Source organism: Salvia splendens, chromosome 8, assembly GCF_004379255.2.
Source record: "Salvia splendens isolate huo1 chromosome 8, SspV2, whole genome shotgun sequence".
NCBI classification, from domain to species: Eukaryota; Viridiplantae; Streptophyta; class Magnoliopsida; order Lamiales; family Lamiaceae; genus Salvia; species Salvia splendens.
This window is the reverse complement of record NC_056039.1, coordinates 15,717,650-15,788,321: the sequence shown is the minus strand read 5'-3', so window position 1 is coordinate 15,788,321 and position 70,672 is coordinate 15,717,650. Positions and strand designations below refer to the sequence as shown.

At 36.5% G+C, this 70,672-nt stretch overlaps 9 protein-coding genes across 15 annotated transcripts in view; 4 read left to right on the top strand and 5 right to left on the bottom strand.

Moving 5' to 3' along the window:
* The first annotated feature begins 12,176 nt into the window (after positions 1-12,176).
* LOC121744394 lies at positions 12,177-16,284 on the top strand. Its single transcript, XM_042137915.1, has 8 exons — positions 12,177-12,710; positions 13,818-13,965; positions 14,048-14,198; positions 14,287-14,412; positions 14,489-14,569; positions 14,887-15,079; positions 15,147-15,417; positions 15,743-16,284. The coding sequence occupies exons 1-8, from the start codon at positions 12,513-12,515 to the stop codon at positions 16,003-16,005; spliced, it is 1,431 nt and encodes a 476-aa protein (XP_041993849.1). The 5' UTR covers positions 12,177-12,512; the 3' UTR covers positions 16,006-16,284.
* A 4,145-nt stretch (positions 16,285-20,429) lies between these two features.
* LOC121745835 lies at positions 20,430-20,882 on the bottom strand. The gene has a single exon (XM_042139781.1). It carries the CDS (start codon positions 20,880-20,882, stop codon positions 20,430-20,432), a length of 453 nt encoding a protein of 150 aa, XP_041995715.1.
* Positions 20,883-20,896: 14 nt separating this feature from the next.
* Positions 20,897-21,259, bottom strand: LOC121745834. Its single transcript, XM_042139779.1, has one exon. The coding sequence runs from the start codon at positions 21,257-21,259 to the stop codon at positions 20,897-20,899; it is 363 nt and encodes a 120-aa protein (XP_041995713.1).
* A 3,579-nt stretch (positions 21,260-24,838) lies between these two features.
* Positions 24,839-25,616, top strand: LOC121745833. The gene is made up of 2 exons (XM_042139778.1): positions 24,839-24,997; positions 25,194-25,616. The coding sequence occupies exons 1-2, from the start codon at positions 24,839-24,841 to the stop codon at positions 25,614-25,616; spliced, it is 582 nt and encodes a 193-aa protein (XP_041995712.1).
* Positions 25,617-31,574: 5,958 nt separating this feature from the next.
* LOC121744048 lies at positions 31,575-37,470 on the top strand. Of its 5 annotated transcripts, none has more exons than XM_042137488.1 (12): positions 31,620-31,685; positions 31,885-31,937; positions 32,120-32,509; positions 32,931-33,116; positions 33,216-33,327; positions 33,404-33,437; positions 33,692-33,729; positions 33,837-33,859; positions 33,936-34,088; positions 34,203-36,679; positions 36,852-36,941; positions 37,029-37,470. In XM_042137488.1, exons 3-12 carry the CDS (start codon positions 32,439-32,441, stop codon positions 37,073-37,075), a joined length of 3,231 nt encoding a protein of 1,076 aa, XP_041993422.1. In that variant the 5' UTR covers positions 31,620-31,685; positions 31,885-31,937; positions 32,120-32,438; the 3' UTR covers positions 37,076-37,470. The 5 variants fall into 5 exon arrangements, with proteins under 5 accessions (XP_041993423.1, XP_041993419.1, XP_041993420.1 ...); XM_042137487.1 differs by having other exon boundaries at positions 31,621-31,685; positions 31,876-31,937; XM_042137489.1 differs by lacking the exon at positions 31,885-31,937 and having other exon boundaries at positions 31,575-31,685.
* A 1,465-nt stretch (positions 37,471-38,935) lies between these two features.
* On the bottom strand, positions 38,936-52,464 carry LOC121745556 (SET and MYND domain-containing protein 4-like). Of its 3 annotated transcripts, none has more exons than XM_042139515.1 (16): positions 52,300-52,464; positions 52,087-52,221; positions 51,789-51,875; positions 51,520-51,591; positions 51,316-51,378; positions 51,022-51,214; positions 48,300-48,418; positions 47,632-48,024; positions 47,421-47,555; positions 47,192-47,302; positions 42,669-42,824; positions 42,050-42,268; positions 41,499-41,662; positions 41,212-41,326; positions 40,956-41,036; positions 38,936-39,735 (listed from the first exon to the last, which is right to left on the bottom strand). In XM_042139515.1, the coding sequence occupies exons 1-16, from the start codon at positions 52,426-52,428 to the stop codon at positions 39,526-39,528; spliced, it is 2,382 nt and encodes a 793-aa protein (XP_041995449.1). In that variant the 5' UTR covers positions 52,429-52,464; the 3' UTR covers positions 38,936-39,525. The 3 variants fall into 3 exon arrangements, with proteins under 3 accessions (XP_041995449.1, XP_041995450.1, XP_041995451.1); XM_042139516.1 differs by having other exon boundaries at positions 47,421-47,543; XM_042139517.1 differs by lacking the exon at positions 51,316-51,378.
* Positions 52,465-64,350: 11,886 nt separating this feature from the next.
* On the bottom strand, positions 64,351-64,722 carry LOC121745832 (ATP synthase subunit delta', mitochondrial-like). The gene has a single exon (XM_042139777.1). It carries the CDS (start codon positions 64,720-64,722, stop codon positions 64,351-64,353), a length of 372 nt encoding a protein of 123 aa, XP_041995711.1.
* Positions 64,723-68,153: 3,431 nt separating this feature from the next.
* On the top strand, positions 68,154-70,326 carry LOC121743919 (cell division cycle 20.2, cofactor of APC complex-like). Its single transcript, XM_042137320.1, has 8 exons — positions 68,154-68,299; positions 68,383-68,484; positions 68,696-68,872; positions 68,936-69,202; positions 69,289-69,391; positions 69,466-69,782; positions 69,858-70,016; positions 70,091-70,326. The coding sequence occupies exons 1-8, from the start codon at positions 68,213-68,215 to the stop codon at positions 70,232-70,234; spliced, it is 1,356 nt and encodes a 451-aa protein (XP_041993254.1). The 5' UTR covers positions 68,154-68,212; the 3' UTR covers positions 70,235-70,326.
* Positions 70,327-70,463: 137 nt separating this feature from the next.
* The window catches only part of LOC121743920 (ATP synthase subunit delta', mitochondrial-like), a 2,180-nt gene continuing 1,971 nt past the window's right edge, over positions 70,464-70,672 (bottom strand). Inside the window, exon 2 of the mRNA XM_042137321.1 lies at positions 70,464-70,672. This exon is cut by the window's right edge and continues 301 nt beyond it. Within this exon, the coding sequence (XP_041993255.1) occupies positions 70,629-70,672 (44 nt within the window). The 3' untranslated portion in view covers positions 70,464-70,628.

The window sequence follows — 70,672 nt, the reverse complement described above, 5'->3', positions numbered from 1 at the left end:
TTTTTACTAAAACATTTTTAAAATTTCTACGAATATAGTCTTTTCACTATTTTTTTAAAGCTTAATTCCTTTTAATATATTACTCCGCTATTCCATGTTAACATAGTAGTATTTTTTTGGGCATTCCAATATACTTAATAGAGTAATTTCTATATTTGGCAAAAAAATATACACTTTCTCTCATTTCTTATCATCTCTCTTATTTTATTTTTTCTTCATCTTGTTAGAGTTTGTATACTAGAAATCACATTTCGAGTGATTGAATACTGTAAAAAAAATTTATTTTTATCGTAATGTTGTTATGTTTTTACATTTAATGGGTGTTTATTGTATATTTAAATGTATAAGAAACTTAATAAAGTCTAAGTCTTTGTTTTAGTAGACCGGTTGTGGGCGTCGTCCACTTTAGGGTAACACGGTCAGTTCTGAACAAAGAAAAATAAGAATTTCACCAAATTATAAGCCTTACTGAAATAAGATGACATTGGTGTGGTACACCAATGAACGGATCTAACAGCGAGACGAGTCTTTATACTATCTACTGAAAGACGAGGTCTTGATAAATATTTATTTCTTAATCGATATAGGTTAGCATTGAGCATACGGTATTGATTATCCACTACTTTGACTTATCAAATGGTGCGGGTTTTTCGCAACCCAATAATCCTGATATATTGGGTAGTGGTGATTAATATCTAGCGGTGCTAGGATTGCTATTATATTGAATCGTGCGCGAGGTGAGTCTCGTTTGATAATATCCTTAAGATGAGCTCGAAGCAAGGTTTTATTATTCGGAACCTAGCTAGTTGGAGTTTGATTACTCTATAAATAATAAATAAGCGTTTCATGCTAAGTTCACTGTTGGAATTAATAAGATGTTAATTAATTAAGTCCATAGCAGACATTAATTATTTAATGGACATTTATATCTTAAGCGCATGAAATGAAAGTCAAAACGGAAACACGGATTACTTGTAATTTCGGCTTTGGATGGGCAGGTCAATATTACTTCTGTAGTGGTTGCTCGTAATATTCCAATTTAAGTTTGTATTAAATTGTGGGTTCAATTTAATTAGTAAAAAACTAATTGGGGGAGGTCATATCTAAAACCTTCCATAGATTCCTGACTGAGCCCAATATGTAACTTAATATAAATATGAGAATAAAGGAAACAAAATCATTATTAATTTCTCTACAGAAATTTTGTCCATCTCTCTGCAGAAGAGGACGATTTTTTCAGCTCTCCTCCGTGAGAAATTTATGTCTTCTTTATTCGAGTCCTAGTATTTTGATAAGATCAGCCCACCTTGATATCGAGATACAGTTCGGGAACCAGTCAGAAGATCCGTGGTCTAGTATTGAAGATCATCGTAGTATTGAAGATCATCGTGGAGAAGGCGCAAGCAATCGTCGATTCTTTGGAGAGTCATATCGGTAACTCTAAATCGGTAATCGTCGATTACTTTCTTTAAGCATGAATTATTTGCGTTCTAGCATGCAATTATCTGTTTAACATGTGAATTGATTAATCGCATAATCGGTCAAATAGATCCGTATCTGATTTCTTTGTTATGTACAAGTCTTCCGCTATGCAAAAGGCACAAAACCTTAACAATTGATATCAGAGTCAATTTTTTGTTCTGATTATATAGATTAATTTCATGTTACGTGAGTGGCTTGAAAATGTGGTTTTGTTTCGTGCGACCTTTTTTTCACATATTAGTATGACGGAATTTGAACGCGAGGTTTTGTTTCGTGCGACTTTTTTCTTCACATATTAGTATGACGGAATTTAATGTGTATTCATTCTATGGACACAATGATTTGATGTAATCATTGCATAAAATGTTTAGAGCACCCGCAACGCGGGCCGCTCGCGTTCCACTTTTTGTGCCGGCGGAACGGAACCGGCGCCGACGCATTGCGGAGGTGCGTTCCGTCTCCGTGTCGTTCCCAAGCAGTGCCGGGTGCCGACGGCACGACCCGCGGCACGGTCCGTGCCGCCACGCGCTTCAGCGACGTGGCTCGCCCTGCGTCGTGCGTGACGCCCACTCGCCGGCCGGCGAGTGGGCGTCGTCACGCTGACGCAATAAATTCATCTTTTTTTAAAAATGAATTTTTAAAAAAATATTTTTTATTTATAAAAAATGTTTTTTATATTTAAAAACAATTTTTACAAATAAATGAATACTAGAAATTCGTATAAGCCCATATATATTTGATGGGCTTGCGAATTTATGATACTCATTCTTGGTTGTCTCTCTTTTATAGAGACATCCTTGAATGTATCATGTTCCACTTTCGATGTGGGACAAACTCATTCTTGGTTATCTCTATTTTATAGAGACATCCTTGAATGTTTTATGTTCTACTTTCGATGTGTGACAAACTCATTCTTGGTTATCTCTATTTTATAGAGACATCCTTGAATGTTTTATGTTCCACTTTCGATGTGGGACAAACTCATTCTTGGTTATCTCTATTTTATAGAGACATCCTTGAATGTTTTATGTTCCACTTTCAATGTGGGATAAACTCATTCTTGGTTGTCTCTATTTTATAGAGACATCCTTGAATGTTTTATGTTCCACTTTCGATGTGGGACAAACTCATTCTTGGTTGTCTCTATAAAATTGTATTTTAAATTATGTCATTTTTTATTTTTTTAGGATTTTAATTATGTCTTTTTCTATTTTTTTGAATTTTAAGTTGTAATGTTATTTTAATTTTAATGAAGTGTGTTTGGTTTAATTGAATTGGGTTGGAAATAAAAATAAAAAATGAAATTGAATGAATAGTAATTTAAGGAACGGTTAAATAACGGATAAGAAACGGAGGGTTTCAGGTTTCATTCCTTAGTTAAGGAATGGAGTGAAAAAGTACAGTGGGGCCCGCAAATAGTAGTTTAAGGAACGATTTAGAAACGGTGGGGGAACAGCATTGTGGATGGCCTTAGCAAGTTGTTTCGGAAGTGTTTCGGAAGTGCAACAATTATTTTTGTGTATTTCGAATTTGATTGCCGTAATTTTTGACTTCTCACGTGCAACAATTTTTTTGTGTATTTCGAAGTTGATTGCCGTAATGTTTGACTTCTCATGTGCAACCGTAAGAAGAAGGAAGGATTATCATTATTTAAATTATATTAGGATATTATTAAATAGAAACAATTCTATCATAATTTATGAGATAAAAGTAAAATTCTACCAACCAAAATTTATACAAATTTTAATTCTATTTAAAATAGAAATCTAGAATATACTCCTTCCGTCCTAAAGAAATAGGCCACTTAGGATTGACACGGGTTTTAATGTGTAATTGGTAAAGTAAGAGCATCTCCAATGCTGACGGACGTCAAATAGCCGTCAAATAGCCTTCACACTGCCACATCATCAGCACTACAATTCTCCTGCCACATCAGCTTGCCACATCAACTGGACATCAAATAGCCATCAAATAGCCTTCACACTACCTATCCACATCACTAATAACAATTATATAATTTAATTTACACTTGTATCAACATACGGAATTTAAATTACGAGACAAATACGGAAAATTCGAATAATAATATTAAAATTTTTTTATTACATTAATATAAAAAAAAGTACAATAATTAAAAATATTACATTTAAAAAATTACATAAATTTGCATAAAAACTACCGCCTTGCAGTCCTCAGCGCCCACAACTCTTCAACTAAATCATTTTGCAGTCGAATATGAGCCTCCGTCTGACGCATGTCGGCATGTGCTTGGAGGAGGGCTTCTTCATCGTGCGGTACCCCACCTCGTACGTTGGCGGTGATGACGCCGTGGCTTGGACCTGCTTCATTATCGTCGGTGGCCCAATCAGTCAGTTGTACACCTTCATCTTCGACGATCATGTTGTGCATGATAATACAGGCATACATTATATCAGCAATGCAGTCGACGCCGGTTCAACGCGCGTATATATAGTGTTTTGCGAAAAAAAAAAAAAAAATATTTAAATCCGACGCCGGTTTGGCGCCGATCCGGGAGCCACAATGGCGCCCGTGAGGATCGGCGTGGGAACCGGCGTCAGCGCGGGAATCGGCATGGCGACGCCGATTTTGACGCCGATTTCGCCCACGCCGGTTCCAATGGTTCGGCGTCAAACCGGCGTGGGCGAAAAATCGGCGCTCCGGTGGTGACGCCGACCATTGGAGATGCTCTAAGAGAGAAGGAGAAAAAGTAGTTGAAATTGTGTAGTGGGTGGTGGGACCATAAATGATAAGTAAAAGAGAAGAAGAAAAAAATGTTACCATAAATGGATATGGACTATTTCTATGGGACGGACGAAAAAGGAAATATGGTCTATTTCTATGGGACAGAGGGAGTATCAAACATTACTTAGGATTTCTTAGATAAATAAATTTATCTAAATCCAATTAAATAACGATTTTCTTATATATTATCAATATCCTAATCTATCTAGGATATAAATCCAAAAAATAAGGATAACTTGGATTAATACTTATTTTAATCCATCTAGAATTTGTCTTAATAGAATTAAATCTATTCAAATCCATAGGATAAAAATAAAATAATATAAATATTATTCAAATCTATCTAGGATCTATCTAGAATTAAATCCATATAAATCTATAAAATAAGAATAAAATATTATATTATTATTATCCAAATCTATCTACAACTCATATATGAATAAATCCATATAAATTCATAGGATAAGAATAAAATAATATTATCATTATCTAAATCCAACTAGGATTCATCTAGGAATAAATCCATATAAATCCATAGGATATAGATAGTAATTAAATTGTCATTTTCTAAATATAATTAGGATTCATCAAGGAATAAAATCTTATAAATCCATAAAATAAGGAAAGAATCTTATTAAACCATGATTTAATTCATAATTAAATCTCATACAATATATAAATTCCCAAAAGATATATTCAAATCTTATTTCCAAATTAATCTTGAATTATTTCCAAAATTGAATCCAATGATTCGAAAACCCTAATCAATTTGAGAAATTTCGGAATAAGGGTTAAATTCGCTGACCTTTCGTAATTAGGGATTCAATTCACTGACCTTTCGTAATTTGGGATGGAGGCATGCGTATTCTTCGTAATAAGAGATTTATGATATTTTAGCTTATTTTTGTGCTTTTTTAATATTATTTCCCTTTAACCATTTATCAATCGTCTAAATTACCCCCTTCAAATTTTTACCAAAATTCTATAAAAATAGAATCAACTCCACGATAACTCAACGGTCTTAATCTATTATAGTCCTCCTGTCCTGTTCAAGAAAATAAAATGTATGCCAACAACTGAATATATATTTACACATGCAAATACTAATGCTAGCACATATGCCTGCAATGTTAAAAGTATAGGCGTGTCGTCGATTAATGGTTTCAATTAGTTTTTACCAGCAGTATCCCAGAGGCCTAGGTTAACGGTAGCACCATTTACGACAACATTTGCACTGAAATTATCAAATACACAGGGCACTACATCGTCGATTACAGTAATCTCTCCTCTCCCCTTCGACTCATTACCTATTTCTCTCGATCCCCAATTTTCTCTTTTCTTCCCACGCAGACATTTGCATTTCTCCCCCAAATTTTAATGTTTTATGCTTTGATTTGATTTGATTTCATTTCATTTTTCTAGGGTTCTCAAACATGTTTGATCATTCCCATTCACATTCACATTCACATTCACCATCACTGATCAATTTCTCCGTTTGCTCGAAGAATAATGAGCGCCGCTTCTAAATTCATAAAGTGTGTCACCGTCGGTGACGGTGCCGTCGGGAAGACATGCCTGTTGATTTCCTACACCAGCAACACCTTCCCCACGGTCTGCATTTCTTTCAATCCATTGCTATATTCACTTGCAGATTCTATTTTTGTAGAATTTTGGTAAGAATTTGAAGGCGGTAATTTAGACGATTGATAAATGGTTAGAGAGAAATAATATTAAAAATGTACATAAATAAGCTAAAATATCAGAGATCCCTTATTACGAAGAATACGCATGCCTCGATCCCAAATTACGAAAGGTCAGTGAATTGAATCCTTAATTACGAAAGGTCAGCGAATTTAAACTCTTATTCCGAAATTTCTCAATTTGCGAAGTCACGGAACGAGGCAATGCAACGTCGGACTCCATTGAAAACCGAAGCAGCTGCTGCTCGTCCTCAGTAGGCATCGCGCTGCTGCGCGCTTACAAGTCCCGGAAGCCGCCGTACGCAAGCTCTCTCTGGCACCACAGCCGCTGCTCTCCGTAGCCACCGGCGCTGCTCATGGCAGACCGCCGTCCTTGGCCACCGGACTGCTGCTAAGATTCCTTGCGGATATCTCCGCAAAATCATATAGCGAACGATTTATTAGATTCAAGCATATTCAAGTAATCACAATAAGAAAGCACTCAGTAAAGATTACCGTATGTTAATCACGTCGCATACAATTGCATACAAATTCATCGAACATGAAAATTGTACACAGCAAAATCAATTAATTAGCTCATCATAACATGTAATTATGAAATTTAATCATTACATCGTAATTCAAAACAGGTCAATAACGTAATGATTATATTTGGAGAATTGATTCCTCAAAATTGTTCAAATTGGGCAAAAGCGTGCATCTTCCTATCGACGTCGACACTTGCCCATTCGGCGACGTGCAGCCCCGCCGCAAGCGCCGGCTGCACGTCTGTACCGATCATGCTCTCGTCGTTGATGATTCACGTTCTTCGTATTCTATGTTCTTAGTCACCGAATATTCAACAGAGACAATAACACAAACCAAACGAAAAAATACTTGCATTCAAGCAATTCACATGACATCAAATTAATCCACATAATCAGAGCTAAAAATTTGCTCTGATACCAATTGTTGGGGTTTGGTGCCCCTTACACAGCGGAAGACTTTTACATAACAAATAAATCAGATAAGAATCTATTTGACCGATTATGCGATTAATTGCATGCTAAAACGCAAATAATTCATGCTTAAATAAAGTAAATCCTAAACATGAATACTATGGTTTAGAGTTACCGATTTGATTCTCCAAACAATCCTCGATTGTTTGTGTCTTCTCCACGATGATCTTAAATACTAGACCACAGATCTTCTGACTAGTTCCCGAACTGTATCTCAATATCAGGGTGGACTGATCTTATCAAAATACTAGGACTCGAATCAGCGGCGGATCCAGGTGGGATCGGGTGGGGTCGACCGACCCCACCACCGGCCCGGCGTGCTGCCGGAAAGCTACTTTCTTCGCCCTCTGACCCTACGGTGTTCGCATCTTCGCCCCACCTCACCCAGTGTGAGATGATGAGGAGACTGGGCATAGAGAGAAGAAGGAAATGAGTCCGGAATCCTGCGGCGGCGGCATCACGACAGGGGAGGCAGTTGTCGAGATGGTGAGAATACAGAAGAGTTCTTCAATTTTTCATTTCGAATAGAGATGAATGGAAATGCGCAGAGGGAGATGAGAGAGATTGGAGATGTCATTATTATTTCTACTTCCCTATATTTACCTCGAGAACTACAAATAAATTTTATCTCGTGAACTACAATTAAATTGTTATCAACAATAATTAAATTTAAAAGATTAAATATCTTGAATTATGTGAAGTATTTAATTTTAGAATGGGCTTTGAATTTTTGAATTTATTTGTATTAATTCTCAAAATTCCATTAAAACTATATTTCCATCTAATAATTTCAATTAATGTTAAATGCTGGTATAATTTTTTATATATCAAAATCAAGTTATCTAAAGTAAACACATACTTATATAAACTAAATAGTTTTTAATTTCTTATAATTTTAATTGTATAATTTAAAATTTCAACCTTATTATTCATATTCAAATAATTTTAATTTTTAAAAATTTGGGATGTTACTAAAATGCGTACTCCTCCGATCCACAATAAACGACTCATATTCATTTTTAGGACGTCCAACTAAAGTAAGTCATTTTTTTGTCAAAATATAATAAAATTTATCTTACTTTATTATCTATTCGATTGTTTCCTTAATCTTATCTCCTAGTACTTTATTATTCTATACTTAAATATTTTAAAAAAAAATTTAGTGTCCAAAAGACATAGAAAAAGTATGTTGCTTTCAGAATCGATACTCATATGGATTATTAAAATTAAAATATATGTTTATAAAATAATTATTTTTAATATTTATTATTTGATTCGACCCTATGATATTTAGTCCATGGATCCGCCATTGACTCGAATAAAGAAGACAGAAAATTCCTCACGGATGAGGAGCTGAAAATCTCACGGAAGAGAGCTGAAAATAATAATAATGATTTCTGTAGAGAAATTGAATGAATAATTCTGTCTCCTTTATTCTCCTATTTATATTAAGTTACATATTGGGCTCAGTCAGAGATCTATGGAAGGTTTTGGATATGACCTCCCCCAATTAGCTTTTTACTAAATAAATTGAACCCACAATTTAATACAAGCTTATACCAGAATATTACGAGCAGCCACTACAGAAGTAATATTGCACTGCCCATCCAAATCCGAAATTATAAGTAATCCGGGCTTCCGTTTTGTTTGTCATTTATTTCCCGCGCTTAAGACAGAAATGTTCATTAATTAATTAGTGTCTGCTATAGACTTAATTAATTAACATCTTTTTAATTCCAAGAGTGAACTTAGCAAGAAACACTTTTTTATTATTCATGGAATAATTAAATTCCAACTGGCCATTTTTCGAATAATAAAAACTTGTTCGAGCTCCTCTTGGGGACATTATCAAACCAGACTCACCAGGCGCGCGATTCAACATAATAGAAATCCTAGCACCGCTAGATATTAATTACCACTACCCAATATATCAAGATTATTGGGTTGCGAAAAACCCGCACCATTTGATAAGTCAAAGTAATGCATAATCAATAACATATGCTCAATGCTAACGTATGTTGATTAAGAAATAGTTGTTTATCAAGTCCTAGTCTTTCAGTAGATAGCATAAAGACATGTCTTGTTGTTAGATCCGTTCAGTGCTATACCACACTAATGTCATCTTATTTCAGTAAGGCTTAGAAATAATCGGACTGACATTGCAATTTTTCATGATAGGTAGCCAAAGCCTATCTAGGTTGTGAAATTCTTATTTTTCTTTGTTCAGAACTGACCGTGTTACCTTAAAGTGGATGACGCCCACAACTGGTCTACTAAAACAAAGACTTAGACTTTGTTTGCTTCTTATACATTTAAATGTTTGTAAAACATCTTATAAATGCACAAGCAAACACAATGTAATAATATTAGTGATTCTATTCGTGCGAAACTGCTCGAATAATTCTGAATCGGGTTAAAAGTGGATTGTAGAGTTTTTCGTATACAAGTAAGATTCTATTCATGCTCGAAACATGCTTTTCAGTATACCAAACCTAACAGAAACAGGGTAGAACAGAGCATCAAAGCAGAGTTTAGAACAGAACAAACTTCGGATTAAGACATAAACGTGAAAAACAAGCACAAAACTAACAGATCTAAGCTACTTGACCCAGCGGAACCGAAAGCAAACAGTAATCAACAAAGCCATGCAAATTCAACGCAAAACGTATCAGATCCACAACTCCAAACTCCAATTCAACTCAGATCGACCCGATCCCAACTCCACTACGTTCGGATCCATTCCTCCTCAATCCAAATCCAAAATATCAACACCAATCCCACCGATTTCAGTTCCAAACAAACCGCAATTTCTAAAAGCATCCAAAATAGTAAACACAAAGCATAAACTCCACAAGATCCAGAGAAACAGCAACAAAAACTTCCATAGCAAATAAATATAAGTTCTGAAACACAAGATCCAACTTCAGATTCAACAAGCTACGGAATTAAAACTATTAAATACTTAATACAAAGACAATATTCAAACGGAAATTGAAATGATTGTTTCTTCGCCCTCTTGGGACGGTGGAACACAGCTAAACAAACATAATAACACCACCACGACACCAAAATTTCACCCCATCGCCAAGTGCGCAGAGACTCAATGAGACTTTGAAGTGAACTTTCGGAATGGAACTCAATGTGGAGGCTCTCTCTCTCTTCAATGTTGATCCCCTATATATAGGGAGGCCTGAGGCCCAAATCCCTAGGATATGCCTTCAATGATTTGACATTTGTACCCTGAAAATAAGGGTGCCTTCGAAACTTGCTCTTTTGCTCCCATTCCTGCTCCTGCCGCTACCTTCTTGATTCTCCTAGGTCAGTTGGACAACTTCGGCTATTTCACTTCAAAAATCTGCCACTTTTGCGTCTGTGCCTGGTCTATTTGCATATTTTTCCTGGACCTGGCAGATTCTACGCACCTGAACTCAGAAACATATGTTAGCTCCTCGAAAATGCACAAATTTACCCCATAACAAATGCATGAAACGAGCCTTATGAATCATCAAAGTATAATTCCTACTCCGTAGAAAAGCATGTTTTAGGTTTCAATTATACTTAAAGCATGTTTTAATTCAAGTTATGAGCATGATACATGTGATAATTCCGCGAATAGAATTTGTCTAAATAATCTACTACATAGATCGAATTTATTATGTGATTTATTTATATGCGCTTCCGCTGGCAACCCCTTCAAGAGTCAGTTGGCTGAGTCAAACTCTCTAACTCTTTCTTCAATCCATTTCCCTCAGTCGAGTGGCTTTATGACAAAAAGCCACTTGTTTGAGTCAAAACTCTTTGTCCCTTTCTTCGAACGTCACGCAGCCGAGTCGTCTTCCCAAAAAAATACACTCGGTCGAGTGGCTTGTGTGGCACAAGCTACTTCACCAAGTGAGAGATTCTAGCCCCTCTTGACTTCGAGCAATATCTTCTCGCCTCGTCCTTCATCTACCCTTGATTATTCTACTGCTTAAATCTCGGATGACAACCGTCAAGGCTTCATTTGCTTTATGAGTCATGGATCGAATACTTGGTAATCCTAGGTTCTTTAACGGGTTGCATGATGTGTGTCACCTAGGTTCGCTTCATAAGTATAGGAAAGATGAGTTCATGAAAATGTGTCGGACAGGACAAAGAGTGAAAAAAAGAGATATTTTCATCCAAGAAAGTTTAGAAAATGATTTTGTCTATATTTATGGCTTATTTTAGGGACGTTTGGTGATGTTATTTTTTCAAGGATTGCACAAATGAGAGCATTATATTTTAAAACCAAATTTGGGGTTGAATGTTCAGTGAAGTTTATTTGAAGTTGAAGTATTGAAAGAACGTTTGTTTGAAGCTGAAGTAGCAATTGTCATTTTTATCATAATAATTGTTAATATTTTTCCGTCAAGACTATATATTTATATGTAGGGAAAATTGTGATTTGAAATACAATTTTTATTGACTTTGCCCAATCCCCATAAGTTTTACAATCAAAAAATTAAACCATGCCTCTTATAACATTCATATATCACAATTGTCCTATACGATTTATTGTGAGCCAATATATTAGTACAATTATAGATTCATAAGCTTTGTTTTTAGCAAATTAAAACGATGAGAGACAATACAATGACAGATGAATATGGACACTTTGTTATACCCAAAACACATTAATGTCATGCCATTAAATAGCACCGCATAATTTGCGGTAAACAAATTATATAGAATAGTTGCCGGATGTTACAAAAGTACAATCAAATTCACGAAATTTAAAAATTACTATATAACTGATCAAAAGTCAACCAAAAGACAAATAATGATTCTTACTTGTAATGAATTTTTCAATAAATATCATCAATGAGATTTGAAGTTCAAATCTACTTGAATATGATATTTCTTTTTATATTTTTATATATACACTTGATATAAATTCCCAAACTTATTACTACTATTAATAGAAATAAAAATATGTTACTATTGAATTGGATTTCGTATCATTCGTTTTAGTAAATTTCTAGGACTTCAAAGGACAGATGTCATAAAAATAGACAGTACTATTACTATTACTATTACTATTACTATTACTATTACTATTACTATTACTATTACTATTACTATTACTATTACTATTACTATTACTATTATTATGAATAAAATAATTTATTTAATAAAACAAAATACAAATTACACCGTGGGATGCTGTATATCTGGAAATTGGAATTGCTTCAAAAATCCGACAAATTTCTGTATTTTGAGGCCCCTCTTTTGCTAACCAAAACCTTTACTCTTCTTCCCCATATTGTCTTTCACCTGATTAATGCTATAGAGAGAGAGAGAGAGAGTTCATAGATATCCAAATCTGCGTAAATGCGACAATTAATTCAAATACTCACTTCTGAAGAAAAGGGGAATCTCTTCTTCTCTTGTTTTCGTTTCAATTTCGCTCCGGACCTCGGGTCTAATCTCTTCTGGGTCCGGGCGGAGATTTAGGGTTTCTTTCTTTGCTGTTACAATTCAATCTCGGATGTGCATTAGGGTTTAGATTTCTTTGTAAAAAGGGTGTGTATTAGTGTATTAATCCAAAATGGACGGACGGAGAATAACGGCGAGCCCCAGGCCGTGCTGTGGCCGGCGAGTGGTGGCGAAGAAGCGGCCGCGCGGCGGTTTAGATGGCTTTGTTAACAGCGTGAAGAAGCTGCAGAGAAGGGAGATTTCCTCGAAGCGTGACCGTGCTTTTAGCATGAGTGATGCTCAGGAGCGATTCCGCAACATTCGCTTGCAGGTTTACTTGATTTAATTCATAATGTTTGCTTCAACCTTTTGTGGTTTTGGTTTGGGCAATTTGAATAATTCAAGTGTTTGTAGTTTGCCTGTGATGATTTCAGCTTTTCTGAATTATATATTGACGCACAGAAAAATTAGGGCTTTTTGTGTTTTCTCACTTTAATTATCATGTATATGCGTTTATGTATGTAGATCTGTGTACCAGAGCAGTGGTGTTGTTTACCTTTATGTGTGGAGAGAAGTCTAAACGGAAGATGCCAGTATTTTTTCAGTTGTTATGATAGTTTTACATGGATAGATGTTTCAATCTTTATCTAGATTACTATTGGCCTTTTGTGATGCCAAAATGCAACGGCTTATAAAGGAGGCTGAGAGACATATTAGATGGTGGTAGTGTGTTATGACATTGTTTATGATTCTTTAGTCAACCTCCACATAGAGATGTTATGCAATCAATGGTTCTTGAAAGTGCGATGTCCGTGAAGCTACTTACGTGAATAATTATGCACCTAAGTCTTTTCTTGTACTGTCATCTATTCTTCTTATCGCTTGTAGATCAAATAATTGGGTCTTTCATGAGCAAACTTTTGTACAAGAAAGGTGTTATAGGTTAACTAAACATTAAATTTTTTGGCTTTCTCTAGTTTTACACTATCTTAATTCTTAGACCCTTCTGTTTTTGAATAAATTCTATTGCTACTGTTCTTAATGATCTATGTGATACTGGTACGAGTTTGTCAGAAAATCAAGAGGATACATAATGCCATGTGCATATGGCATGTTGAAGATACAATTTTTTATGGCATAGTGAATGAGCAATTTTCTGTCTTTTGTTTGTTTAAGTTTATAAACTTTATTCTCAGGTGCAAATATATGGGCACATGCCATTTTTGGGTATTTCTTTCTTATGAAAATCCTCTAGTATTGGTGTATAGCATGAGCAAGTTCTTATCATTTTTTCCTGTACATTATCTGCTAAGTTTTTATTCCAAAATCTGATGTATGTATAATAACATTTTTGTCAATAGACCTCTTTATTTTGGTTGTTTCACTTGTCTTCAATCTGTGCACATGGACTAATACCAACCTTGATCTTTTGGTTCAGGAGGAGTATGATACTCATGATCCCAAGGGATATTCTTCTTTGTCGTTACCATTTCTGAAGAAGAGGTCAAAAATTATTGAGATAGTTGCTGCCCGGGATATCGTCTTTGCACTTGCCCAATCTGGTGTCTGTGCAGCATTTAGTCGAGGTGCATTTACAACTGAAATTTATGCTCCTTGTCCATTCTCCTGGCTGTTTATAAGGCTTATATATTTCACCCATTGATGCAGAGACTAACCAGAGGATATGCTTCTTGAATGTTTGTCCTGATGAAGTCATTCGGAGCTTATTCTACAACAAAAATAATGATTCGTTAATCACTGTTTCAGTCTATGCTTCAGATAATTTTAGTTCCTTAAAATGCAGAACAACAAGGATCGAGTAATTCCATCTCACCATTTGCTTGCTGTTTCTTTTTATTTGCATTTTGTTTCATTACTTATCATCACATTATTACCCCATCTTTTAGATACATACGAAGAGGCAAACCTGATGCTGGCTTCCCCCTTTTTGAGTCTGAGTCATTGAAGTGGCCTGGTTTTGTTGAGTTTGATGATGTTAATGGAAAGGTTCTTACCTACTCCGCACAAGACAGGTAACTCTTAGCTGATAAGTGGATCATCATGCATATTTTGACACTTGTTCTGATAGCTACAACTGTCTTCTTTCAGCATATACAAGGTTTTTGACTTGAAAAACTACACGATGTTATACTCAATTTCAGATAAAAATGTTCAGGAGATTAAGATCAGGTAATGTTATAGTTTCTATGTAAGATGTTCTTGTATATATTCATTTCAAAAAACTTATATTGGGGGTGGGGAGATGAGGGAATGCTTCTTTTCCCTTTGGGAGGGGCCCAGACCCTTGAAACTATGGTTTTGGTCTGTAAACTGCACTATTATAATTTTATGCATACTTGAGTAATTCTATTAGCTGAATTACTTTCTGTCACAATTGAAGGTTGTAGAAATTCTTTCTTTTTTGTTGTTTCTACTTTCCGCCCAATGATAGTGTTCTTGTGGCATTTTTATGTATGTTTAATTTTTTTGCATGTGTTGTACAACAGTCCAGGAATCATGCTTTTGATATTTACAAAAACCCAAGGCGCTGTCCCTTTGAAGATTCTCTCAATTGAAGATGGGACTGTTTTAAAATCGTTCAACCATCTTCTTCATAGAAACAAGAAGGTTGATTTCATTGAACAGTTCAATGAAAAGCTTCTAGTCAAGCAGGAGAATGAGAATCTCCAGATTGTTGATGTAAGTGTCTGTATATTACAATTGTGACGTTCTTGTTCTTTCTGAAATCTGACTTCTGTCTGTTTAGGTTCGCAATGTTGAGATAACAGAAGTTAGCCGGACCGAGTTCATGACCCCGTCCGCATTCATATTTCTGTACGAGAACCAATTATTCCTAACGTTCAGAAACAGAACAGTTGCTGTCTGGAACTTCAGAGGGGAACTTGTGACCTCGTTTGAGGATCACCTTTTATGGCATCCTGATTGCAACACTAACAACATATATATTACAAGCGATCAGGATCTCATCATTTCGTACTGCAAAGCAGATTCTGATGAACCATTATCTGAAGGGATTGGTATGCTCATATCCATTTTGATTATAATTGTTTAAGTTCTGTATCTCTATTACATGGTCTATGCTTTATTAGAGAAATAGTTTCTACACATTTAAATAACATGGCTCCATGTACTATCATTTGTATTAACATTAATGTTGCACTTTGTCGATATCAAAATATTATTTATAATAATTTGGTTCTACCCAAATATGAATTTTTTCTTACACTAAGCATTGCAGGTTATTTTAATCTTTGTTGAATGTGATAGGAACTAAGCTAATATGAAAATCTCTAAGGAATGGTCTTACATTGGTATTGTTTCTCATTTATTTCTTGTTGACAGCGGGTTCTATCAACATCAGCAATATCTTAACGGGGAAGTGCTTGGCAAAAATAAAAGCGAGCAATAGTCTTCCGATGAACGAATGCAACTGCAGTGCAGGTTGTGGGGGGAAGAAGTGCAACTCAAGAAAGCGCATTCAAGCTTCTAGAATCAGCACTGTTGCTGAGGCCCTGGAAGATATCACTGCCCTCTTCTACGATGAAGACCGCAATGAGATTTACACCGGAAATAGGCATGGTCTTGTTCATGTGTGGTCCAACTAAAGGTGACGAGCTGGAGCCCATTTTCATACAGATGAACATTTGTTGCTTAATAGAATGCTAAACCATTAGTTTCCCCTATCTGAGTTTGTGAATTTCTGACCCCCATGAAGAGGGGGTCGTCTATAATCATGATGTTATAGATTCGTAGGCGCCATGTTTGTTGATTTACTCGACTGCGCTTTGGACCTAACTAAGATATCAGTAACATTTGGTGTGTAGATGTAAGAGACAGTGTAAGAACAGTGCTTGTTGTGCAAGATAATCTTGTTTATCTGTAAATTGCTCATCTTTGTTTCTGAATGAATAATTCTTAGTATTCTTCTTGGTGTTGTCGATGATGTTGACGTTGAAGTTATTCTGTACAGCTTGGAGGAGCGGCAACATTCTGTTAGCTTTCGTTTAGGAATAAGTGACAATTATCGTGTGATAAACGAGCTAATTGACTCGGATTAAGAGCTTACACAAGCAAACACTTAAATAACAGAAAAAAAACTCATGTATCAATTCGGATAATCTCTCATTTCCTTCTTCACCGAGTTCTTCTTCAAGTAGGACAATCATTTTAGGTAGTGTCTCGTTTGTTGTTCCTAACTCTGTCAATCCTGGTTTTGTACCAAGTGGTATCAGCCTTGACGATTTTGCTCATGTCATGGTGGGCTAAACACGATCCATCAATATGCAGCAACTGGTAGAGGTTGTGCGTCCTTCATTAGGCGAATCAGTGGGGAAGCTCAATGATTCAGATCAATTGAGACCAATTGGATCACCTTTGCGATCAATCTCTGAGGGTCCGTTCAGTATACGAAATTGGAATTAAAATTGTATGGAACTGAATTGGAATTAGAATTGTATTATTATTCAATTCCAAATCCTTTGTTCCGTAAATTAATATAATTGATATGAAGTTGAATTCAAAGAAACTATGCAATGTGTATGTGCGGGTGTGTGGGCAAGTGTGTGTTGTGTGTGTGCAAGTGTGTGTTTTGTGTGTGTGCAGGTATGTGTATGTGTGTGTATATGTGTGTGCAGCTGTGTGAATGTGTGTGTGTGTGTCTGCAGCCGTGTAGCTGTGTGTATGTGTGCAGATGTGTGAATGTGTGTGCGTGTGTTTGTGTGTGTAGGTGTGTACAAATGTGTCCGCAGGTCAGCAGGTGTGTGTGTGTGTGTGTTTAGGTGTGCAAGCATACGTGCGTATATGTATTTAGGTGTGCAGGCGCGCACGTGTGTCCAGGTATATTTATGTGTGTACGCAGGTGTGTGTGTGGTGTGTGATAGTGCGATTTTATTATTGTTTAAAATTTGAAATTCCAATTATCTACTTTTCATATTGAATTCAAACTGTGGAGTTAGGAGAAATTGGAATTCATTTCCAAATTGAAACATTTTGTGGTACCGAACATTAGATTTGGAATTGGAGGCTCCAAATCCAATTCTGCATGTCCGATTCTATGATGCCAAATGGAGCCGGGAGGAACAACTTCATGACGCTATACTTTCAATACATGGAGCTCATGGCTAAGCCATAACATAACCAGGGAGATAACTCTCACTTCTCGCTTGATCCATGGACACGCCACACTTACTTCTCTACTCGCTAATTTCAGGTTGGTTTCCAGTTTTCCCTAGAGATAATTTGAATGGATGATTTTTTTTGCTGTAAACACTTTTCACGGTTGATGAAACACCACTAGAGACACAAGTTTAATTGGGGTTTATCAATTTGGATGGACGAGTGATTCTCTCCTTAATCGTGGGAAAGATAGAAATTTTTGTCTTCTTCTCTAGATCTAGGTTCTTGTCTTCACATCTATCAATCCTATACGTATCATCTAAGATTTGCCCACATAAATGGAAGTACGTGAGTTTAGGAATACGTTAGAAAATTTAAGGTAGAGTACAAACACGACACATGGAGAAGGTGCAAGCCACGTCGATTCTTCAAAAATTTAAGATATCGTTTGTTGTTCCTAACTCTGCCAATCCTAGTTTTCTACAATGTGGTATCAGCCTTGACGATTCTGCTCATGTCATGGCGGGCTAAACACTATCCATCAATATGCAGCGACTGGAAGAGGTTGTGCGTCCTTCATTAGGCGAATTAGTGGGGAAGCTCAATGCTTCACATCAATTGAGACCAATTGAATCACCTTTGCGATCAATCTTTGAGGGTCCGTTCAGTACACGGAATTGGAATGAAAATTGTATGGAATTGAATTGGAATTAGAATTGTATTATAATTCAATTCCAAATCCTTTGTTCGGTAAATTAATATAATTGATATAAAGTTAAATTCAAGGAAACTATGCAATTTGTGTATGTGCGTGTGTGTGAAGGTGTGTGGGCAAGTGTGTGTTGTCTGTATGCAAGGGTGTGTTTTGTGTGTGTGCAGGTATGTGTATGTGTTTGTATCTGCAGCCGTACAGTTGTGTGTATATGTGTGTGCAGTTGTGTGAATGTGTGGGTGTGTGTGCAGCCGTGTAGCTGTGTGTATGTGTGTGTGTGCAGAAGTGTGTAGGTGTGTACACGTGTGTGCGCAGTCAGCATGTGTGTATAGTTTTTTTTTTTAATTTTGGGATCATTTTCGATTTAAAAAAAGAAAAGAAATTTCAATGGAAATGCCGTTGGAAAATCATGACGCGCCATGTCTCCATGCTCTTCGGCACGGCGATGCTCTTGCTATTGAGCAGGGTCGTGCCGTCGGCAAGAGCACATCGGCGAGCATGGTACTCGCCGCGCCGTTGGAACGGCGTCTGCTCTTCCGCAAGAGCACCAAAGCGGATGCTCTTAGGTGTGTAGGCATACGTGCGTATATGTGTTAGGTGTGCAGGCGTGTTTGTGTGTGTCCAAGTATATTTACGTGTGTACGCGGGTGTGTGGGGGGAGGGGGTGTGTGACAGTGCAATTTTATTATTGTTTAAAATTTGAAATTCCAATTATCTACTTTTTATATTGAATTCAAATCATGGAATTGGGAGATATTGGAATTGTAATTCAATTCAAAATCGAAACATTTTGTGGTATCGAATATTAGATTTGGAATTGGAGGCTCCAAATCCAATTCCGCATGTCAATTCCATGATACCAAACAGAGCCTGAAGGAACAACTTCATGACGCTATACTTTCAACACACGGAGCTCATGGCTAAGCTATAGACATATCTGGGGAGATAACTCTCATGCCTCGCTCGAGCCCAGGTTGGTTTCCAATTTTCCCTGGAGATAATTTGAATGGATGATTTTTTTGCTGTAAACACTTTCACGGTTGATGAAACACCGCTAGAGACACAAGTTTAATTGGTGTTTATCAATTTGGATGGACGAGCGATTCTCTCCTTAATCGTGGGAAAGATAGAAATTTTTGTCTTTTTCTCTAGATCTAGGTTCTTGTCTTCACATCTATCAATCCTATACGTATCATCTAAGATTTGCCCACATAAATGGAAGCACGTGAGTTTGGGAATATGTTAGAAAATTTAAGGTAGAGTACAAACACGACACATGGAGAAGGTGCAAGCCACGTCGATTCTTTGACAAATCAAAAGGTATTCACTAAATCATACTCTCTCCGTCCCATATTAATTGGTCACGTTTCTGAACTCGTTTTGTAAAAATGATCATAAATAGTAAAAGTCGAGAAATGGTAAAGTAAGATAGAGAATAAGGTATTAAATAGTTAATTAGGGGTGCTTAGCCGGAAAACCGGTTAAAGCATTAGCAATGGAAGGGCCCTCTCATTCCACATCAGCATTTGGCCAATGGCCTATCTCCCTACAATGGAAGGGCTCTCCCATTCCATTTCATTTCCACATCATCACCATTTTGTTTAAATTTTTTAGCACTTCTATATTTAATATGTTATCAAATTAAATTAATTTAGAACCAAAAACATCAATACGCAAATCTTCGTTGTATTACAAAATTGGAAAATAGAATACAACAAGATGCAAATTTTACATAAAACTAAAAATAAAAATAAAGCATCAGCCCCTATACATCTGTGCCCAAATTTCTTCAATCCTATCATGTTGTAGACGATTGTGGGCCTCTTTTTGACGCATATCAACAAATGCCCGAAGACGCTCGGCGTATTTGTGAGGGACACCCTGCCGGTGGGACTCTCTAGCGACACCGTGGTTGGGCCTGCAATGTCTTCGACGGGGACGTCGGCGACATCTTCACCTTCACTCTCCACTATCATGTTATGCAATACGACAGCGGCGTAGATGATATCAGTGATATCACCTGGGTAGAAGAACCGCGTCAGACCTTTGACTAATGCAAAACGCAATGGAGCACATCGAAAGCCCGTTCCACATCCTTTCGTGCCGCCTCTTGCCGTTGGGCAAAATAACTCATTTCTCCTCAGTTGGACAACTGATCATCTTCACGAAAACGGGCCAAGTTGGGTATATGCCGTCCGCCAATTAATACCCCATCTGATGCTGGTTTCCGTTGGCGGTGAAGTCAACCAAGGGGTCTATTCCCTGGCACTGGTCGTTGAACAGAGGCGAGGACTGCATGACATTTAGGTCATTGTTCGACCCGGCCACACCGAAGTAGGCATGCCAAATCCATAGGCGTTGGTCGGCAACGGCTTCCAGAATGATGGTTGGGTATGTGCCCTTGAACCCGCTCATAAATTGGCCTCTCCAAGCGGTCGTACAGTTCTTCCACTGCCAATGCATGCAATCTATACTTCCCAGCATACCCGGGAAGCCATGCACCCTCCAGTGCAAATCAAGCAGGAACTTGCAATCTTGTGCGGTCGGCTTCTGTAGATAGGTGGGGCCGAAAGTCTGAATCACGCCTTTACAAAACTTCTTCAGACAATCGCGACCAATTGTGTCGGCGACGTGAAGAGATACATGTCGCCACATCCTCCGTATGCCAACTACCTAATTGCAGTCGTGCACTTCTGCGGTGGTGACAGCCCAAGCTTTCCGGCGGCGTCCCAACGCTGTTGGAAGTCCGGGTAACGCGCCGATAACCCGTTAACGATGCTCAAGAATAGCTCTCGCAGCATTCTGAAACGCCGACGGAAAACCGTCGAGCCCCATCGTGGGTCCTCGGCAAAGTAATCCGCGTACAACCGGTTGTGGGCCTCAGTGTGGTCACGTTCGCCCGATTGACGGCGGTGGATTGGCCTTCGAATCGCCTCCTGGTTCGCTTCTTCACGACGTCGTGCTGCCCTTGCAAGCACGCGCTTCACCACTCGGTTTATGACTTCGTCGTCAGAATCGCTACCGGAAGACATTGATTAATGTATTAGAGAGAGAAAGTGTATTGAAATAAAATGAGAGAAGATAAGAACAATGAAATAGAACTCAGAAATTTATTAACTTTTTCTAATATTTTCTTCCATATTTTTTAAACTAGCATTACATATGAAAATGAGATACAGAGTATATTATCTAGCGCACTGACGGAAAGCTCTCATGTCTCTACTCAGACGCGAGTTTGACTCCAAGGAAGGGCATTTCAGATTTTCTATCCTATTTTATTCAAATTTCTTTTATTTTTTACCATTTACTACGCATTTTAAAATATATTAATGACTTTAATTTTTTCTACTAAAACATTTTTAAAATTTCTACGAATAGAGTCTTTTTCACTATTTTTTTAAAGCTTAATTCCTTTTAATATATTACTCCACTATTCCATGTTAATAATGTCGTATTTTTTTTAGCATTCCAATATACGTAACAGTGGCGGACGGAATGTAGAACTAGGGGGTACGGTTGTACCCCCATTTTTTTTTACTGCTATCATACCTATATTATTGTTTATAATTTAATATATCTCTAATTAAAAATTATAAAGCAATCTCACGTCTGATTTGAAGAAGATATTTAACCTAAATTAAGCCGCTAGAAAATAGTGATATGGTAATGATATGGAGTATATGATACATGGCGCCTCATTTTAGATTTATTGTCTAATTATGAATATGATACAACATTTAATTAATATTCACACTTTATTTTTTTAATTCTTGTTATAGTCATAAAAATGTGTGCCCTTATTTGTTGTTATGTTAGATAATTTATAACACATGAGTATATTTTCTATTCTAGTAATAGTTTATATTATTGTTTGTGTTATTTGGAGAGAATAAAGTAAGTGGAGACGGAAAAAAATAGAGAGAGTGGTGTTTTTATTTTTAAAAATGTGTCATTTAGAGTTGGACATCCCAAAAATAAAAATGATTCACTTAGAATGGGGCGGATGGAGTATTAATTTAAAATTAAACAATGTTTTAATGTATAATACATTAGCAATATTTTTTTTACTTTGTTATGTAATTATCTACCTTACTATTCGCACCTCCGGAATAAAAATCCTGAATCCGCCACTGATACTTAATAGAGTAATTTCTATATTTGGTTAAAAACAATATACACGATCTCTCATACCTTACCCTCTCACTTATTTTATTCTTTCTTCATCTCTCTTATTTTATCTCTTCTCTTACTTCAATCTCTCATCTTCACATATTAAATATTTATTTCTCAATCTTCATGCTAAAAATAAATTCATCTATTAACATGAAATGAAGTCATTAACTTTTTATGTTTCCTATTTCTAATGTATTTATTTTTTAAAAATGATTTTTAATACATTTATTTTGTTCATCCCATTTTCTCAATTATTCTATAAAGTATTTTAATTCTCTTTCATTTTTTGAAAATAATAATTTTTTTCCAAATAAACTAAAATTTTATTTATCATTAAAAATAGCACATTTTTTAAAAACTTATGCTATATATTATTTATAATAAATAAATTTAAGAACTTCCATTTTAAATAATGGAGGTCAAGTAATAACACTAAAGATTAATACTCCATCCGTCCCTCTTTAGCTGAGTCGTATTCCTTTTTGGGTTGACCCACTGTAGTTGAGTCATTCATCTTTTGGCAAAAAGTACTTTACTCTCTCTTCATCTTTCTACATTTTTCCTTTCTACTTTATTCTCAGTTTAACTAACTCATTTAAAACATTTTTTCTTAAATCCCGTGCCGAAAAGAAATGCATCTACTACATAGAGACGGAGGAATTACCTTTTTATTTATAATGAAGTTTCTTATTAGAAAAATAATGACATAGTCAAAAGAAGATAAAAGATTGATTCTATGCTCCAAGTCCGTATAACTTTTTATTGTACCTCCGTACTAAATCATGGATCCGCCAAAAGATCTGGCGGATCGATGGAGTATATTGCAATTGCAACGACTAATGGAGTATATTGCAACAACAACTGCAACGACTAATGATAATAATTTCATAAGTGATTTTGCACATATACAACATTGAGTTCAATAAAGTACTCATTCGTCCCAACTAAGTCGAGTCGTATTTAGGATGTCCCAACTAAGTTGAGTCATTTCCTTTTTTACTTAAAAATAAAACATCCAATCACTCTTATTTTTTCTATCACCTACTTTACTCTGTCTGTATCTTTCTTACTCAACACAATTTTTTAATCTCCGTGCCCAAAAGTTTTGTATCAACTTAGTTAGGACAGATGGAATATTACTCTCTTTGTTCCATGGAAATATACTGAATTTCTTTTTTCATCCGTCTCATAGAAATCTATTTCCATTTTTGAAAACCATTTATTCCTACTATTTTACTTATAGTACTGCCATTTAGTATTACACTATTTCAACTACAGAGTACTCCCTCCGTTCCATAAAAGTTGAGTCATAACTTTTGGGCACGAAGGTTAAGAAATGAGAGATTAGTGTTTTAAGTGGGTTGGTAATAAAGTGGATAGTGGATGAAGTGATTTGACAAGTAGTAATATTTTAATACTTATTCTGGAGTAATTTTTATTTCTATATGAAATTCAAATCTGACTTCATTTTTACTTTTAATTAATTTGTGAATTGAATTTCACTTTACAATTTCAATTTTTTTTAATAATTTTATAATTAAATTACTAATTCAATCCAGTTGTAACAGTAGTAAACACACTTTTAAAATAAACAAATATTTCATTGAATAGACTGCCGCCGAATACATTTATCAATCCATTCAAAAATTTGAGACTACCGCCAATGGAGAAAACAAAAATTCAGAAATGGTGCCTACAAGTTTTCCACATACTTCTATATATATCTTCACAACTTCATTTCTGCAATTTCATTTCAACATTCCTCACTTCATTTCAGCAACACAACTTCATTACAGCATTTGCAGAATGGGTCACACGGAGTATTCCACAGAAAAGAAGAACTTGGTCGTCCAATTCATCCTCGGAATGTGAGTGAACGGAAAACCCCCTCATGGCACCATCAAGGAAGCTCATCAATAGTTTGGTATGTCAAGACAAACTATCTCAAGATATTGGAATGCTGCAAAACAACAACAAAACACAGGTAATGCAATACAATTAGTGAATAGGAAGAGGCCAAACATGCAAAAAGAATTCTGCTTGATGTCACCTTATTGAAAAGTCTGCATTTTTCGAAAAGATCCAACATTAGAAGTTTAGCGATTGGATTAGGATGCAGTAAATCGACAGTAGGGAGGTGGGTGAGAGCTGGGCTGATTAGGTCACATTCTTCAGCAATACGCCTGACTTAACAGCCCCCAACAAGCGTTTACGATTGACATTTACACTAGAAGCCATAGAACTTGACATAATGTTAAACAATAGGAACATGCACAATACTGTCCACATAGACGAGAAATGGTTCTACATCACTAAAGGATCCCAACGATACTATTTGGCACCGGAAGAGAATGAACCACATCGCACTTGTAAAAACAAAAATTACATCTCGAAGATCATGTTTATGTGCGCTGTTACTAGACCACTGTTTTCAGACAATGGAGAGGTTCTATTTGATGGGAAAATATGCATTTTTCCTATTCACGGAACAAGTTCCAGCAAAAAGAAACAGCAAAAATAGATGCGCAGGTACTTTAGAGACTAAGCCTATTGCAAGCATCACCAAAGAGGTCACTAAGCAATGCATAATAAATAAGGTAATGTATGCATTCTATATATGCTTTCTATATATGCATTTTATATATGCACAATCTGTTGCATTTCAATGCATCAATTATTTGATGATACACTGAAAATCTTTACATATTTGTGCAATAAAGACAGACATATATGCATTCCATATAATTGTGGAATAAATGTTTTGATGCATGCTTTTGTTGTTTATGGATTCAGATCATCCCAGCTATAATGGAGAAATGGCCTGAAGGCAGAAGTAAGTTTATCACTATTCAACAAGACAATGCAAAACCACATATTGCAAATCATGAATCAGATTTTAGGGCTGCTGCCACTCAAAATGGTTTCAATATACAAATAGTGCAGCAACCCCCAAACTCACCCGATACTAATGTGAATGATTTGGGTTGGTTTAGAGCAATACAATCATTGCAGTTGCAGACTACATGCGACACCCTAGATGATTTAGTTAAGGCAGTGGAGAAGTCTTTCCATGACTTATGCCCTGTGACTCTAGACAATGTATTCCTATCATTGCAAAGTTGTATGCTAGAGATAATGAAGGTGAAGGGCCAGAATTGCTACAAAATTCTACACATTGGGGAAAGCATCATTAAGGAGAAGTGCACAACTTCCTGAGAACTTACAAGTTCCACTAGAGTTGGTCAATGAATGCATTTCTTATCTCCGAGCAGAGGGTAGCGCTGAAGGATTGGATACAATTATCAGGGCTTAGGTATGTGAAGACAAAGGTTGCTAACAGTGAAGATTAGTGCATCTATGTTTTGGTATAAATGGATTTTGTAATGCATAAGATACTGCATTATTAGTTTTTGTCAATGGTTTGGTAGTGCAAAAGCTGATGTAGAATGTGTTTTTGTAAATGGATTGTCTAATGCATAGGATAATGCATAATCAGCTTTTGTCAATGATTTTGTAGGTCAGAAGTTGATGCATGATGTGTTTTTGTAAATGAATTCATTGTTGCACACACACCATATAAACTAATGCACACACAAGCCAAATAACCACAACAAACAACAACGAATTAATCTTTGCAGCCCCAACAACCACAACATAATAATTCATCTAACACACAACAACAACAACAACAAATTAATCTATGCATCTCCAACAGCATATTAATTCTTCAACACACCACAACAACATCAACAAATTAATGAAAAATCCACCTCACCAAGGAAGATTGTCAAGGCTCGTTAGATGGTGGATTTCCTGGATAGTATCTCGTATAGTCACTTCCAAACAGAGCTGCACAGTGTTTCTCAGCCTCTGCTACTGCCCTATCCCAACTTTCACCTTCCATAGGCCATGGGTGAAGAGGGAGTTCAAAGAAGTAAGAATCATACATGCTCTCTGATCCGTGCTCTCCCTCTTTGTTGGCTAAATCATTGTAAATTCCCAAATCCATGTTACATTTGTCGATCCAGCCGCCGAAAAGCTCAGGTTCAAGTGGGGGTGGCATCGCTGTGAGGGGGCAGCGAGGTTGAACCCAACTATCATCATTTCGATTGTTCTCGATCACAGTACAGAGAGGATCGAGAGAAACTGAGGCAACTGGAGACGATGGGCGTTGCACAGTGAGGGGGTGGCGAAGATTCACCCAACCCTCTGCATTTGGGTTACAATTGCCTGTGGTGCAGAGAGGATCGAGAGAAACTGAGGTTGGAGACGATAGGCCAATGTTGCCAGCAAGCTCACCGCGACGAGAGTGTTGCACCGTGAGGGGGCGGCGAAGATTCACCCAACCTTCTGCATTTGGGTTACAATCGTCTGTGGTGCAGAGAGGATCGAGAGAAATTGAGACTGGAGGCGATGGACCAACGTTTCCAGTGAGCTCACCACGACAAGGGTGTTGCACCGTGAGGGGACGGTGAGGATTCACCCAACCCTCTGCATTTGGGTTACAATCGTCCATGGTACAATTGAAATCGAGAGAGATATGGCCGCTAGAGATGATGGGATAACGCCGCCAACGTTCCCACAACGACGACGGAGCAATTAAGTGGATGAAGAGAAAGCTTTAGGGGAAGAGAAGGAAGAGCCGGCGAAGAGATGAAGTTATTTGTGAATCTAGGGTTTTCCATAATAGAGAGAGTTTTCGAGATGGGAGAGAGAGGGACGGATGAAATGAATGTGGTGGTTGGGGTGGGTGATTTTTTTTTCTTAAAATTGTTAATCACTGATTAGATTTTAATTGTAATAAGGGCATCATTAATTAAGGTGTTTGAAATCCCTATTTTTTACCCAAAATGGAAATGTATCAACTTTGTTGGGACAATCCAAAGTGGAAAGTGACTCAACTTTTATGGGACGGATGGAGTACTATTCTTTATCATTTGCTCTTACGTTACAAATTACACATTAAACCCTTGTCATCTGCAAATGACCTATTTCTATTGGACGGGGGAGTGTATTTATACTTCATCTATCCCGAGCTAGTCGAGTTATATTCCTTTTTGGGTTGACACAAAATAGTTGAGTCATTTATTTTGACAAAAACACTTTTCTCACTCATAATTTACTCTGTCTTTCTCTCTCATACTTTATTCAATCTTCTATTTTATTCTTTATACTTTAACCTTTAGAGTGAACTACGCAAATGGTTCATGAACTATGCGTTTTGCACGCAAATGGTACCTAAATTTTAAAAATATCTTGGGTAGTCCCTGAACTAAGGGGTAATCACATTTATGGTACATTTTCACTGTTCATCACAATTTTATACCCAAAATGCCCCCAAGGCATGAAAGACATTTTTTTACTTTCATATCTAGGTACTGGATTTAATATTTTCTTTATCTATTCTTTCTCTCTCTTTCTCTAAAACTTTTAGAAAGAAAAAAATAAAATAAAAAATACTAGTACTACTGTGAAATTCTTAAATATCGAATAACTTTTTAAATGATAAATTTAATTACCAAAATAACTTATAGCTCAATTTAAGTTTGATTCTGATTCGATTATTTTTTGATACAAATTATTTAATAATTAAATTTTATAATTATTTAAGAATTCCGTAGTAGTATTTTTTATTTTAATTTTTTACTTTCTAAAAGTTTTAGAGAAAGCGAGAGAAAGAAGATCCTACATAAAGTGATTGAAAAAGTGAACTGAATAATGGAGTATCATTTTAGGTATTCAAACTATAAGAAAATATTATATTCAGGACTAGAGAGAGATAAAGAAAATATCAAATCTAGTACCTAAATATGAAACTCCAAAAATATACGTCATGCCTTGAATGCATTTTGGGTGTAAAATTTTGATATATAGTGAAAAGGTACCATAAATGTGATTACAACTTAGTTCAGGGACTACCCACGATATTTTTAAAGTTTAGGTACCATTTGCATGCAAAACGCATAGTTCTTGGCCCATTTGCATAGTTCACTCTAACCTTTAACACATCAACTTCTTAAATTATGTGCACAAAAGAAATAGCTTAACTATCTTGGTACGTAGCTAATATAAAATATCAAAATAATACTCTATTCGTCCACAAAATAATGTTCCAATTTTTTTTTTATTTTGGAACATTCATAATTTAAAGTCCCATTTAAAATTTTCCATTTTAGGTAATGAACTATGAACTCCAGTAAACTAATACTCCATATATAAAAGTGGGACCTACATTTTATGTATATTTTATTATATTTTTTAAAATCTATGCCAAATTAATGTGGAACTATATATAGTGAATGGATGGACTTAGAGGTAAGCAAAAAAACCAAAAACCGAATATCTGAACCGAACTAAACCGAAATTTTGAAATTCGGTTCGGTTTTTTCAGTTTTTCGGTTCGGTTCGGTTTTGAAAATACAAAAATTTCATTTTTCGGTTCGGTTCAGTTCGAGCAAAGAAAAAACCAAATTATATATATATTCTATTAATTTAATATATTATATATAATATTAGTATATATAAAATAATATATATATATATATATATATTAATAGAATTGATCTCAATAAAATAAATATATTAATAGGGTAGTGTTAGGTTGAGATATTTTAAGCTTAATTGAGAATTGAGATGCATTTTCAGCCACTAATCCACAACATTTTCGAAATGTCAACTGCAAGTAGAATATGTCAACTCGGGGGTATTATCGTCAATAGTCTGCACATCAAATGTCAACAACTTATAGCTGACATCACATGTGTATAGTTGACATGAATTGTATATGTAGTTGACATGAATTGTACACATAGTTGACATTAATTGTACACATAGTGACATTATATGTGTGTAGTTGACATGAATTGTATATGTAGATTACAAAAAAAAAAAATAAATAAAAAATTAAAATTTTTTTTTTAAAAAAATAAAAAAAGTATTTATTGAATAAAATGTACCATGAAATTATCATTCTGCCCTTTCATAATTATTTAATCTAAAAATATTTTCCATGTGGCAAATTCTGGACCTACTCATTTAATAAAAATGAGTGGCTGATAATGCATCTCAATTAGGCTAAAAAATCTCAATTGATCACAACCTTATATTAATATTATATGTTTTTTTTTCGGTTTTTCAGGTTTTTTCGGTTTTGTTCAGGTTTTTCGGGTTTTTAAGTTCGGTTTTCGGTTTTTTCGATTTCGATTTTTCAGATTCGGTTCAGTTTGGATTTTAAACTAAATTCAGTTTTTCGACTATGGTTCGGTTTTGGCAAAAAACCGAACCGAAACCGAAACCGAATGCTCACCCCTAAATGGACTATATATTTTGGGAAGACAGCAAAAAATCCTGCTTTTAGTGGCTTTATTGTCATTTAATGGTGTGGCCTTATTGTCATTTAATGGTGTGGCCCAAACAACTGGTATTCTTATTTCTTCCCATATTTAATACTCCAATCATGCTGTCAAGAAAACTATGAATCACAGTTGAAATTCACAAACTTATAATTATCTAAAATTTAAAATACAAATCATGTAAATGTGGCCAGGTAAAAAATAAAAAGATAATGTACAGTTAAATCATTTAAAATGGAGATGCTTTTTTTTTTTTTTTTATTAAAATAGAGATGCTTCTTTTCCAGATCTTGAGTGATGAATATATTTATGGAAATCCATTCTTTATTCATTCCTAAAAAACAAAACCTGCAATATTTTTCTTTTTAAGAAAATAATTTATTATAAAATAAAAGTAGAGTAAAGACCAAAACTGGTCCTGAACATATGTTCATTTTACGATTTTGGTCAGAAACTTTATCTTTTGAATTTTTTGGTCCTTTACATTTCAAATCGGATCACAATTGGTCAGTTAATTTTATAACGGTCAACGGATTTAACTCAATTTTGACCGATTAAAGCTCTTAATTATGATTTTAACTCACTAATTATATCATTAATTATTATTCTAATTTATTACTCCAATAAGACAAAACAAATATATTAACAATAATTATACTAAAAACAAATGAATTTAAAATAACAAAATGAAATAAACCAAATTCCCTAACACTTAGCCAAAAACGAATCGTCTTCTCACTCTCTCCTCACTCTCCCGCGACGAATCACACTCCATCTCCCTCCCCCTCACTTCGATCGCCGGCGAATCCCATTCCTGGATGAGGGATTAGAGTAGTTCTCGACGAAGCCTTGTACTTGACTAACCCTTTCTTGTCGCCCAAACAAAAAAAATCAATTTTAATAAAAAAATAAAATAAAAAATAAAAAATAAAAAACGGTAATATTACCGTTGAAATTTTATTTTTTTTACCTTTTTATTCTATAAATACTCCTCTTTCATTCTCATTTATATACACAAACACACATCTATTCTTCTCAAATCATCTCTCTTTCCTCTATAATTTTCATCTCAAAACATTATTCTTCTCTCAAATTTAATCCATTCATGGATCCGTTTGAGCAAATGCGTCGAATAATGAAAGAATCGTTAGAAGAAGATCGACGTAGGGAGGAAGAGGAAGCCGCGGCGCCTCAACGTCGATCCCGGACTTACATCCATCGTAATTTTTTTTAGATTTTATTAATGAGGTTTTTTATTTTTTTAGAATTTTAAGTTGTAATTTTATTTTATTTAATGAAGTGTGTTTTTATTAATTGAATTTGTTGGAAATAAAAATAAAAAATGAAATTGAATGAAAGTAAATAGATGAGATGGTTATAAGATGGTTAAGAGATGGAGGGTTGCAGGTGTTGTCCCTTAGTTAAGAGATGAGATGAAAAGTACAGTGGGCCCCATGAATAGTGAAGAGATGGGACGGTTAAGAGACGAATAAGAGACAGCGTTGCGGATGGCCTTAGATTCATTTCATTTATTTATCATAAATAATTTATGATTTTATTTAAAAAAATAATTTTGATTATTAAATAATTAAAAATTGCTTAAGTTAGTCAAAATTGTAATTAAAATCGCTGACTGTTAAATATTAACGAAATTATTAACGGAGGACCAATTGTAATCCGATTTAAAATTTACAAGATCAAAAAATTCAAAAGATAAAATTTAAAATCAAAATTATAAAATGACTATATCGGATCAGTTTTGACCTTTAGTCCTAAAAGCATTAGGCATACGTGTTTTTGAATCTAGCGGTGTGGGGTTTCTCTTTTTTCAAACAACAGTCTCCTTTGCTTTTCTCTCTCTACCTCAAATAAGAAGACAGAAAGGGACGAACACAAATCTCTCTCTCTCTCTAGCTTCTCTTGCTTCACTTCAGTAAGTAACTACTCTCTCACTCTCTCGTGGTTTGCATTTTCGCATTAAAGGTTTCAAGCTTGCAAATGTGTGCGCGATGCTCTCTACTGTTCTGATTAATGTCAGGATTTAAAACTTCATTGCTGGCTTAAGATGCTGCTGCGTTAGAGTTCTAATTATGTGTATTCCTTTATTTCTGCTTTTTGTTGAGTTTTGGTAGCTTTTTCAGCATTTTGCTCTGTTTTTGGAGGCTAGATCTGATCTTGAAGGAAGGTATGAATGAATGATGCTTTTACGTTTTCTTCATATTTGCATCTTTATTTACTCACAGACAAGAAATTCTGCCTGACTTGGATTGAATAAACATTATTTTGTTACTTCTGATTAGCTTATAAATTGACATTCGGTCATGCCTTTTCAACCATTCAATTTTTATTTGAATTTATGTGTTACAGATAGGTGGCTTCTGATTATAGTGTTCCTGGATTTACGGTATCACAATTGTGCGATTTCCGACCTTGCAATGGTGGTGTAATAGATGGATTGTTGCGAGCAATTGTTTCGTAACCGTCTGTTAGCTCAATGATGAAATTGGGTTCGTGGTGATTGAAACTTAAAAACAAATTCTGGTTACATTTCCTTTCGTTGTTCCATTTTTAGTGTTTGTAACATTAGGCACAGAGTTTAAAGTTTTTACATCTGCAAAATGTGGCTGTTGCAGTGCTTGCAGCTTTCTACTGTATGTATTGTGCTTTCAGCAAAGTATAGGTAAAGATGGAAGCAGTGATAGATGCCAACACTCCAGTGGATTACATTGAGTTCCATATTTTTCCGAGCCAAAAGAGGTTATACTTCAAAGAAACTTGATTGTTTGCAATTATTTGGATGCTGTGGCCTGTGTTGTATTGTCTGTTGTGGTGTATGGTTCCGTAGACTGCTATGTTGATTCTAATATCTCATAATCATTTATTTATATTCAAACACACCCTGATTAATGAAGAGTTTTTCCTTGAACTACCTTACAGTTTGCTTCTTCAGACTCACTGAAATAGTTATGTTTCCAAATCATTGGTCGTAATATTATGTTAGGTACTTTTATATAGTTTTGGAAAATTTTAGTATCATTTTTAAGTAGTTATGAATGTGTGAGTCAAATAGGGTGGCGAAATTAGGACTCCTACTTCTACTGTTGGGTGATGTTTGAAGTCTGTTGCCAAGGTATCTTAGTTATTGGTGATTTAGTTGGTTGTTTGTTGCTTTTTAAAGATATGAGGCATGTGTAAGCTATGCTAACAAGAAAGAGAAAGTCAAATCTGGACTCTTGGAGCATCTATTGCTGCATTCAGTTGACATCAGAGCTTTGCATTCAAAAGGATCTGATGACAAGTATAAACTTTCCACACCAGAAAATTTGCACGGCAATGAGTGGTTTACTAAATCCACTTTGATAAGGTTTATCAGATATTCTTCTTTTGCTTATTTTCTTTCACTTACAGATAAGCAACAGTTCTTGTATCCTCTTTACATGCTAACTTTATTTTCATGAAATAGGTTCCTACATATAATTGGGTCAGAAGACATATTAGAAGTCACTAATTCCATGAAAAATGAGATATCTCAGCTAGAGGAGGCTCGCAGTTTCCATCTTTCTTTATATGCAAAGGTAAAACTAGTTAATTCCACCGAAGTTGATCTCTGTTCTCCAATGCTAAATCTGATATTTTAAGTTCTTTCCTCAGGGTAAAGAATATCAGTTCCAAAGTGGGCTATCTGGTAAGTGTCCTCATACCTTGATTTGAGGGAAATCTGGTTTAAGGATGTCAATTTGTAATTCACAACTGTCTTTAATAAGCAACATTTTTCTGATTTTATTTGAATAAGTCAACACAAAAAGGTCTTATGTATAGATATTCTAGGAATAACCTCTTGCCTAACAAAAAGAAGCAGTCTCTATTGTTAGGGAATAGAAGCTTGCTGTCATTTATATCCAGATACAAAGTTAAGTTTCCCTTATTTTCCTCTGTCAGATGACAGCTGCGCGGATGATGCAGGATCTACAGCAGAAGTGAGTTGATCTTACGCCTTTTCAAGTTTATTGCTTTGTTCAATCTAGATTGAAGATCTTTGTCTGTGCTATATTAACTGCCTATTCTGGTAATGGCTTGTGTGCAGGCTGACGACTCAAGTGCTTCCAAGTATGTCTGTTACTTGTCTGCTGCTACTTAAAGTTCCAATTACCATATCTGTACTCTGACCATTGGTGGCCTGCAGGAATGAATTGTTGCGGGCCATGGACTTGAGGCTTAATTCCCTGCGAGATGAGTTGATAACTGCTTTTGACCAAGCTGCTGGTTCTCGATACTCTGTGGAGGAGATGACTGATGTAGAAAAGTTTTCTCGACATCTTGGATCAACAGATTTGAGGTACTCTTGACTGTTATGAAGCTGGGCTAATTGTTTTCCTCGTCAAAGTTTTAACTTCTCTTCATTGCAGAAACTGTGGATCTATTGGTAATGTCTATCATGTATTCATTGCAGTGATTCATTAGGAAAATATGTAGAACTGAGACATGGAGCTCAGGCTGTTGAAATTTCAGAAAATGACGGGTTAAAACCGAAAGAAAGGAGCAATTATCCAATTAAATCAGTTTGTTCAGAGCTTCCAGTAATATATGGTGTCTCACCTGCTAAAGCGGCACAGGTAGAGAGGCAAAGCTCTACAGGAAGTGATGAATCATCTTTTTCAAGTGAGGAAGAGCAACCTTCCGCAGAAAGAAGTAGGCCTCTTATAAGATCTGCTTCACCTAGGAGGTCAGCATCTCCAATGCGGAGGGTACAAATTGGTAGATCTGGATCTCGAAGGTCTACTGCAATAACTATTAAAAGTCTGAACTATTTTCCTTCCCGGGATAGAATGTTACCTAAAGACTCTGCAGATGATAGTGATGAAGATTGCTTTGAGCAAGCGCTCAAAAAACCAGAGAATAATGCAAAGAGAATGAGTGTACAAGATGCGATAAATCTTTTTGAAAGAAAACAGAAGGATCAAACAGTGGATAGTCAGAAGGCTAGCTCCTTGTTGAGTGCATCAATTGGAGTGAACAAGTCTGTATTGAGAAGATGGAGCAGTGGAATGGGCGAAGATTCTTCACAATGTCCTCAAGATGATGTTACTGAGGATTCTGCTACTGAGATTCAAAATAATGTAGAAAGCAAGGAAGTTATATATAGTTCGCAAAAGTCCATAGCAGAGCAGGTAGTTGCTTCAGAAGACTTCCCTTTTGAGCATTGTGAATCAGATGCAAAGTTGAATTCACCTGAAAAAGAAACATGCACTCCTATAGTAATGCAAGAGGATACTTGTCCGACTGAATCAACTGACATTAATGAAAAAATAGTCACCTCAGCAGAGTGGAGTCGTCAAAAGGAAGCAGAACTAAATGAACTGCTGATGAAGATGATGGAAACCAAACCTGTGAAAAGCCGTACTGCTGTGCCAGCTGGTAGCAAAAGACAAAGCTTGCCGTCTGAGAAGAGAGGTGGATTTTATGATCACTACAAGGAGAAGAGGGACGAGAAACTTCGGGGAGAAGCTACCAAAAAAAGAGAAGGAAAAGGCAAACACCTCAAAGGGATGCAACAAAATATTGATACAAAAAAATCACAACTGAGCCCAGCAAATGGTGATATTAGTAGAAAACATAGTGTGAAGAAGCTCCAGAAACCACAAATTATTGCATCTCAACCAGTAAATCCCAAGGTAGAAAACCCTAGACCTGGGGCTGTTAAGAAAGTATCTACAAAAGCCTCTTCACTGCCCGCCACTCGTAAATCATGGCCATCAATTCCATCTCCCGCGGCTAGAGGGCCATCCCCTGGAGCTAGAGGGCCATCTCCTGCTAAAACCCACAGTGTGCAATCAGCTTCTGGTGCTGTGCCAACTCGTAGAAGGTCACAGCAAACAGTGCCGGCCTCTCAGGTTAGCTCAAAAGTAGAGACATCTCGAATACGAGCAAAATCTGTCACGCCGAATCAAAATGACAGTAAGAAGACCCTGAAACCTGCCATTGAAAAAAAGCAGCAATCTGTGACCAAGTCTAAGAAAACTGTCAAAAGCAACGTTCAGACTGCCACAGAAGAAAATCTTGTTTCCTCTGCGAAACCTAATTTATATAACAAGGTGACAAAGAAGAACAGTGTAGTTCCATTGGAATCAAAGCCTTTTCTTCGCAAAGGCTCTAAAAATACCTCCAGTGTTAATCCAACTGTGAAGAAAAAAGCATCTCCTCAAGAACCATTGAGGAAGGCTGGGCATCTGTTGCGGGCCGATGACAAACCAACAGTTTCTAATTCGTCTGATTTAGCTGGTCAGCATGAAGAAAGGGAAAACGAAGACTTCAAAGTTCACACTAGCACGGAATCTGGGACCAGCACAAAGAGTCCCCCACAATGTAACGTCAAGGAAGATGCAGGTGAGGTTAACCCTACCACTGGTGATAGCACCGCCAGAGTAGAAGAGCCTAAATTGAAGGCTGATGCTGATGCTGAGGCTGAAGAAGAATTGACCATCTCACCAACAGCTTGGGTGGAAATAGAGGAGCATGATCACTCCATGATCTCTGTTGAACACGGTAACCAAAAAGTGGTTTCACCAGCTTATAAGGCGCCTATTGAAGCGTCAAGTCCTCGAATTCGTCATTCCCTATCACAGATGCTTCTTGAGGAGAGCAGTGAACCTGATTCCAGTGAATGGGGGATTGCTGAAAATCCTCCAGCAATGGTCTACCACAAAGATGCACCCAAAGGGTTAAAGAGGCTGTTAAAATTTGCCCGTAAGAGTAAAACTGATGCAAACTCAACAGGTTGGTCTAGCCCATCTGTCTTTTCTGAAGGAGAAGACGATTCTGATGATTCCAGATTCACAAGCAAGAGAAGTGCTGAAAATCTGTTGAGGATAGCAACCCATCATTCAAAGAACAACGGGCACCAGAAGAACTCTGATTATGAACAACATGGTAATGCTGTTAAAGCTTAAATTCTTCTTGTGAAGTCTTTGATAATAGAACATAACCTGCCATTCCTTCATATTTTAAAACAATATGGCTAACACATTCATGATTTGTTGCTGAAGTAGTTTATCCAACGTGATAAATATGTCCTCATACGATGAAACATTTTTTGTTTCAGCTCAAGCAAGTACTAGGAAGCTTGATGCTCAGAGTTTATCTCAGCAGTTTCAGGAGGGAAATGTTTCTGCTTCTGTGACTGTAACGAAAGGTAAATTAAATTTTCCTTTTCCATTCTGCATCCGTATGCCGTATGATTTCAATATTGTGTAATAAATTTTTGTTCATTTTCTTTCAGCAACAAGGTCATTCTTCTCTCTTTCAGCATTTAAAGGCAGCAAATAGGACATGAAAACGGTAATCCCGACTCTACGGGTGGCTTGCAACGTGGAGGTAGGACAGGACTTCTATAACATGTTTTTGCACAATACAATTTCATGATCCGGACAAAGTAGACCACCCTCAGATTCGTTCCGTTGATTGAAAACAAGATTAGAATTTAGAAGTCTTAGCTATGTCTCTTGGACACAAATCACACCACATTTGTATTTCATCTCTTTACGACTATTGTGCTGTATTTGTGTCTATACAGCTGGCATTTAGTTATATCAAATCTTGTGTAATCATTCAAATTTTAGTTTCCATCAGTCCAATATTTCCTGGTGTAAATGTTATACTTGAGGCATTTCCATTATGATGCTAAATTTAAATAATTATGATGCCCTTGTTTACTCAATAAATTATGGCTTATTTTCTGTTCGCATTTCCCCTTTACTCCCACGTGCTCATTTTCATTTTTAAGATGTTCCAGTGACCTATTTTCGATTTTTTGGGACATTTCACACATTTCCAAAAATGGGGATATCTCGTAAGGAGTATTATCTTTGTCCACAAAAAATAAATAAGTTTACCATTTTTTAACCATCAAAATTAGACCAATTCTAAAATTGAAAAGTTTTAAACCCTACTAATAATATATGTCTCACAATCTATTAACACTACTTCAATCACATTTTTCCTCACTCTCTCTTACTTGTGTATTAAAATTCATGTATCGTGCTATATATAACTTTATTTATTTTTTGTGGATGGAATTAATATTTACTTTATTCTTTCTCCACTTAAATTATGAAATAATAAAATTTGTGTAAAACTCCACTTTAAATCATACTCCGTCCGTCCACAAAGATTGTCTCATTTTTTCCATTTCCGTCTATCCCACAAAATTTGTCTCATTTCACTTTTTACCATTTTTGGTAGTGGATCCCATATTTCACTAACTCATTCATACTCACATTTTATTATAAAACTAATACATAAAAGCAGGACTCACATTCCACTAACTTTTCGACTCACTTTTCATTATATTTCTTAAAACTTGTGCCGGGTCAAAGTGAGACAATCTTTGTGGGACGGAAGGAGTATAATATTATACTCCCTCCGTTCCATAGTAGTTGAGGCATTTCTTTCCGGCACGGAGATTAAGAAAAAAAATAATAAAGTATGGAGAGAGGAAAAAATAGAGAGAAGAAAGTAAGAGAGAGGGAAAATAAATGAGAAGAAATATGTTGACTTTTACTATAAAAGGAAATGACTCCACTACTATGGAACGTACAAAAATGACAAAATAATTCTACTACTATGAAACTAAGGGAGGAGCATAAATTTGAAGTACTTTTTTCCTTTATTTTTTTTTGTTACCGTACTTTTTTCATTTTATAAACCCATCTTTTCAGCAAAAATTACCCTAAAACTCTAAGGGATTCTAGACTATTTGTGATAAGAGTGAAACAAGATTTGACATATTGTGCATTTTTTAACCAACTTTTTGCCATATTTCTATTTCTCTCTTCTTCTCTATAAATTTTGGATTAATAAATAGTACTCCGTCCATCTTATAAAAATATGGATATTATATTGCATAAAAGATAAAGTAAGAGAGAGAAAGAAAAAGTAATTATGGTAATATTAATGGAGAATAGAACTTACCTTATTAGAGAGAAAAAAGTTATTAAAAATAGAATGAGATATTTTTATGAGACGTACCAAAATAGAAAATGTCCTTATTTTTACAGGACAGACTAAGTATAAATTATTACTGAGGTCTATAGTTTAAAAATGTTAGGACATTTTTGAATTAGTTCCAGTACCTTATTATTAGTATATCAGTTTGTGAGTTGAATATGGATGCTAGACGCGGTAGGATAAATGTGAACGATAGGAAAAATCGACAAAATGCACGCAAACATCCATGTATGACATATAGTACTAGTACTATTTTGTTAGATCAAATTGACAGGAAATACACATCATATCTATCATTAATGACTACATACGACTCACCAGTGCAATTGATTGTGTGCTTACTGATGTTCACCGACTAGGGTTCGGTTCGGACCAGCCGTAACAGCCGGTACACGATTCTGGAAAAGTTGAAACTAAACCGGCATCTCAAAAACAAAGCTCAGTTTGGACCAAGGTTCCGGTTTGATTTTTGGAGTCTCTAGTACCACATGTAGCAGTCGGTACACGATTCTGAAAAGCTGGAACCAAACCGGAACCTCAAAGAACAAAGTCCAGTTCGGACCAAGGTTTCGGTTCCATATTTTAGCACCTCTAGTACCAGCCTTAATGGTCGGTACACGATTCTGTCAAGTTGGAATCAAACTAGAACCTCAAAGAACAAAGTTCAGTTTGGACCACAGTTCCAGTTCCAATTGACTTCACGAATTCAAATACGTTTACAGAAGTTACCGTTAAACTCATGTAGAAAGATAAACAAGATCAACTATTGGTCAAACAACTCGGCAGCTCTCCTTCTTAAGGTAACGCACATAAGGAAACATGATCTCTGCATGAGATCCATAGTATCGAGAAAATATTGCAACAATCCGAGTTGTGTAGTCGGACGAAATTTCTTGGCCCATGGAAAACTGAATGGATGCTAGTTTAATCAGCTCATTTCCAATGGCGATATGGCTTTCACCATAGAGCTTCTCCAGGATCTGTTTGTTTAAACTCAAGAGTTAACAAACAAGAAAGTTCCACATCAACCAGGTATATTCATTTAAGCATAAGAAATATTCTGCAATTTATTTGTTTTTCCCTTTTGGATTCTGTCAATGTAGCTTAAAAGACATTTTTATGTTTATTTCATAGGCAGTTTACCATAGACCTCAATCAATAAATGTTTCCATTGAGTGGTTACTTCTATAACAGAAAATCATCATTTATAATTTAAGTACTAGCTCCATTCCAAGTTAATTGACGCATTTCTTTTGGGCATGAGAATTGAGAAATTGGTGTTTAGTGAGGAGAGAATAAAGTACGAGAAACCGAGAGAGAATAAAGTAGATAAGTGAAGAGAATAATAAAGTATGAGAGATTAAAATGGTTAACTTTAGCCAAAAGAGGAAATGTGTCACTTACCGAAAAGGAAACTAGGAGAGAGTAAAGGAATAATCCTAAATTTTCCATTCTTTTAGATTCAGAACCACAAAGGGAATTGCGTGGAGGGGTGGGGTTAGAGGTGAGGGCGGCAGAGGAGGAGGAGGAGGCCATTGTGTGATGAAGTTGCAGAGGGTGGTGGAGATGGGGTGTAGGTGGAAAGAGGGATGCAGAAGAATTCAAGTGGGGTGGGGAATGACATAACGATGGTGACTGAGAAGAAATTGGGGAAAGATAATAACTGAAAATGCCATACAAACACAGAAACGCACAGTAAAGGGTCGTGGGTGGATATTCTATTTCTTTTTCCTGATTCCCCTCGACCAAAAGCCCCCTAAGTTGCTTAGAGACGGATCCCCATCCATACAATTATAATCTTGAGTAAAAGTCAATTTTGGTTCTAAACATATGACCAAAATACGAATTTAGCCCAAAACATTCACTTTTTAAAAAACGGGTCCATAACAAATGAAAATGTCGCCGAAGTAGTCCTTTTTTTACGGTTCCGTCAAACAAGGACCACTTCGACTGAATTTCATTTGTTATGGACCTGTTTTTCAAAAAGTGAATGTTTTGGACTAAATTCATATTTTGGTCATATGTTTAGGATCAAAATTGACCTTTATTCTATAATCTTTATAAGCAAGAATATGGGCACTTTAAGGTATATAATTCAGATAGGTAATCCTCAAATCTAGAGGCTCCTGGAGTCGGGTACAAGTGGTATTAATATAGATATTTGTTCTAGCTATAAAATCATACTCAAATGAAAGCTCACCTCAAATGAGGCTCGACAATGGTCCATTCCAGCTTGTAGATCTCCAATCAAACAAAATGCTTGTGCAATGTTATCTTCCACCTGGAAACATCAAGTTGGTAAAATATAATCCAACACAACTCCTACCTCAAAAGTATGGTTCAGAAGATTGATGAACTAAATAAAATAGTGAAAAGATAGGATACAAAAAGTATAAAAGAAAGTATATAATGCAATTACATAGATATCAAAATCTAAAGAAAAACCAGAAACCTACCTCAGCAAGTCTTCTGTTGAAAGGATGTAATTTTGCTCGTAATATATCAACATATCTCAAAGCATTCATAAGAAGATTAGTTGTGAGAGCACCAGAAGTCACTGCATCCTTCATCCTGACCAATAAAATGCATAATCAAATTCATAACCATAAATTACAGTTCAGACACGTGAAAAATGCTACGATGATTCATGCAAACTCAAGAAAACTTTATTCCTAGGCACCAGAATCTTGACATAAAAAATTGAAGAAGAGCAGCTATAGTGAGTTATAAGGTTTAGAAATACCTTTGGATATGGACCTCAGCTTTGCTTATTGATTTCTTTGACGCTTGTAAATCACAAAAAGTTGCACAACCCAAGCAAGATCCTGGCTCAAGCCAGTGGTAATCCGTTTGCTCATACATGTAATGGGCTAACTTGCTGATGCTATCATCACTTGGCACATGGTCCTTCAATACCATGTAATGAAAGGATCAATAAGAGATACAAGTTAGCTTACATTTTGATCATCTTTGATGATGCCATAATAGCCTGTCATGTGAGTGAAAGGCAATACGATCTATTTTGATGCTTATTGATATTAAAAAGATCTAAGACGGTAGTCTGAAAAGCAATTTTTTCATACTATAGTTTGGCATAACTTGCAGCAATATGATGATTGTTTAGAAATTACATTGTATGAACCCTAAATGTTGTTATGCTCAAGGTCCATAAAAGAGTGATAATCAAGTAAAATATTCATTGAAATGGTAGAGTCCAGTAAAATTTCATTCGAGATTTACTGATGATATTTTTTATTATGAAAACATTCAGGTTGAAAAGACAAAGCATGACACCTGCAAACAGCTAAGTCTTTCACAATGTCCAATCTTTTCCTTTTCATATTTAATAACACCACTATCCAGCACGACTCCATAACAATTTGGCTTGATACACCGATAACCACCATGGAAAAGATCAGATAGATTCGCTTGTGCACAACTGCTGCACTTACAAATAAACGAGTATCTATCTTTCAGAAACATACGACGCTTGCCGCAATCCCACTGCCCAACCTGCCAACAATAGTCAACTCATAAAAAATATTCATATCACATTATGCTGAGTAAACCAATCATATGTTCTAGGTATGCTGTAGCTTCCTATAAAATGCTGACTGTAAAAACTCTCTCTTAATGCTGCTGCAATTAACAGTTCTATACATTTAAACATGAACAGGGTTTAAACATGAGCAGGGTTTTGAATAAAATAATTTTGTAGCACGTTATGCTTGCATATAGAATAAGTAAACCAATCATATGGTCTAATTTTGTTGTAGCTTCCTGTAGAATGATCACTGTAACTTCTCTTAATGTCGCTGCAATTAACAGTTCCATACATTTAAACATGAACAGGATTTTTAATAAAATACTTGATTTTTAATAAGTTTTCTAGCAATATGGAAGATCTTATTACCTGAGGGCCATACGAGAGTTCCATTTCTGATCCTGCAGTGACATTTTCTGTTGCTCGCATGAACAAGGTACGTGAAAGGAAATATGCATGAATATTTGGCTCGCAAGAATGGTTAAATAAACTTCCGCCTGAATATACAGCTTGAGCCACCTCAATCTATAAAACATCATCAGACAGGTTCAGTAAATCTAAAAAATTTAAGCATCCTATTCAAATCAAATACTCCTAGTTGACAATACATACCAAAAAAAAAAGATGTTGATTACAAATTTACAATAAAAGCAAGCTTTTTATCCCACAGGAATATTCAATGTTGTCGCCAATAGAGACAAAAACTCAAGTAATGGTGTAAGGTCCAATAAAGGAATTTACAAAAGGCAATACCAGATCATAATTTAATACTCCCTCCGTCCACGAAAAATAGACCACATTTGCCATTTTTGGTTGTCCACAAAAAATAGACCAAGTTTGAAAAAGGATCCACATTTGCTACCTAAAACAATTAAACACTACTAATAATATGGACCCCACATTCCACTAACACTAGTTCTCTCTTACTTTTTTCCCTTCTCTATTACTACCAATTCCACATTAACACCCGTGTCATTCTTATAGGAGTAAAGGCTCGAGACTAACGAAAGAGACCTTTTACTGGGAATAAAGAAAAATAATTGAATTGAACTAACGAAAGAAATACAAGAAACTAATCCTCACGAAGGAGGCCGCGGCTACACCGTCTCAATTATGATCTCTCCAAAAGATACGCTGCTCTCATTCTTAAGTTCTATTTATAATAATCCTATAACCCTAAAATATTAAATCAGATCCTAACTAATTAGGTAAATAAATCTAATCAAATCTTAACTAATTAATAATTAAGAATAAAGCGTAAATCTCCTTCTCTATCAAATTCTGCCGCTGCTTTCTCTAACCCCTTTGCTCTGCTGCCTCTTCCACCAAATCCTCCACATCAGCTGGCCCAGCTACTTCCCTATTTCCACTCCTCCAATCCGTATCAACTGCCTGCTAGTCAAATTCGCAGATGAAGATCAGGTGGAGGCTCAAACTCAAGCTTGTAGATGTGAATCTGTCGGTGTGGTCGATGTACTAGTTGATTCCCTGGCTTGTGTGAAGGGGCACCGAATAGAGACCTGGAGAAACACAATTCCTTGGCACTATGCTTCATCTGCCGTTCCGACGAATCATGAGATGAGCTGCTGAATTCGAGTACAGGCGGTGGGGGCAGGGAAGGTGATGATGGCGCCGAAACAGGCACTATTCCCATATATGGATCTTTGAAAACATCAGGCACTTTCAAACCATACTCTGATGTTGTCTCCCCAAGGATTGAAACTTCATGTTCCTTAGGTGGCTGGCCGTTTGAGGCCACAGACAGTTTGGGGAATGGAACCTCATCTGGTGGGTTCTTTGACGCCAAGGCTGCTGAAGGATACGGGCTAATAACTGCGGTAATATTGTTGGGTGTGGGTGGGATTTTTGGCAACCTGGACAGCAGCAATAGGGCCTTCACTGCTGTGCTTGGATCAATTGCAAGGGACGCGGCTTTCTTGGGGAATGGTATCACCAAAACGGTTCATCATTTCCTGCGTAAAACGATCCCAAGATAGAGTGGGAATCCGTCGCATAAGGAGTTGGATCCATGGTAAGGCTGGGCCTGCCAAAACCACCATGGCAACGCTCAATCGATTTTCCGGTGGGATTTTTTACACCAAGAAGTACTGTTCAGCCCGGGCGAGCCACGCAATCACGTCGGATCCATTGAAAGTTGGAAGTGTCATCGGTGGTGTGCTCCTGAAACCGTGGTATCGCCAAAACGATTCAAGAGCTCTCAAACAAATCTGTCCCACGACAAAGGGGCAGCGACGAACGAGCAATTGCTTCCAAGGTATGGCCGGTCCGTTTATGGCGATCATGGCGACATCGACACGTCTATCCAAAGGTGCTCTCTTGAGGAAGAAATACACGTTTGCCCGTGCGAGCCAAGTGAGAGCCCCAAATCCGTCAAACGTCGGAAAGGTCATCAATGGTGCATCACGATACGCTCGAAACTCCAACATGAAATTCTCCATCTTTGCTATGGCCTTCTCCAATCCAACCACAAGAAGTGTGGCTTCTGTCCAATAATAGACCATCGTTCACCGCACCAATTGATAGGAGTAAAGGCTCGAGACTAACGAAAGAGACCTTTTACTGGGAATAAAGAAAAATAATTGAATTGAACTAACGAAAGAAATACAAGAAACTAATCCTCACGAAGGAGGCCGCGGCTACGCCGTCTCAATTCAGAACTCTCCAAAAGATACGCTGCTCTCATTCTTAAGTTCTATTTACAATAATCCTGTAACCCTAAAATATTAAATCAGATCCTAACTACTTAGGTAAATAAATCTAATCAAATCCTAACTAATTAATAATTACGAGTAAAGCGTTAATCTCCATCTCTATCAAATTCTGCCGCTGCTTTCTCTAACCCCTTTACTCTGCTGCCTCTTCCACCAAATCCTCCACATCAGCTGGCCCAGCTACTTCCCTATTTCCACTCCTCCAATTCGTATCACATTCACAATGTGGTCTATTTTTCGTGGACGGAGGGAGTATAAACCACAAGTTTATTTGACACCAAATTGCAATTTCAAAGGTGATACCTTTCTGGTCTGTTATCAAGTCTAGTAGTGCAACTACAAATAGATCTTATGCCTTTATTCAAAGTTAGACCTAAAACTGTCCATAATGTTGTTATTGAGGATTTAGGGTGCCCTGAGTATTTCTTAATAATTGGAATTGCACACGGCAAATTTGGGGATGTTCTACCTTAGCAAAAGTATGCTAAATTGGACTACTTGAAGCATAGCTTGTTGATCCCATATGGAAATTGACCCTATTGTTGTGCTTGAGATGAGAGTGGAAATTTCTTGGAGGATAAAGCTAAGTATAGACGTCTAGTTTGAAAACTTATCTATTTGACATTAACAAAGCATGACATTTCCATTGTTGTTGGTTTAGTCAGTCGTTTTTTGGATCATCTTAAGTTCGTTCCGTGGGATGTTGCTATTTGAATACTTCAATATGTCAAGAAATCTCATATAAATGAAATGTTATTAAGAATAATGGTCATCTAAAAGTTGAAGGTTATTCTGATGTTGATCGCCTGTCTAGGCAGAGTATAGAGCTATGACTCATACTGCTACTGAGATGATCAGAGGCAAGAATCTACATGGGGAATTGTGGTTCACTTTCAAGCTTCAATGAACCTTTACCTATGCATTGTGATAACCAAGTTGGCATCTACATTGCATATAACTCGTTTTTTCATAAGGACTAAACATATTGAGGTTAATTGTCATTTCATTCAAGAGTGTGTTTTGAACGAGATGATTACTACTCCCTCCAATTCGTCGTCCAACCAGATTGTTATATATTCACAAAATCGTTGGCCGCGAAACGTTTTTTAGAACTTTGTATCAAATGGACATGATCAATATATGTGCCCCAACTTGAGGGGGGTGTTATTTTATAAGTATCCCAAATCGGTGTAGTCGGGCTTAAAAAATCTTTGTAACATGCTGCCTCCGTCCCAGGGAATATGACCCACCTATTCCCAGGACGGTACGGGATTTTAAGCTCTCTTATTTTAAGGAGTAGAGAGAGAAAAGGTTGTTGATTGTTTCAAGGTAGGAAAGATGAATACAGTGATAGAGAGAAAAGATGGTTGAATGTTTTAAAGTAGGAGAAAGGAAAAACGTAAGGGAGCAAAAGATAGTTGAATATTTTAATTATTTTCTAAATAAGTAAGGGGTCATCTTTGTTGGGACGGACCAAAAAAGGAAAGTCATCTTCGGTGGGACAGGGGGAGTATATAGGTACTTCGTACTGTGACAATAATCAACTAGTACTACTTTTCTCTAATATGTGTCCATACTTATATTTTACTGTTCTATACAGCTCATCCCTAGTAATGCTTCCTGACAAAGTACTGAAATTCTCTATGTAGCTTCTTGTTCTTTAAAGACAGTGACAAAATAAGAGATCATTCATGAAAATTGTTTCTTAACATAGTATTTACTTCCCCACAAGACACATACCCTATAGGTATCTCCAGCTTCTGACCTCAAATTACACACTTCAATGACCTTTGTGCTGTCATGCTTTCCTCACATCTAAGTAAAGAAAAGACAATTGACTGGAAACATGATATCAACAATCAATTTGTTTTCATAGTACAACTTTTCAGTAATGCTGTTACCAACATATGCTTTTGTGCCCTCCACACAATCTTATGTAGTTAGCAGAAAACAAAAGTCAGACCCCACTAAACATAAAAGCTTAAAGATTATTCATATCCAACCGACCTATGGAATAAAATAAAGAAAGAACGGACAATAGCTCCTTCCAATCCTCAATAATATGACAAGAAATCTCAATATAAAAATCCATGGGACACTGGCTGTATAATTAAATAATTTTATATAAGAAACGAAATACTTCTCCTTAGCAAGTATTACCTGTTCTACAGAACTTGTTAGATCATAATTTAGAGGTTGCTTTACATCTGAATATTTCATTCGGACAACTGCCATTGAATTGATACGGATTTTTGAGAGGAGCATAATAATCTGCATTGTAAAAGAACGAAATAAACAAACCAAAAAATTAGACACTAAATGTAGGGAAAAGATACTCCAACAGAGAATCAGTGGAGTTTTTTTTATCATTATCAGCACCGCGATCTACCTCTGAAGTTTTCGTTGAGTTTAAAGGAAGTTTTGTGGCATAAAACCGCTGAAGACAGCACAGAAGAATTATAGAGTAAACATGAAACTCCAGTTTGGTGTCAGATGAAAGCTGTCCATAATTCTGACAAAGATCCTAGGCATAAAAAGAGTTGTCAGATTAACTGCAAAGAGTCAGCTAATAGATATGAATAAAAAAACAAAAAAAATACCAGAATCTTATGAACATTATGATCAAGACCTCCATAAGCCTGTTCTTCTATGTGCTTAACAATGACCCGCCCAGCTAGAACCACATCGGAAGGCAAAACTGCAGGCCAATGCATGCCTTGACATTCATGCCTATGTTCAGCAAAATGTTTGACGTCTGGACTACTAAAGCTGGGTGAGGTCACATTTCTTATATGTCGTTCAAGGTCATCAGATAAGTCCAGTTTAAATCGATATTTGGCCTTGTACTTCAGAAAATCCTCTCCTCCAGCCTGAACTTGGCATTTCAAAGAGCAGTACAATGGAATTGAACAAGAGACACATGGTACTGTATCTGCTTGTAGTTCTTTGAAGCAGAAAGCACAATGAGTTTCCCGACAATGCTTCAATATAATCTGCAGCAACACCATGTGAGAATTATAAATAATGCAAATACCAAGCAGTTTCTTTGTCTATCTTGAGAATTTAAAAAAATGCAAAAACAATTGTGAATTTCGGTCTATAGACACATATTTAGCACTCATCAATCATTTCAATCTATTTTAGAAAACCACTTTATTCCTTATAAAACTCATGATAGGATGAAGAAGGTAGAAGAATATCAGATAGCTTGCCAAGAAAACTTTATTTAATTAATAGTAAAACAGTTTTGAATGCCCAAATTTCATACCGCACCATGAGGATCTTCCTTATGAATTAAAGAAGCCATAGGAATGTTGGTCAATGAAATCATCCCCCTTCCTTTATTTGGTGTCGAAACACATTGGAGTTCTACTTGAAGTGGTTCATCTGTCATATATGACCTATGTATAAGGAATCATGAAAGTAAATGGGGCTCGTCTCCAAATAGCATACTGTGGAGGAAGTAATGGGCAAATGAGATGGCACATGAAAAGAGAAAAAGGTGTGATGTAAGACCAAAGAGGAACAAAAGATTTTACAGATAAAATACTTAATTAGTTCTCATATGGGGCCTTTTAGTAAAGCACAAGGGTTAAATTAGTTCTCCTTCCATCATATGGGGATTTTCTGCAACTTACAGTCAGGTTGTCTCAATACTTAATAGCGCTCATTGCTATTATCAGTGACTTCTTTGGGAAATAACAAATATGAGAAACAAACCCCGTCAAGTCCATTATGCAACAGCATCACAGTAAACAAGCAAACAAGCAACCAGTAAACTATACCTAGAGTTTATCTGTGCAAACTGCAAAAATTGCAGGATCAGTTTTTCTGAAACTGGCATTACAAATCAACCAATTAAACTGATTCTCCCTCCGTCCGGCAATAGGAGTCCCGTTTTTTCCATTTTGGTCCGTCCATCAATAGGAGCCTCACTTTTACAATAAATGGTAGTAGGTCTCACATTCACTAACTCATTCCACATTTTATTTAAAACTAATTCTCCCTTCGTTTCAAAAAAATATGGACTTTGGGGACAACACATGTTTTAATGCAAAATTTGTAAATTAGGAGAGAGATAGAAAGGAAAAGTGATTGGAATACTGTTAGGGTCCGTTCGGTACACGGAATTGGAATTGAATTGGAATTGGAATTCTATGGAAATTCAATTCCAAATCCTATGTTTGGTAAAATGAAGAATTGCCATGAAATTGAATTGACATGTTTGGTACATATACAGTGCACACACTTCACATATTTCACACACTACACACATTTCACACACTACACGCACTTCACACACTACACACATTTCAAACTCTTCACACACTACATGCACTTCACACACTACACACAAAATACATACATTGCACACAAAATAAACACACTATATACATTGTACACACATTACACACACTTCACACAAACTAAAATTTCAAATTTAGTTCAGTTTTTAAGTTTTCCGGTTTGATTCAGTTTAAACTTTTGAAAAATTTTAATTTTTCGATTTGGTTTGGTTTGGATCGAAAAAAAAATATCTAAAAGCTGAAAAAAATTAAAAATAGGATGCTTGAAAGGTGTGAAATGTGTGTAGTTTTTGTAGTGTGTGAATTGTGTGTAGTGTGTGAAATGTGTGAAGTGTGTGTAATGTGTGAAATGTATTTAGCGTGTGAAATGTGTGTAGCGTGTGAAGTGTGTGGGGTGTGTGAAGTGTGTGTGGTGTGTGAAGTGTGTAGTGTGTGAAAAGTGTAGTGTGTGAAGTGGGTGTAGTGTGTGAAGTGGGTGTAGTGGATATATAGTGAAATTTTGACTTTGGATTTTGGAATTACAATTTTCTACTTTTGATATGGAATTCAAATTGTGGAATTGGAAAATTTGGAATTGCAATTCAATTCCAAATCCAAATATTTTTGTGATACCGAACAACGGATTTGGAATTGGAGGCTTCAATTTCAAGCCCTCAATTCCATGGTACCGAACGCACCCTTAGGTGGTGAATGGGGCCCACCTCATAAGAGAGAAAAACTTGCCAAAAATGGAAGTGGACTAATTTTGTGGGAGGGTCAAAATGGAAAAAGAAGACTATTGTTTGGGGAAGGAGGGAGTATGTACAAGTGAGGTCCAAATTCCACTAACTTTTTTTCACGCAATTCCCTTAACATTTCTTAAAAACTCATGCCCCGTGTCACATAGAACTGGGACCATCCACTCCTTTGGTCGGGCAAGAGTTTTTATGTACAATTGATAAAGTAAGCCACATGAAGTGAAAGATGAAGAGAAAGGGTAGTGAAAGTAGTGTTAGTGGAGAGTGAGGTCTACATTATTAGTAGTGTAATGGGGTCAAAAATTAGAAAGCTCATAGAAGTACTTTTGAGGACAAAATAAAAAAGAAATAACTCATACTTTTCAGGGACTGGTAGGAATATAATATAAAAAGTGAAATTCAATTTTGCCATCGTTCATAATTGAGTCGTTATTCCAGTTCAGAAAGTTACTTTATAATTGAGTTCATTTCCATATGATAATAATTCACACACTTTTTCTTTCCTACTTCATTCTCTCTCCTACTTTATTCGGTCTACTTTTCTACTTTCTTGTGCCTCTTACTTTATCTACTTTATTACCTACCCACTTAACACACTAAATATCCATTTCTTAAACTTCGTGCCAAAAAAGTGCTTCAACTATGAACAAACAGAGGGAGTAGTATAAAATTGAGTACCGATTCAAACTAAAAATATTTTATTATTATTAGAATAATGATTAGTTGACACATTGCGGGCGGAATGCCGCTAACAAATTGGTTTTCTCCCTTTCCTATGAAGTTGTCGTCACCAGCTTGATTATCAAGATAAAATGGTTTTTGTTAAAGGAATTCTCATATTGGTTGCGAAAAGGGGAAAGAAGCCCAGTTAGCAGTGCACAGTGCATAACAAGTACAAGATGATTAGTTGCAAAAAGAACAGCCTAAATTGTGAGGGATCACAAACCTGCACTGCAATCATGTTGTTTCTCTATGGCACTAGTTCTCAGCCTGGATTGGTCCACTAACTGATTTAACTCATTTTCAATCTGTCTTTTTCCACTCAATGATGTCTCTATCTCCATGGACACACCGAAATCATTGATAGCATCCTCATAGTATCCCAATGAAGAATTGGCCTTAGCTCGCCTAAACCATGTCTACAAGTTCAAGAATCTGGTTAATGTATGAAATGAGAAAAAAATCAGATAGCATAAAGGATAGACGCAGTCCCTTGTTACATTATCTCAGCAGCACTTACCGATGCTGTGCAAGGACAAAAACAGAAATATAAGTATGATGTATCCGAACCAAGTATCATTACCTATTAAATAATGAATTTTCAAGCAAAGATAATCAGAATGTGATGGTTAGAAAATCATGACATGACTATATTTTCTATTAAGAATTCAGATGGAATTATAAGATTAGTGAACTACCACCAAAAAAAAAGCTATGAGTTTACCTTTGCATAAACAGGAGACAGAATGAGGCCGCGGTTGCAGTCCTGCAGACTTTCCAGAAATAGTCCCAATTTCTGAAGATAAACAAAAAAGAAACTCTGATAGTATAAAATCAGCATGTCAACCATGCTAACCGGCTAGTACTGAAGGTCTCTTTTATTACCCCAAATACTAAATAGGCCGAGAAATCATCCCAGTGAACAAGGTGATACAAAACAGTGCTAAACAGTAACATACTTGGCTTGAAAATGATCATCACTTTAAAACTCACATGCAATGAGGAAGCACGATTGAGGTACAGTGTTGCAACCAGATTTCTCTCATTATCTTCAGCATCCATAGGCGCACTGCGCAATGCCTGTTTAGTACATATACAATTAGAAGACAATGATTAGCTTAATCTTTTTAAGCATAAAAGAGGTGTAAAATGAGCACCGTGTGTATTAATACCTGACCGGAACACAAATCATAATGAATTAAGCTTATAATAACAGTGCAATCAAGTAGAACTGCAATTCTCAAAACACAGACAGAGATCAAAAGAATTAAAACTTCATTTCAAGTTCAACCTGAGAGTAGAATTGCAACGCGTTGGAATAGTCCCCATCGGTAAAGCATTGATTGCCTTTGGCCTTGGCTTCCAGCGCAGCTTCCTTATTCTTTCCACACAGCGCCACTAGTGGATCCGTCAAATCCCTGACCAACTGCATTTCAACCGAAATTGATAAACTAAACCATAATATACTTTGATCTGCGAAGAGTGTATGAGAGGCGTGCAGTACCTGGTGAAAGAGGGGTAAATTTGTGAAGAAATCGAGAAGAGAAGAGCAAGTAGAATCTAGGTCGGCGGCAGTGCTGTGTGAGATTTTGTGCTTGAGGGTTTCTGGGATCACTGATTTCAGCTTCTCCATTTTAGTAATCTCAAGTCTCAACTTAACGTCATTTGATTTTTATCCTCAACTCGAAGCATTGTGTATTTGTATAAACTACTTTTAGCAATAATTTAAGGGTGAGTACAACTCCTTTTTTGTCCAAAACATATGGTTAAATTATGAATTTTGTCTGTTACATTCATTTTCAGGTTTTCGGGTCCATAACATACGAAAATCGCTTTCGGTTAGGTCCTTTTTGGACGGCTCCGTTAAAATACGCAAGTCAACCGTTACTTAGCAAAAGTTTGACTTAATTAAACAAAAAACTAGATTATTAGTGACTAAATAATTTGCTAATTATTTTATTAAAAAATACCAATTATCTGTTTTCAAAAATACCAATTATCTGCCTTCAACTCTCATTTTCAAAAGAAGAAGGCAAAGGGTCGTTCTGACGATTCAGGGCGATAAATTCCAACTCTTAGGCGATCTTCCGGCTATTAGAGGTGATATATCAGTGTTCCAGCCATGAGTTGGGAATCGCCGTAGCGAAACCCACCTGAACCTGAGAATGAAGGCGAGAAGGGTCATGATTCGTCTATAGCTAACCTTAGTCCCGAAGGTGGGTTGGCCTCGTCGAACCTTAGCCTCGTCGTGGAAGTCGAAGTGGAGCTACATTCCGGTAACGACGGGTCTATGTCAAACCCTAATTCTTCGAAGGCTGACCGACGACCTCCGCCTGACGCCGATGACCCCAAAGTAGAGAGGAGGACGAAGATGAGACTCGACCGGTCGGTTTATCATAAGCCGCCACTTCCTCTGAAGGAGAAGGCTGCTGCTTCTTCTTCGAAATCCAATTTGAGTTCGCCAATTGAAATCCTCAGAGATAAGCCGCCATTTGAAATTCCAGTTCCACGCCCTCGAAATCCACTTCGAGAAGGTTAGTTTCGAACTGAGCATATGAGTTATTCGTTTCATGTAAAAAACTATAATTGGAATAGGTTGAATTTTGGTCCCATAGAATATGTATGTAAGTGTGGTCCCGCCGAATATAGATTGAATTGGTGGTGGGGAAAACAAGTGGATGGTCTGGTTGTAGGGAAACCAGAGGACAGGGATAAATTTTTTTGTCTTGATACGTGTTGGACTAATAGGGTTTGTTCTGTATAAATGTTGGACCACTTTGTTATGTTTTTATTGTTTACTTATGGTTGACACCTTTGCTTACAGATGATACATTCACTATAAGGATCCACTACAATGGTGTTATGGAGACATTGGAAGGGGGTGGAAAGCGTTATGTAAATGGTGAGTGTGATTACATTCATAAATGCGATATGGACAAGTGGTCAAAACTGGAGGTTGATGATGCTCTGGAGAAACGGGGGTAGATGTCAGTGGTTTGGAGTACTTCTACCTGTGGCCAAGGATGACCTTGGAGAATGGATTGGTGCGGCTATTTGACAACCAGTCCGCAATTGACATGGCAAATTTAGGAGTCTATTATGGAGTCGTGGATATTTATGCAGTTCAGGTTGGGGGTATGGTGATTGATGCTGCTGAGGGGCCAGAGATGCCTATGAGTCAGTTAACACAAGAGGAAGTGCAAAATGAAATGGAAGAGGAGAGATGTGACTACAACGAGAATTTGAGTCCGGTTAGGGTTACAGGAACAGGAGCAAGAATGGAAGACGAAGAGTTTGATGATGAGGTTGTGGCCACAAAGAAGGGAAAAAGAAAGGTTGATGATGTTGAACAGTCTAAGAGAAGGTCTAAGGCAAAGGGAAATGAAAAGGAAAAGGAAATGGAAACGGTTGATGATGATGTTCCTACATTTTTCGACAGCGACTATGACTTAAGCGACAAGGATACAGAAGAAGATCGAGAAGTTGAAGAGCAAAGTTGGAGACTGTATGGTGAGGGAGGCAGGTGAATGGCTGTATCAAGTGAATACAAAATTCAATGAACAATTCGTGGTCGATCTAAGGGACCGCACGTGCAGCTGTAAGCGTTGGATGCTGACGAGGCTGCCATGCCCACACGCATGTGCTGCCATCCAGTCATCATCAGAGATCGTAGAGTCTTTCATACCTACTTGCTACTCAACGGAGACGTTTCGACAGGTCTATGCAGGTGTGATCTACCCGCTACATTGACCGGATATGTGGCCGAAGACTCCACACCCAGATATTGTTCCACCGGACCTTAGAAGACTACCAGGACGACCTAAGGGATCAAGGATGAAGTCGGTTCAAGAGCAGGCCGAGATACGCAAAGCCAAAGCAAAGACAACACGATTAGCCCGTCGCCTTGTTGAATTCCGAGATGAGGATGATGGAGGGGAAAAAATGTCTAAGAAGGGCCTGATGGCAGATTATAGTTGCCGAACCGCCTAACGGTATTTCACTAACATTGTGCTATAACGGTATTTCACTAACATTTGTGGTGAAAAAGGACACAACAAGAGGAGATGTCCCCAAGCCACTGATGCTGCCGAACCGCCTAACGGTATTTCACTAACATTGTGCTATAATCTGTTCACAAAATTAGTTTGATTCATTGATTATTGTTTTGTAGAGCCAACTGTGAGAAAGAAGCGGAATCGTGCCGATGAACAACCAAAGTGCAGTTTGTGCCGCCAGCCGGGACACAATAGGGCACGTTGTCAAAGTACGATCGCGAACATGCTTCCGGAAGGCGGTGCCTCGTCCTCTAACCCTCTCAACAAGAAACGTGGTTCATCCTCACTCACTCGGAAGAAGAAATGAGGGTTATCCTTAGTCTCTTCAAAGAATAAAACAGATTGATTTAGTGTGATCGGTTTTTTGTCATGTAACATATACAATGAATACTTGCTGGTTTTCTTGACTGTTGCTGGATTGTTGGTTTTTTGATTTGACTGTTGTTTTGTTTTGGTATGTGAAGATACAACCAGCTGCAAGTAACGTAACGTTTGTTTAGGACCAATTTGAAGTACTTTATGAATATGAAGGATGGCTTTCGCATGTATATTTTTTGCATATTTATGCCCCAAATTCCAATCAAAATTTCGAACAAGAACAGGTTCGAATGCCAAAGAAGAAGAAGCAAGCAAGCTAGCTCACAAATGCATCGAACTCAAATTACAATATTCAGACAAAACGGTATGTGAAGATGCAACCAGCTGCAAGTAACGTAATGTTTGTTTAGGACCAATTTGAAGTACTTTATAAATATGAAGGATGGCTTTCGCATGTATATTTTTTGCATATTTATGCCCAAAAATCCAAACCCAATTTCGAACAAGAACATGTTCGAATGCCAAAGAAGAAGAAGCAAGCAAGCTAGCTCGCAAATGCATCGAACTCAAAATACAAAATTCAGACAAAACTAGGATTTTCATCAAATTAATTCAACATACAAAATAACCCAACAATAACTACAAAACATAGAGCATATACAACAACATACACTAATTTCTCCAATTTTGCCTTCATTTCTGCTTTAATTTCGTCCAACATCAACTGTACAGCCTCAATGTTTTCATTAATTTCTGCTAAAACCAACCCTAAATCAGAAGCAACAACTGAGGTTGACGAAGAAGAGGCTTCGCCTTGATTAATTGGCTCACACCACTTGAAGAAATTGCACTTGTTCTTCTCACAAGTAAAGTAAAGCTTCCCTTTTGACGGTTTGGTGTCGCTACTGACGATTCAGAGTGCCGCTACCTTCTTACAAAAGCAGCGCAGGGTCCTAAATCGAAGGTCACGCCAACCGCCGTTGTCGCCGGAATTGCCGTTGGAAGTCGACTGATGCATTTCGAACGGTTTGTCGGTGTGTTGCAGGGATGGGGGAAACCAGACGAAGAATAAGGGTCTTCGCTGATTGTGTGGAGAAGAAAGAGAGTGATGAAATGTGTTAGTGATAAAGAGAGGAAAATGAAATAATTTGGGGAAAATAAATAAATTTTATGTTTTTAATAAATAAATTTTATGTTTTTATTAAATAAATAAATGGCAGTGTTTTTTAAGAAAAAAGATAATCGGTATTTTTTGGTATTTTTTGTTTAATTAAGTCAAACTTTTGCTAAGTAACGGTTGACTTGCGTATTTTAACGGAGTCATCCAAAAAGGACCTAACCGAGAGCGATTTCGTATGTTATGGACCCGAAAATCTGAAAATGAATGTAATAGACAAAATTCGTAATTTAACCATATGTTTTGGACCAAAAAGGAGTTGTACTCTTTAAGGGTTCGTCTGGTTGCTTGTAAAATACTAATTAACATGGGTTTATGGTAAATGGGCTTTCATGAGTGGGTGGATAGAGTGGTAGGCTGTTTGGTTCAGCCCAATCAAACTGTTTAGCCCATTTTCGTCGTTTCGTTGAGAAGGGGAATGGCTGAAACAAAAAAAGCCCATAACTAAAAAACCCCTCTCTCGGATGATTTCCAATTGCCGTTCCGCACTCCCAATTTGTGGGAAATTATGGCGGTAACCACATATTATCTCCCGCCAAGCTCGATATTGGTCGATCAGTTGGCTTAAATAGGGTTTATTGTTACCATCTTGGGTCAGCGGCGCCTCTAACAAACAATCAAGGAGGTCAGCGGCTGCCGACCATACAACGTCCGGCCGAGCATCAGAAACAGATGCGTCAAGGTCAGCGGCTGCTCTCCGTTATGTTGTTGTGTATTTCTCTTTCTATTCATACATATACTGTGCGCTGAAAATGAATTATATTGTATCTACACAATTGTTTCTCCTCATGTGTTATATATGTGCGCTGAAAATGAATTATATTGTATCTACACAATTGTTTCTCCTCATGTGTTATTCCGAATACAAATATAGCCGATAGTGTTCATTAGACTATCTCCATCCGTGACTCTCACCCAACCCAACATCAATCAACTTTTTAATAAAATATTCATTTCTCTATCCTCCACATACACAACCCTCACTCAATTCAACCTCCATCAACTTTTTTACTTCCATCAGTGACCCCAACCCAATTAAATATTTTCTTTTTCATATATTTTATATTAATATTTTAATTTATAATTAATTTAAATATATTAAATAATCTCTAAAAATTATAATAAAAAAGTATATGATTCAAATTTAAAATAGAAAATATTAGATATTCAAATAATTAAAGCACAATATAATAGAAATAAACAAACAAAATACAAATGAAGAGTGAAAAAAAGCTAACTTAAACAAGATAAACATTAGTACATATTTAATTGTTTGTGCCAAATTTAATCCAAACGTGCTCAATCAAATCTTCTCGAAGAGCAATATGAGCTTCTCTATTGCGGAGTTGAGCTCGATTAGTCATATATGATGACAAACTCCCGATCCGTTGAGTGGAATAGCAAAAGGCTTCAACATTTTCTTCATGTACTCTTGTATGCGTATCTTGAATAAACTCAGTTGCATCATAATAATTTTGATATGTATCACGTTCATCTTCTACTATTATATTACTATCATATTATGCATGATGATACAAGGCATCATAATTTTTCCCATCAAAATCTTATCCCATACAAGACAAGGCCTTCGCAAAAATGCGAAACGTGCTTGTAGGACTCCAAATGCTCGCTAACATCTTTTCTAATAGACTCTTGGTGTTGAGCAAACAACTTATGCTTTTGAGTTTGTGGAGAAGTGATTGATTTGACAAATGTAGCCCATGCAGGATATATGCCATCAATAAGATAATATGCCCTATTATATTGATGACCATTCATTACGTAATTAACATATTGTGATTGACCTTCTAAGACATCATCAAAAATATGAGACCGATGGAGTACATTAATATCATTGCACGAACCTGAAGTCCCAAAGAATGCATGCCTGACAAACTCATAGTTTAGGATTGTTGTAGAGGTTATTAACTCATGTTTTTGTTGAATTAAGGTGTTTATTATATGTTTTCACCCATTTAGTTATGAATTAGATGAAATAATGAGTTTGTTGGAGTTTTGAAGTAAAAACAGGTTAAAACGGGAAAAACAGAGCGAACGAGGCTGATTCCAAAGAAGAAACCCGGCCGGGTGTTTTCCATTTCCCAAAAAACCCGGTCGGGTGTTTTGCAGCAGGTATCGGGCTCCAGAGAGAAGACCCGGCCGAGTGTTTCTCCATTTACAGATCACCCGGCCGGGTGTTTTGACTAATCACTCATTTAACCCTGATTTTCACTCCGGATATAAAATGGGACTTCACACATTTGAGCCCTAACACACACACGATGATTCTGAGTAAGAGAGCACAATTTTGAAGAGGATTTGAAGGCTTAGGAGCTTCCCCTCTCAAGAGATTGAAGGAGAAGACTCCCCACCATCATTTCTACCATAAGGAGTTCTAGTTTCCAATTTCTATCCATGTTTTCTTTCATTTGCTTTGTTTTTCCTTTTGTTTCATCTTTGAACATGAGTAGCTAGATTTTTCTTAGGGATGTGGTGATGTTTGTATGGAATCCATGGGTTGATCCTTGATTTATGCTATCTATCTCTTGTGTTAGTTTTTGTTGATTATTGAGCTCTTATTATCCAATTGCCTAGTTAACAATTTGATATATCTTGTTCTAATTAATTACATTGAGAGATGCATGATTAGAATGGTTAGGTAATCAACAACTACGTGCGTTACATGTAATCGAGAGATGCATGAGTTAGAGAGAGAACTTGGGTCCGTTGTTCTAGGGAGTTAATCTTGAATTGTATGGAGGAGACTCCTACACTAGGGATTAATCCACGAGTTAGATGCACCTGAGAGGGGGTCTAACCAATTAACCCGACCTTCCTAGCCATACATGAGAACTAATAGATGAGCATGGTCCCTAGGTGAAACCCGTGATCCATACTAACGAATCCAAATCCCTACCTTTTCAAATTTGTGTGAAAAACCATCCTTTGTTTGTCTTGCTTAGTTATTTATCTTTACTTGATTAATTGTTCTTTGATCTTAGTTATAGAAAACTAAAAACCCATTTTAGTAGTCTAAATAGTGTTCAAAGTTGCATCGTAATACTCAAACCGACTTTTAGTCTTCGAGGATCGATAATTTTAGCTTGCCACATGCTACTTAGCCCGTACACTTGTGGGTGACACTTTTTAATGCAAAATTAGCACGAGTCAATGCCATATCCATAAGTCGTATGATGCCACAGCTTCCAAAATGATAGTTGGTTTTCCACTTCTCCCTGTATATTGTCCAGCCCATGCGTTAGGACAATTTTTCCACTACCAATGCATGCAATCTATACTCCATATCATGCCTGGGAAACCACGTTGATCTGCTACATATAGAAGTTTAGCCATATCTTGTTTAATAGGTCTTCTAAGATATGTGGCACCAAAACATGAAATAACACCATCAACAAAATGCATTAGAGAATCTCTTGTCGTTGTTGAACTCATCCGCAAATATTCATCGACGACATCAGATGATGTCCCATACGCCAACACCCGCATAGCTCCTGTACACTTCTATAAAGAGGACAAGCTTAAGTCGGGTTGGGACCAAAATAGTCATTGATCAAACGCTCAGCACCAATCTTGCATTGCCTTTCACAATACCTTTTTCTGACTCTAAAAGCTTGAACCCCTGCAGTTAAATTGGGAATGTTAGATAACATATTCTCAACAATTGTATAATTTGATGATTTTGTTGAGAAACTCGTTCTTCCCATTGATTGAGTGCAATGGTATTTGAATCATCAGAACTTGAATCTGATGAAAGTGATGAGTTTTCACTATAAGACATTTTTTGGAAGTGGAGTGAGTAGTTGGTGTTATCTTCAAAAAGAATTCACAAGCTATTTATAAACTAAATACTATTTACAAGTGGCACAGAATTCATATTTTTACCAAGACATGTGATAGACACATTTGCAGTAATGCATGTGACATATCAATAACTTTAGTAGGATAATGCGTGTGATATCTGACACATATTTCCAACAAGACATGTGATAGACACACTTGCAGTAATGCATGTGACATATCAATCACTTTTACCAGAAAATGCATGTGATAAAGAAATTACGCTTGTGACATCTCGATCACTTTTGCCATAAACTAAATACTATTTACAAGTGGCACATAATTCATATTTTTACCAAGACATGTGATAGACACATTTGCAGTAATGCATGTGACATATCAATAACTTTAGTAGGATAATGCATGTGATATCTGACACATATTTCCAACAAGACATGTGATAGACACACTTGCAGTAATGCATGTGACATATCAATCACTTTTGCCAGAAAATGCATGTGATAAAGAAATTACGCCTGTGACATCTCAATCACTTTTGCTAGAAAATGCATGTGACATATTGTTTCTGACATCCCACTTACTTTTGCATGTGATAGAGAAGTAATGTTCCTGACATCTTAATAATTATTTTTACTAGTAAATGCATGTGATATCAAACTCATATCTGCAAATGCATGTGGTAAAAAATGATGTTTGTGACATCCCACTTACTTTTGAAGAAAATGCATGTGACACTAATTTATATTACATAAAGTGCAAACAAAGATCACACCAAATGAAGCAAATTAAGATCACACAAAACTAACATTACATAATTAAAAGCACACCATACAAATATTACTACAACTAAGATCACAACAAACTAATATTACATAACTTATTCTCACACCAAACTCATCTCAAACTAAAAGCATTCATTTTCCAAACAGAATCTCCGTTAGTTTGCGTTTCATGTCTTGATCTTCTGGGGACAAGTGCTCTTTCTCCAACAACTTAATTAATATTTTTGGTACATCTTCATAGAGGGCTTATCCAGCTTTTCACGTTCTATCTGCAGTCGAGCCTTTGCTATTTCGTTCACATTATCTTTAGCTAGCAAAAGTGCATGAAGATCTGCAGCACATTGTGCATTAATAGAATCAGATTGCGTTACCTTGCCTTTTCCTTTTCTTTTTTCCTTGTCTCTGCCTATAGGTCGGGAACTAGGTGAATGTCCAGATGTGGGAGTTTCCGGATTTGAAGGGATAGTATACTCGCCGGATTCAGAAGTCTTTGTCCTCTTTGATTTGCTACCATCCTGTTTATTAGCAAAATTTTCATTGTCAGGTATTAATACCTGTGTTGCCACTCCACTTCTCATGTTTACTCATAACTTCATTAAACACTATCAAATCTTGAAAGTCGTTGCCTCCGTCTCCTTTGTAGATGTGATGTGCTTCATTCTCAACATTATGGTCGCTCATGCCACTCCTCCTTCGGGCATTGGCTTCTCTGAGTGCAGCCACCCATTTGTTGTCGTTTCCATTAAGTCGTTTCCATCGACCCTTCAAAGATTCCATATTTCTTTTGTTAATTTCACCCAGATTTTCTGATTGGCATCCATGATACAATTTATGGACATGTAGCCATAATGTATCTCCCTTCTGATTTTTACCACGCACACTATCTTCGCTTGCGTAGATCCAAGAAGACATAAGTGTTATATCTTCTTTCTCACCTCAACTTACATTTTTTGAACTCCTCTAATTTTTGTTCGCTTGTTGGAAATTTCCGAACAAATTGCGGGTGATATTTTCAGACGTGGGAATTTCAGTAGATGTAGGAATTTTGCTTAGATTTGGAGAAAATTCAAGGTTTTGTGAATACTCCGGATTTGAAAAAAAAATTGGGAGTTTGGATATTATGATAATTGTTGATAATTTTAGGAATTTTGATGGTTTGGGAAACAAGGACGATAGTCTGGATAATTTGGATCCATGAAACCAAATTTATCAAAACAAGAACGAAAAGAAAGTTAGTTTGTTTGTGAAGAGTTTTGCATGCTTAGTGGGGCTCACATGAATGTTTGGAAGAATAATTCACATGAGTTTTGAAATGATATATAAAGAAAAATATAATAATTATTAAATTAATTAAATTAATAATTAAAAGTAATAAAAATATCATAAATTCACAATGTTCAAAATATTCAAAATGTGGTTATCTAAAATATTTACATTTCATATTCATAGTATACAATTCTAAAACATGTACATAAATAAAGTAGTGATTAATCAATAATTAATAGTAAATAAAAAAAGGTAAAAATAATAATGCATTGAGCCAATAGAAAATGGGCATGTGTCCTTTGCCCTCCACTTTATGCTGGGTCGGCTGACAAGCCCCCAAATTGGAGGTTGGGTTGGGTTATTTAATTTTTGCTTTATTTTTATTTCTTTCTGTTTTGTCTTATGTGTTTGCCCCCCCATCTCAAAGTCACCGATGGGGGTGGTCTTACCTGGTCTTGTTCGTGGTTGTATTTATCTTGTACATGTAATGTTCGTGGTTGTCCAACCGAACATTCAAAACTGACCCGGTATTTGGTAAGCCGACGATCTGAATTGAGCCAAATAGGGGAGATACGAATCGAAGCCGACGAACGCCGATCGAAATTGAGTTGAAGTCGCCTCGACGCAGCTTGAGCGACCATTGGTAAGAAATAGGAATCGATTGAAGAAATCGGAGGGCAAAATTGCACAATTGCAACGTTTTCAGCCAAAGCATGAAAAGCTCATGCCTTATACCCGCTCAACAACGTGATAGTGTTCACACCAACTCGTTGATAGTAGTAGATGTAGAGTGGAAACCAAGCGGATATATACCGGGTCGCTGGAATTGTGTATGTACTACCAAACGACATAAAGGAAGTGACGAAGATGGTGTTTCACGCCATTACAGGGCTATCAGACTAGCCCTAAATAAATAAATAAATAGGGTACCTCAAATTTTGTGAAGAAAATCTAAATTGTATTCCTTCTATATTTAATAAGAATTGTAATACCGTCTGATTTAAAACAAAAAATACTTAAGTATTGTTAGTGAAGAATGCGTCATACCTTTAAAATTAAAAATTGTATATTAAGATGAATTAAAAAGAAAACGGGAAGGAGAGAATAGTAGTTAATACTATAAAATAGGGGTGCCGCAAATTTTGTGAAGAAATATGCAAATTTAAATACGCAAACAATTATTATCAAATTAAAATTAAATATTAGGAGTGCGTTATATTGCTAATTATTAAAGTTGCTAATTTTGCTATCGCATCAATACAGTGTATTAAAAATGTTAACACATAATATCAACACAATATATTGAAGTTCAACAAAGTAATGTGTTTGACATTTTTAATACACTGTGTTGATGAGTTAGCAGGATTCACAACCTAAATAGTTAGCAATTGATCACACCACTTAAATACTAACTATTTCAAATTTTTAGTTTATTATTTCAACATTAGTTATCACTAATATTAATTAATTATTAAATCACTATTTCAATTCTCTAATTTGCGTATTTAAACAAAGTTTAGACTATATACTTAATTATTTCGTGATCTAATAATTTTATAGTTTAAATATAATGTTGAAATAAATTATAATATGAAATAAAAGTTGAAAAAATTATTTACTAATATTAATGTAATAATATTTGGCTATTTAAATTTACGTACTTTCTTTACAAAATTTGTGGCCACCCATTTTATTTATTTTGAACTTTTACTACTACATTACTGAATTTCACAACAAAATTAAATACCCACTCTCAAAGCTCAACAATCCGTCTACGGCCTACGACAGAGAAGATTGAAACATTGATTTCACATAAAAATTAGGTACATTAGCAAAATACGAGCTTGGAAGTTGAAATTAGTACAAGCATCAATCGTCATCATCATGAACCATTCTCAATCACCTCTAGCTGCGGACTTGACTACACATTTAATCTTTCTCCAAACATATATCATGGTTATTATCATCATCCTAGCAAGAAGTTGATAAAAAGAACAAAAGCCGCACGACAGCGCTATTTATTCAACAAGTCTTTTCATGGCAGGATTCCTTACGAGATTGACTGGTTTGAAGAGCAGCTCGAAACCACCTTCTGCGAAGGGCGTACACATACAAAAAGTTCCAACTACAACACCATATCAACCAGTAAGAGCAGCATTGAGAGCACTGTGTACATCTATGCCGATTTGTGCTTCAGCTTTCTCCACGTCTGTTGATGCAGTGTTTAGCTTTTGTTGAAAGTCTGCGAGGCCTTTCTGAACCAAATTTGGGTCCAGGCGGTCTACTGGTGTGGCCTCAATAGCAATTATATCTGCAACAGCGTTTGCATGGACAAAAGCAAAACCACTGCTAAGGAAATACTTAGTCACATCGTTGCCTTCATGAACTGACAGAATCCCAGGTTTTAGCTCCGCAATTGTAGCTACATGACCAGGTAAAACACCCATTTGTCCTGCAGTTGCCGGGACTATAACCATATCAACCTGTCGGCACAACAGGTGCACAGTCATCACTATACATATTCTATACTAAGCTATGACTACAATGTCAACCCGCCATTGAACAGATCGGAGTAAGAAGTGAAACAAATGAAGTACCTATAATACATCGGCTTGCTTACATGATCCGGGGATTCTTAGTTTAATTCCAAATAGGGCATATAGAGCAACATAATAGCATTTGCAGGGAGTAATATTAACTTGGGAAAGTTTCCATCTGGGCAAACAAATTGACCATGAACTGTCCTACTGCATTTCCAAGTTTGAAAACATGTGATGTTATGTTAGCTGCATTAACGACGGGAGATACTGCAGTAGCGTGGAATTAGGTCGGCAACAAATAGATGCATGAATTGAATAGTATGAGCATACTATTCTCAGTGATACTAGGCATCTAAAATGAATGATAAAAGATAACCCTACAAATAGATGTTTCGAAGAGTTACTTACACCTAAGACTTATTAGACAAAGAGTTTAATTCGAAACCACATAACAGAGTAATTTTTTTTAAGAGTGGCAATTGGATTTGAACATAAAAGTACAATTCAACTTATCAAGAAACTGAAAGCCAGAGATCAGAACAAATATTTACAGGTCCTTCCCAAAGATTCAATCAAATAAATAAGTAGTAAACCTATAATTTGCTTCTTGAAAGGATAAAATTGTATAGTTCACGATGGAGAAAGAAATCAAATACCATACGATAGGACAAGATATAACGTAAATTCATCGACAAACCAAGCATTTCAGAAGAAAGTCTCGGCCTTCTACAATAAAATCAATGCATTTCAAAAGGAATATGGAAAATATATCGGTTTCTGAATCTTTGGGGTCGGCACCAGTTTTAATGTAAAATTAGTAAAATAAGAGAGATGTAGAGAGAAAAATTAAATAAAGTATTGTTAGTGGAGAATGGGTTCCACCCCATTAAAGATAAATGACTTTTTAAAATTAGAAAGTGCATATTCTCATGGGACGGACTAAAAAGAAAAGAGTGCATAGAACGGAGTGAGTATGTACTAGTACTATGTTTAATTAATTCTAAAATAGTTATATTTCGAATTAATACCTAGAAACAAGTTGTAATTTTTATTTCTAATCGAAATTGTAAATTTTAAGCTTTTAAATTTGATATAGAAAAATGGCATAATGCGAGGGCTAGATACAAACATACAGTGCCGCAATGAGGTGTTGTAAGATCGTCGGTTAACTTCTTGGTAGTAAGATAACATTGCATGGGCAAGGCGTACGCAACACATGTGGTTTATGGATTTTCTTTGGAAATATTCGCATGCTTCAAAGGAAATAAATAAACAATTGATGATACTAGATAAATTGGTTTATAATTGGCTGATGCAATGATTCATACCATAACACTTGTTGGTTGCATCATTCACTTATTTAATAAATATTAATTCAGATGTTTGGTTTCATTTATTTCAGGAGATACATAAGATGTAATAGCTTTTATGCCCCTAAGGTTTTATTTATATCAAAATTACAGCAATATAAAACGCATCTCCCTCCTTATTTTTTAGCAGTCTCGCGGGGTTTTTCATTGGGCGTAAAATTTGTCTCCAAAAGCGGCGACTTCGCAAGGTTCTCCGAGGTTACGAATTCCAGGTTGTCGATATTTTTGTGTGTTTCCTTCGTTGTTTTGCTCATTGCAGGATACGTATCATGATGTTTCGACTTGAAATTTTATGATCAATTGACTGCACCGATAAAATTTTAAGAAATGTCTCAAGGCCTGAAGAAAGAAATTTGTAAACAATTTAAAATTCCGACCGAATGCAAGCAAGCGGCACAAAATGAACAATTGCCCATAGTGAATGCAGTAACCCACAGAAAAAAAACCAAGATTAAATTGGCACAAAATGAACAATTGCCCACAGTAAGCAAAAGTTCAAATTTTTTTCTAGTAGATTGCGAAAAAGATTGGGCAACTTTCCCCCAAATTTATGAAATCTGGTTGCCTACTTTGAAATCGTATTAATTTGTCAAATTGCAAAATAACAAATCCACAGAAGAATTTCATTTTCAGAAACTAGATCTAGAAAATGAATCCACCAACATCCATTAAATACGTTCCCAAATTTGCTGAAATTAGTTTAAATTCAAGAACTCACCTAGTTAAACATGACGTGGTGCTCCAACGGCAAAATGGAGTAGCTTGGCGCTGGGCTGTTTTCTCGTCGCAGTGATTTGTAGCTTACTTTGACCTCACTTCTGAAATTCAAAATGCCAAACCGAGGAAGGGTATTTGGGAGAAAAAGTGACCTTATCTGACACTCAATTCGATGCAAGATAATAAACGGCCAACCAAGTGCTAATACGTATCTGCTGAGAACAACATGAGTAGTGCGGGCCTCGCTTGTAAAAAAGGGCTACCAGATAATATTCATAAGTAACCAAACAGCCTGATTAGTTCAGATAAAAATTATAAACCTAGAATATCTTAACAACCAAACGACTCCTTAGGGTTGACAATTTAAGAAGGATTTGATCTTCAAGATTAGTCATGTAGCAACAGTGGTATATTGACTTATTGAGTCGGAGGGGTACACTGGCATGCGTTATTCGATTCTTTGGAGAACCACAATGGTAAATACTCCCTCTGTCCCATTAGAAATGAAACGTTTTCCTTTTTAGTTTGTCCCATTAAAAATGAAACGTTTCCTAAAATGGAAACATTTCTATCTCTACTTTTTCATCTCTCTTACTTTACTCTCTCTTCATTAACTCACAAAACAACACTACATAAAAATTCGTGCCGATTCTCAAATGTTGCATATTTAATGGGACGGAGGGAGTATTTATTAGTCCTAAAATTCATTTAAGATTTAATTTATTTTCATGAATTAAAGGATTCATATACAAATAAATAAATAAAACACATAATTCAAGCATTCAATTCATGCAATTCAATTAAACACGAATTATTCTAAAAATAGTCTTGATACCTATTGTTGGGGTTTATATCAGAAACATGCAAATTAAACAAATTCACAAGCAGAATATATTTAGCCTTGTGCATAAAACCACAGATTGCATGCTTAAAAATGTATTTAGTTCATGCAAAGAAATTAAATCCTAAGAATTCTAAAATTAAGATAGCTTATAATGTATGTTCTTCAAAGAATTGATGATGACTTATTCCCAAATTCAAAATACAATCTTTTGTTTGGATGTCATATGATTAATAGTATAATTTTATTAACTTTCACGCCAAAAGCAACACTAATGTAATTATCTCAAAAACTTATTTTATATATAGACAGATTTTATATTGACTCGAAGAAAATTAAAAAATCGAAAAGAAATGAAATGAATGTAAAACAAGAAGAGGAAGGGTAAAAAAAATTGACAATGGTTTTGACAAAATCCAACGGCAACAAAACGCAACGCCTTTGGCGCCAAATAGCATCATTTTCATCTGGAAAATAAATTCCTCTCAAACATAGTTTTCAGTATTCCGAAAATTTTTTGAAGCAGTAAACAATGGATGATGAGACGGATTGGAGACTGGCCTCCGATTGGTACTCTCCAACTCGCCTCCACGACAGTCCCGTCAAATATGATTTTCCGGTACCTATTTTTTTGAATGATTTCTCGCATTTTCTTCGATAATTACTTTGAATTTCTCACAATTTGTTGTTGTGTTCGACAAGGGCGATAGGTTTATCCCAAATCGGAGTCTGATGGATCTCGATCAAGCCCACGGTGCATTGACCAACACCACTGTTGCACGACCCACACACACCAAATCTAGTGTCAGTTCTTCAATCTTCGAATTATTCTTGAATTTCAAATTCACTTCAGTATTTCTTGATTCGGATTAAATTTGTGTTTAATGGCCTCAAAAATCAAAAGTTATGATGCTTTTTTCGATTCTACTTTGTGGCTTGAGAAATTTGGGGATTGAGTTTGTTAGGTTTATGAAGGGGTGTGAGCTGTTTGACTGATGTTCGTTTTTCATCACAGATTGAATATAGGAAATCTTTGAGCAATCTGACCTTGAATGCTGAAGGTAGGCCATTTCAAATGCTTGTTTTCAGGGGCAGTCCCAAATCAAGTAGAAAACTGAGCCCTATGATTGATGAAACGCGATGTTGTAACAACGAGGCCCTTACTTGTAGACCGCTGCGAAGATTCCCCAAGGTAAATGTCTTCACAGGCTCTTGCTCGTCTTTTCGTGTGATGATAACTAGCTTGTCGTGCCAGGGTGAAGCTCGTATCCTGGATGCGCCAAGAATCAGCCATGACTATTATCTCAACGTTATTGATTGGGGGAAGACGAACCTGCTAGCAGCTGCTCTTGACAGAAAATTATACTTGTGGAATGCAAATACTTGTAAAGTTGAACTAGTATCAGAAGCGAGCGAAGGCGACTATCTTGCTAGCGTAAACTGGTCGGAAAATGGAGAAGTTGTAGCAGCGGGGTATAGTTGCTCGAAAATTAATCTCTATGATGCTGAGTCGCTCCATCTAGTAAGTGTCCTGATGAGCATGCTGATGGCTCGCTCTTTATCTGTTGACGACGTTGGTTTTCAGTTCTTGTCATGTGTTTTACGCAGGTGAGGTTGTTAGAGGGTCAGCGTGGACGTGTGGGATCTATCGCGTGGAATGGTCACACACTAACTTGTGGAAGCTCTACCGGAGCTATCATCAACCATGATGGTAAATAAGGTTGCTTCTTTGTTCATCCTTAATATAGTGTCAAGACTGTTGAAATGATCAGAGTTTTGTGACAGTGAGAGTGCGGAACAGTCAAGTGTGCCGCGTGAAAGTGCACAAGGGCGAAGTCTCTGGTTTGAAGTGGTCGGCCGCAGGGAGCATGCTAGCCAGTGGTGCAAATGATACTCGAGTCTACTTGTGGGACGCGTGCAAGATGAGCGCAAACCATCACGTTTACAGATTCGATCATCATTGTGCAGCGGTTAAAGCTCTGGCGTGGTGCCCTCACGACTACAACGTGCTGGCATCTGGTGGTGGCTTGGACGACGGCAATATAAAGCTATGGAACACTCAAAAAGGGACCTGCACCTCTAGCACAGAAACTAAGTCACAGGCGAGTTTGATTGTTCGATTTCTTTCCTTTTATGATCAGAAGATTTATTGATTATGGTGATGATTTTGTTGACAGATATGTGGGCTGCAATGGAACAGGCATCACAAAGAGTTATTAAGCGGCCATGGCTACGGCTACGAATGCCAAAACCAGTTATGCTTGTGGAAGTACCCTTCCATGTCCCGAATAGGAGAATCTGCCAACGCGACGTCTCGGGTTCTTCATCTAACTCAGGTCTGATTTATAACCTGATGCAATAAGAACTGTAGTGTTGCCAATGTTGTATACTGAAAATTAGTCGTCGACAGAGCCCAGATGGTCTGACTGTCGCCTCAGCCGGAGAAGACGAGGCACTTCGATTCTGGAATGTATTTGGTCCAGCGCCCCCTGGCAATTCAAGGATGTCCTATTTGGAGAGCCTTCTATCTCTCAAGACATCAGCCATAAGGTGATGAGATCTTCAACTCTCCAACTAATGTAGCTTAAGAAGTGGGCTGTTATATGAATCTATGAATGCAATAGTTTACACACCAACAGTTTTGATCAACATACTATTGTACTCATCGACTACAATACACAAGTTTCATGGCAACTCGGTTTAGAATACAACTTTACGACCTTGAAAAAATGAAATCATCCAACTGTAAATTTGTTTTCTGGCTAGCACCATCAGATCACAAGTTAAAGGGAAATGCATCAGACCCAGATATGGGAGTATTATTTATTTGAGAAATCCTTTCACAGCAAATTCTGAGATCGAAGTTTGATCAACAAGCATAAAGCCTTGAAAAAGGCTACAAAAAGAATTCCCTTAGCAGAAATAAATCAATCGACTCCACAGTACCTTTAACCTGTAAGGGCAGCATTGAGAGCACTGTGTACATCTATGC

What these genes read in the sequence shown, in the direction of transcription:
- LOC121745835 (XM_042139781.1), bottom strand. Translation starts at nt 20,882, where the DNA reads ATGTGGCGACATGTATCTCTTCACGTCGCCGACACAATTGGTCGCGAT.
- LOC121744394 (XM_042137915.1), top strand. Translation starts at nt 12,513, where the DNA reads ATGGACGGACGGAGAATAACGGCGAGCCCCAGGCCGTGCTGTGGCCGG. An exon ending in CTGTGCAGCATTTAGTCGAG is followed by an intron (nt 13,966 to 14,047) that starts GTGCATTTACAA and finishes CCATTGATGCAG; the next exon opens with AGACTAACCAGAGGATATGC. An exon ending in TGCAGAACAACAAGGATCGA is followed by an intron (nt 14,199 to 14,286) that starts GTAATTCCATCT and finishes CCCATCTTTTAG; the next exon opens with ATACATACGAAGAGGCAAAC.
- LOC121745834 (XM_042139779.1), bottom strand. Translation starts at nt 21,259, where the DNA reads ATGTCTTCCGGTAGCGATTCTGACGACGAAGTCATAAACCGAGTGGTG.
- LOC121743919 (XM_042137320.1), top strand. Translation starts at nt 68,213, where the DNA reads ATGGATGATGAGACGGATTGGAGACTGGCCTCCGATTGGTACTCTCCA. An exon ending in ATGCTGAGTCGCTCCATCTA is followed by an intron (nt 69,203 to 69,288) that starts GTAAGTGTCCTG and finishes TGTTTTACGCAG; the next exon opens with GTGAGGTTGTTAGAGGGTCA. An exon ending in AGCTATCATCAACCATGATG is followed by an intron (nt 69,392 to 69,465) that starts GTAAATAAGGTT and finishes GTTTTGTGACAG; the next exon opens with TGAGAGTGCGGAACAGTCAA.
- LOC121745556 (XM_042139515.1), bottom strand. Translation starts at nt 52,428, where the DNA reads ATGGAGAAGCTGAAATCAGTGATCCCAGAAACCCTCAAGCACAAAATC. An exon ending in CGTTGCAATTCTACTCTCAG is followed by an intron (nt 51,876 to 52,086) that starts GTTGAACTTGAA and finishes TGTACTAAACAG; the next exon opens with GCATTGCGCAGTGCGCCTAT. An exon ending in ACTCAACGAAAACTTCAGAG is followed by an intron (nt 47,303 to 47,420) that starts GTAGATCGCGGT and finishes TTTACAATGCAG; the next exon opens with ATTATTATGCTCCTCTCAAA.
- LOC121745833 (XM_042139778.1), top strand. Translation starts at nt 24,839, where the DNA reads ATGGAGAGGTTCTATTTGATGGGAAAATATGCATTTTTCCTATTCACG. An exon ending in AGCAATGCATAATAAATAAG is followed by an intron (nt 24,998 to 25,193) that starts GTAATGTATGCA and finishes TTATGGATTCAG; the next exon opens with ATCATCCCAGCTATAATGGA.
- LOC121745832 (XM_042139777.1), bottom strand. Translation starts at nt 64,722, where the DNA reads ATGACTGTGCACCTGTTGTGCCGACAGGTTGATATGGTTATAGTCCCG.
- LOC121744048 (XM_042137489.1), top strand. Translation starts at nt 32,439, where the DNA reads ATGGAAGCAGTGATAGATGCCAACACTCCAGTGGATTACATTGAGTTC. An exon ending in ATTTTTCCGAGCCAAAAGAG is followed by an intron (nt 32,510 to 32,930) that starts GTTATACTTCAA and finishes TGCTTTTTAAAG; the next exon opens with ATATGAGGCATGTGTAAGCT. An exon ending in TTCTGTGACTGTAACGAAAG is followed by an intron (nt 36,942 to 37,028) that starts GTAAATTAAATT and finishes ATTTTCTTTCAG; the next exon opens with CAACAAGGTCATTCTTCTCT.